This window comes from Protopterus annectens, chromosome 3.part0 (genome assembly GCF_019279795.1).
Source record: "Protopterus annectens isolate FY-2018-M chromosome 3.part0, PAN1.0, whole genome shotgun sequence".
Taxonomy (NCBI): Eukaryota; Metazoa; Chordata; order Ceratodontiformes; family Protopteridae; genus Protopterus; species Protopterus annectens.
In genome coordinates, this window is record NC_056731.1 from 1,882,774,140 (window position 1) to 1,882,846,228 (window position 72,089).

Sequence of the window (72,089 nt, forward strand, 5' to 3'; positions counted from 1 at the left end):
GGCCTAAATGTGCAGAAGGCATTATAACCTATTACTGTTAGTGTGCTCTCCACATCTTTAAATTGTGTCTCAGTGACTGCACAGATGTCAGCATTCTCTAGGGTAAAGAGAGCTTCTAGGGAGTGGAGTTTTTTATTTAGACTCTTAGCACTGAGCAGTAATACCTTTAGATTTTTTTGGTTTTGATTTGCTATGTTGGAAGTACTTTCAGTTTGGCATTGCCTAAAAAAGGGACAGTGGGGGAAGACAGTGTTTTAGCTAATATTCGAAAGCCTAGAGGTGAGAGTTACAGACCATCCCTGGCAAAGCGGCATGGTCTGTTGACCATCTCCTTCCATAATGACAAATATTGCACCCCCTTAGAATGACACCAGAAACTAAGCCAATTATTAAACTCAGTCATCTTTTGTTCATATTGTGGCATCATCCTTGAAGAAGGTAAAATGCTACTCAATGCTAGGCTCATGCCAGCCTGGGGCACATATTCCAAGAGCTCCATGATGTCACTCTTCATATAGTCCAGGGAGGTACGTCTCAGGTCATTTACTCCCACATGGACTATGACTGAGTCATATTGGTAACTGTGGTCCAGTGACCTGAGTGCCTGTGTAATGTGGTGGATCCTAGCCCCTGATAAGCAACTGACCATGACTTTCTCCTTACTCAGCCTGATGAGAGGGATATCATTGTGCCTCATGATGGCATCTCCAATAACCAGAATGTTGTATTGTGTGGTGAGTTGCCTTATGGGTTTATAGGCAGAGGCTCCATGAGATGTGGCTCTATGTGTTGATGGGGGTGTTCATAGGTTCATAGATAGGTTCATAGATTAGTACTAAGCTGACTGCCCTTGTGAGCCATTTTAAGCCTAGCCAATTATCCCTTGTGAGACTCAAATCCTACACCTTGTGTTTGTAAGGCAAACACGTTAACCATTAGGCCACCCTCCCAACCCATAGTTTAGTAATAAGCTAACTGCCCTTGCAAGCCATTTTAAGCTTAGCCAATTATCCCTTGTGAGACTCAAACCCTGCACCTTGTGTTTGTAAGGCAAACACCTTTAGCCATTAAGCCACCCTCCCAACCCATCCTCCCTTTGAAAGAGTGCATTTGGGGCTGCTGAGGGTATTTGTTATGTGCCCTTCATCTAGGAGGTCTTTGTGGTTTAGGAAGGTTACAGTTAAGTCTCACAGCATATGTGGGTCAATATGTTTGCTTTGAATTGTGTGTGATGGGTGCAGCTTGTGTACTACTGACAACCTTCTTGACATTAGGAGTACGTTTATGTGACAGCTTTGCCTCCAATGACCTTGTGTAAATACATCTCTCACATACCATATCAGTTTGTTTGAGAATTAATTGGTTATCAGTAAACATGAGTCAATTTCTACATTGCCTCCGGATGCCCATATCCACCATGCCAGTAATGGATAATGTAGGAAAGTTCATACCGTGGCAACAGACCCTTTTTTATTGATTAGACAGTTGGACTGAGAATATCAGTCACTGTCAGGAGTATCCAGTTTGCCACTATGGGGACATTGCTTGTCACTGAAAATTAGTTGTCCTGTGTACATCTAGGTATTGGAGATATTTTAATTGTGCTTTTATAAGAAAAATGTCACTCAAGGTGTCTGAGTCTATACAGAGCACTGCCAAACACTTGAGGGGAAACCAATACATAGACCCTGAAAATTTAAGGATGACGTATTTAGGCAGATATTCTGAAGGTAGAAATAAATCGAGCAGTACTTACTGAAAACAAAGAATTAGCTTCTCAAGAATGATGAAAAGAGGGGAGTCGCTTGAATGGCTACTGCCTGGTTATTAGTAATGCTGGTCTCACCACCGCTTGACTCTGTTGGGATGCAATGTTCCTTCGCTTCTTCTCTCACCTGAAACAAAATATTAGCACCAATCCCAAGATGAGAAGCAGGCCACAGCCTGTTTAGTGATCCACAGTCTTTGTCCTAGATGATGCAAGAGTCTATGGGCTTGTAGCCTTTTCCTGGTAGATGCCTTGAACAACAAGCAGACCTATCAGGAACGTTGAGCATAGACCCTTACTCTCCAACCAAAAACAGTCAGGAATAATCAATGCACTCTGCTCCTTCTCTCAGCAGGACCAGAATATAAGCACAAATTCCAAGCTGTCACTTATAAAGCAGATGTTCTTCATGTTTCACTGTTGCAGTCATCACATTTGGGTTATTTGCTTGCAGTAGCCCTCAGTCGGCCTGATTATCAAAGTCTTGGGTCCTGCTTCGGTTGCTGTATCATCTTCCATGATGTCAGGTAGTCAGGGGTATAAAGCATGCAGCCGAAGCCATTACATCAGTCTTTCTTGCCGTGCGGTGCCCAAAGCAGAAGCAGTTCTCAAGTGCCGGTCGTCCGACTCCTGAAATTTTCATTTTCGAGTTTCAGATCTGAAGTCTTCAACTAAGCTAAGTACCCCATTGGGGATCCTTTTTCTTGATCTAAACCGATGTCAGTAAAAGTTAACAATTGTATTTCTTGTGGAAAGCAAATACCTCATAAAGACTTTCATTCGTACTGCATTCCTTGCTTAGGCCCAGACCATGAGGTACCTCACTGTCAGTTTTGTGCCTTATTTAAACCTCAATTTATTTATGCATCTAAATATTTTGGTAATCTGTTCAATTATCCAGAAATGGCTTTGGTAAGCCATCCGACTACCAACATTCCAAAAAAACGCAAAGATAAAGAGAGAGACAGACCACATAGGTCCAAAGCTGCCGACAATGCTTCTGCTAAGCTAGTCACCAGTTCACTGGTACTCAGTAAGGCGCTTTTGCAGCCCCTGATACCTGCTACTTCAGATTCACAGGCCTCTACTGAGACCCCTTCGGAGTCTGGAATGCCACAAGATGCTTCTTCAACTGTGGAACCTGCGGATGTCTCTATCTTGGATGGGTCCAGAGCCGCTGTGCAGACACCGGCTTTTGAGTGTGTATTCAAGCCTACTGACTTGCATATTAAACCAACGCCATCTTCTTCTTCAAGGCCTAAAACTCGATCCATGCCTAGAAAACAGACACCCAGATTGCATGTTCAGGCCCCTATGCCTAAAAAACAAATGATAAGAATGGCTGAAGACCTTATTACTCAAATCAGGGGAAGCCACCCTTCCCCATCTAAGAGACCTAGGACTGATTTTCCTTCTGATTCTTCTGATCAGGATTCTGAAATTTATGTTTCTCTGATAACCAGGATTTGCCCTTATCTACCTATGAGGATTCTGATGCAGAAGACTCCATTCCCACTGCTTCCCCTCCAGAGGATTTCTCTTTTGGTGAAACCTTGCATAGTCTTAGGGAGCATTTTCACTGGGAAAGCCAGGATTACTCTGACTCCAAAAAGAGGCTTAGGGAATTCTTACTCCTGCCTCAACACAGGCCTTTAGCTATCCCTCCTGTCCTGGAAATTGTAGATGATGCCTTCTCGGAATCTAGCCTGGCCCGTGACTCCTTACCTCCTGCTCCCAGAAAACCTGATAGATATTACAGGGTATCTGACTTTCACAAGTTCCTCTTTAAAAATTCTACTGCGAATCCTGAGACCATTTCACAGGGACCCAAGGGCATTAAGGCTACTACTGCCAAAAATCCTACACCCTCCAATAGAGATTCCAGGGTGCTGGATAGATGGGGTAAGAAGGTATACACTTCTGCAACCTTGGCCATTAGGGCCTTAAACTGCCAGTTTCACATGTTAAAGTATCAGCAAGCATATTATTGGATTGCTTAAACAGAAAATGATGTTGATTCCTGACTGTGCTGAAAATAAAGATTTACAGGATTTAATGCATTCTGCTGAACAAGTTGGAAGACATACTTTGCAATGTGGTTTTGATTCATTAGAGGCATCTTGCAGGGCTGCTGTCACTGTGTCTGTACTTAGAAGGCTTGCTTGGCTTAAGGAGCAATCTTTGCCAGATCATGTTAAAGCTAAATTACTGGATGCTCCCTTATACCAAGACCGCTTGTTTGGCAACAAAGCAGAAGAAGTACTTAAAAAGATGGAGGAAGAAACTAAATATATGCAAACTGTTAAAAGATTTCCTGCAGGTACAGCCTCCCAGATTTAATAGGCATTGGCCCTCTAGGAATTGGTCCTTTCCTGGCTCTTCCAGGCCTTCTCAGTCCAAACCCAGAACCAGCAGAACACCCAGGCTTCAGTCCCAAGGTATTCACAGGCCTAAGCAGTGGGGGGCTCCCACTTCCAAAGCAGGGAGTAGTAGACTCCCCCTATGGTAAACTGTCTCAGTGACTTAACTTTAAACCTTCAAAGCCCTACTCAACTGACTGTTCCTTTAGGGGGAAAGATTGCCCTGCATGCAAAAAATTGGGAACTCATTACCCAGGACAAATAGGTTTTAAATAGTTTCCCAATGATACAGATTTCACTTCCACTCCTTACCTACCTCAAACGGTTGGTCAGACCTACCCCCAAATCAGTGGGCAGAGGCTCAAAAGCAAGCTCTCTCTCTCTCTTTTAAGCATTAGGGCTGTTCAACCTGTCCCAGAAGAAGAATGGGGGCAAGGTTTCTACTCAAGACTTTTCCTGGTACCCAGAAAATACAATTCCTGACATCCTATCCTGGACCTGTCTAACCTAACTTTTCATCAGCTGCTTACCATGCTAGGCAAAGATGCCTGGTTGGCAACACTGGATTTATAGGAAGCATACTTGCACATCCCAATAAGGGAATCTTGCAGAAGATACCTACGCTTCAGAGCAGGCTACATGCACTATCAGTTCTCTGCACTGCCCTTTGGCTTATCTACTGCACCCAGGGTATTCACAGAGTGCCTAGCTCCAGTCATTGCATTTTACAGGCAAAGAAATATTCAAATATACCCATACCTGGACAATTGTCTAATTCAGGCAGAAAGCCAGGACATACTATTAAATCATCTGGCATTTGTAAAGAAATTGCTGACGTCTCTGGAGTACACCATAAATGAAAAGAAATCACATCTTGTACCCTGCCAACAAATTGTATTCCTGGGTGCAAGCTTGAATACAACTTCCCAGATGGCCTACCTCATGCCAGCGAAGCAAGTTCATTTGACAGTCTACTTCAAACTACAGGCCCCAAAGACCCAGCTGACTGCAAGGAAAATACTGTAAGCCCTGGGGTTCATGGCCTCTTGCATTCTACTAATTCCATATGCAAGACTGCATATAAGGAAACTACAATGGTATCTAAAAAGTTTATGGTGTCAACATTCTCAGGATCTAGAATCAATGATTCCTATCATACCTTGTCTACGGATAGAGTTCCTTTGGTGGGCAGAGGTCTGCCACCAAAACAAGGGTCTGCCATTCACTCTACCCCCTGCCACCCAAACCCTAACAACAGATGCATCAGACTATGCATAGGGGGCTCACTTGACCGGGCAGTGCATTCAGAGCAAATGGAACCCAAATCAAATGCATCTGCATATCAATCAAAAAGAAATGTTAGCTGTATGGAATGCTGTGACAGCCTTCAAGGGCCACATTCTTCCAGGACAATTATTGGTAAAGAGGGACAACACCACTGTTATATGGTAAATAAACAAGCAGGGGGGAACCCACTCATACCCTCTCTGCAGACTAGCCATGGCTCTGTGGAACACAGCCTTGAGCTACCAAGTGCACCTACAGGCTCAATTCCTGCCAGGAAAGCTAAATACACTGGCAGATGACCTAAGCAGAAATCTCATGGACCCACACGAGTGGAAACTGGAACCAAAGATATTCAACATGTTGAGAAACAAGTGGGGGAGCCCAGAGATAGACCTGTTTGCCTCCCCCCAGAACTACCAATTGGACAAATTCTGCACAAAGACTCCACTCAAACAAGCTTGGTATGTGGATGCCCTGTCCTTCACCTGGAAAAAACCTATCAGTTTATGCCTTTCCTCCTCTGCCTCTCCTCTCCAAGATACTACTAAAGATCAAACAGGACAAACCAAGGACGATACTAATTGCACCAGACTGGCCATGCCAACACTGGTACCCCCTTTTGCGCAGTGTGTCACTGTTGGCACCATGGCACCTGCCTCAGACCCCTGCCCTGCCATCCCAGCAGGAGGGCCAGATTCTGAACCCACAGGTTCAAACCCTGAATCTGGCAGCCTGGCTAATTACCTGATCTCTCCATTACCATCCCTCAGTAAACAAGTGTTGGATGTCATTCTGGAGGCAAGGAGGCCTAGTACTAGAAAATCCTAATCTGAAAAATGGAAAAGATTCTGTTCCTGGAACCAAACTCAGGAGATGGGCTCAGCAGCACCCAATTTACCACAGATTCTTCAATACGTAACTGAGATGCTTCACAAGGGCCTTTCCTTTTCCTCCATAAAAAGTCATGCCTCAGCCATTTCAGCTCATTACAACACAGAACCACCCCTCTTCTCTCATCCACTGCTGAAGCAGTTCCTCAGAGGGGCCAAAAACTTAAGACCACCCAGGAGAGCCCCTACTCCAGCCTGGGACCTTAACTTTGTATTGGAAAAACTCACTCTACCTCCTTTTGAGCCAGCTGCAAATGCAGAGTTGAAATTCTTTTGTTGGAAAACAACCTTCCTTTTAGCCATCACTTCAGCAAGAAGGGTGTCTGAATTACAGGCCCTCATGGCAGTGGAGCCTTTCATCATCTTTCCTGTGGACAGGGTGTCCCTCAGGACCCAATCCCTCCTTCATGCCCAAGGTGGTATCCAGTGTGGCCCTTAATTAGTCCATTCATTTGCCAACAAAGGGGAACGAATACTGCACTCCTTAGATGTGCACAGACAAGCTAGATTTTACTTGGGCAGGATGCATTTGCTGCAGGGGCAGAGGGGAAGGCTATTTCAAAGGAAACCATTTCTAAATGAATAGGCCATTGCATTCATTTCTGCTATAAGCATCATGGAAAACATACCCCACAGGGGATAAGACCACATTCAACCAGGGCTGCATCTACCTCTACTGCCTTTCTCAGAGGTGTCCCTACCAGGGACATCCTAGAAGCTGATACCTGGAGTTCTGTACATACCTTCCCCAAGCATTACCATTTGCCAATTTTCTCTAAATCCAGAGCTGGCTTTGCCACTGCAGTCTTGCAGAGCCTTATAACTGGTCCTAATGCTATCTAATTTCTTCCTCCCATCCATAGCTTTGGGAATCTACCCAAATGTGATGACTGCAGCAGTGAAACACAAAAAACATAGTACAGTTGTGTACACTTACCATAAATGTAAATGTTTGAGTGTATTCACTGTTGCAGTCCTAGTTATCCTCCTTCCAGCCCCCTGACTTCTATTTGCTATACCTCTATTCTAGTTTACTATGCTTAAAGCTTGTTGGTGTATTTGCTTTTTTTGTTGGAGGTGTAACCATGTATATATAATTGCTTCCCATTATGGAGGCACCTGACATCTGGGGCAAGAAAAACTGATGTAATGCCGTCGGCTGCATGCTTTATACCCCTGACTAACTGACGTCATGAAAGATGAGACAGCAACCGACGCAGGACCCAAGACTTTGATAATCAGGCTGATGAGGGCTACTGCAAGCAGATAACCCAAATGTGATAACTGCAACAGTGAACACACTCGAACATCTACATTTATGGTAAGTGTACACAACTGTACTTTTCCATCCCAGTTATGTAAGCCTTAACTGCAGTATATGTGCTAGCAGATAAAATTTTATAATCATATGGATCACGGTCTGATAAGTGGTGCAACAGAGACATTGAAACAGTCAATCACAAGAAATTAAGTAAGCTTACAGACTGCAACTTTTATCTAGAGGTTGTACAGTGGTTTCACAACCACCTGGCCAGATGATTCTGCAGTATATAAAGAACTTACTGTTCCTTATTAGATAGAAAATTTCCTGTTGAGTCCCACAAGGGTCTTTTCTTGGACCACTTCTGTTCTCATAATTTATTAAAGGTCTAACTCGGGACCTTGAATAACAATAAATGGCGGCTGAAAACAGTAAAAACAAAAGGCAAGAATCAAACAACCAGCTGTTTCCATTTGCACAACAGAAAGAAAACTTTGCAGGAAAAGGTCACATTAAGTAGAGTTTACTGTTCTTGACCTTCAGACTTCTTTAGAACCTAATCACACCTCCCTGTGAGACATCCTTACATACCCCAGAATCATATGATCAGTCATCACAATAATTAAATATACTAATCAATGCCATTCAGTTAAAAGTCCATCCAGTGTTAAAATTAATAAATAGTCAATGAAAACTTAAATGAGTGTGTAGTTAATGATATACATAAATGAAATAAAAAAAACACGTACAAAAATATTTTGTCCAATAAAACCCCAAGCAGTTCTACAGTCAGAATGTGATGGAACAAACAATGTGAAATGTACACATATTTAGACATTTGGATCTAATATAAAATTGAAGCATGCTTGTAATAACCCTTCTAACCGTTAAATACAAAAGTATAAAAAAGAAGTTTGTTCACAGATACAGTACAATTAGATTAAAGCATAGAAAAATTAGTCTATGTACTTAATACAGGTTACATAAATAAAATTAGGTAATGGTCTTATAATTTGGCAGCCCAAAGCCTGACATACTATTAATAGAAACATCATCAAGCCCTGATAATGCTGTCTTTTTCAGCCTTAATTGCCATTGCATTTCTTTACACTTAATTAAGGTTTCCCATGGGCCACCCCTTGGATTTTTAGACATTTATTCCAAAACTGCCAATGAAAATTTCCCATAATTGGTGCAGGGCTTGGAATGTCTAAATAGTGCGTTATTGTCATTGCTTTTAGGTTCATAGGTTCATAGGTTCATACTAAGCTATCTGCCCTAGGGCATTTATAAGCCTAGCCAGAGTATGTTTGACTTTTGCCACCCATTTTAAATTAATTTTGCTATGCCCTTTTTCGAGGTTAGTATACTGTGCATCTGTCTAACAGTGACATAGAAGTGATACCCGGGGTAAACCTATGATCTCTCATCCACTCATCAAAATTCCTCTTGAAGAGAGTCAATGAGGGGCTCTGCCTAACATGGACTGGGATTTTAATCCAGAGTGAAGGGAGCCTCTGGGTTATGAATCTGTCCCTCCAGCATGTCCTATTTATTTCAGTGCTGAGGTTCAAGTCTCTCGAGCACGTAGCTCGATGGGATTTGGATTTTCTGAGGTGCAGCATGTCCATTAATTCCAGGTTGGACATGGCTTTATACGTCAGGCACAGATCGCCTCTGAGCAGGCGGTATGCCACTGAGTAGAGCTGGAGTTTCTTTAACTGGGCAGCATATGGCATCTGTTTGAGTCCTTTGATCCTCTTGGTGAGGTACTTTTGGGGTCTTTCCAGTTGCTGCAGGTGTCTGGTAAGGTACATCCCAAAAGGGGCATTATACTCAATTATGGGCATGATGAGGGACGAGTAAAGAGGCACGATAACCTCCCCTGATCTAGATGTGAATCCCTTCATGATTAGGTGGGCTATATAAAATGTTTTTCTAACCACTTTGGCCATGTGGTTGTTAAATGAGAGATTGCTATCAACTTGGGTCCCCAGGTCCCTAATTACTTCTTCTGTACTTAATGGATTATCACCTTTGTGGTAATTTGTGGGCACTTTGTTTTTGCCAAAGGGGATGACTATACACTTTTTGGCGTTTAGCATGAGGCTATGGCTCTGGCACCAGTTGTCTGTTTCTATGAGGCCCTTTTGGAGGATGCTTGTGTCGGCTGGAGAGTCGATTATGGCACCCAGTTTGCAGTCATCTGCGAACTTGGTCAGCCACAGTCCTTCCGTGTTGGCCTGTACCTCCGAGAAATATATACCGAACAAGAGATGTCCCAGGACTGAGCCTTGTGGGATGCCACTTGTAACTGGTTTGGAGTCTGACATGGCTCCAGCAATTCTAACCATGTGGGTTCTGTCCTTGAGCCAGTTTGCAACCCATCTAGTGACATAGGGGTTTATATTTAAGCTGGTGAGCTTATCTATAATGCCCGAGTGGGGTATTGTATCGAAGGCTTTTGCGAGGTCCAGGTAGGTTGTGTGGACCACCTTCCCCACGTCAATGGCCTTGGTGATTGTTTCAAAGAAATCAACCAGGTTTAAGAGGCAGGATCTACCCTTAACAAAGCCGAACTGGGTAGGATCCAGTGTCTGTAGGTCCCCAATATCTTTATTTATGAGGTCCATGATGATCCTTTCCATAGCTTTGCAGACCAAGCTAGTCAGACTTATGGGGCGATAGTTTCCAGGATCCGTTGCAGCACCACCTTTGTGGAGAGGGACCACTGTTGCTGTACGCCACTCTTTGGGTACATATTCTGTAATAAGGCTGAGATTGAACAGTAGTTTTATGTTTGGGTTTAGCTCTTCTTGGAGTTCATGTAGGACGCAGCCCAGGACACCGTCTGGTCCCATTGATGCTGTGTTTTTTGCTTTGGATAGGGTGGTTCTTACCAGAGCATCTGAGATGTCAGGGGGGCAGCATTCTGCTGGGATAGATATTTGCCCTTTTGGTGGGGAGGGGGGGGGACTTTGTGCTGAACCTGTCAGCTAGGATGTTGGCAATGTCTATGGGTTCGATGTATTTTTTGTCATTTTGGACTAATTCTGAGCATATCTGGGAATTCCCACCCAGGTTCCTAACATAACTAAAGAAAGCCTTGTGATTATCCTTAGTGTCCTGTGCAATTTTTCTCTCGAAGCTGGCCTTAGACGATTTAAGAGTGCCCGTAGTTTTTTGCTAATACTGATCAGAGATGCCTTCCCTCTTTGGGATTTTGCTCTTTCATGTAGTAGCTTCCTCCTTCTATTGTATAGTTTGTTTATGGCTGGGGTCCACCAGACAGGACGTCTGCCTTTGGAGGATTGGGTCTTGGTTTTATTTGGGATTGCATGATCCATGCATTCCTGAAGGTGTTCATAGAATGCATTTATAAAGGATTCTGCAGTCTGGACCATATTTTCCACAGGCTCGGGGGCTTTGAATGATTCCACCTCGGTTTTGAGGAGTGTGAAATTTGCTTTAGAGAAGTTTTTCACTGTGGTTTTCTGGGCAGGGGGTGGGGTTGGGATGTGAATATCCAGTGAGATTAGTTTATGATCTGATCTTACCAGTGAGGGATACACTTCTGGTCTGGAGCATAGAGTCCACATGTTGGTGATGATCAGGTCCGGTATGTTTTCCCTTCTTGTGGGAGTGGTAACAAGTTGTTCCATAGCATTTGAGTTTATAAATTCTAGGAACCTTTGGGCTAGGATGTTGGAGCTAGAGTAATGCTCCCAGACTATGTTTGGGTAGTTGAAGTCGCCCAATATAATGGTGTTTGGAGAGACCTTCATATTTTCCAGTGTTCTCAGGAAGGCTGAGTGGGGTTCCTGGGTTTGGGAGGGTGGTTTGTAGCAGGCTATAAACTGGAAGGCAGTTTTACCCACTGTTAGTTGTACATGGATAGTCTCTGATGCTTCATGCTGTGCCACCACCTGGAGGTGAGGGTATCTTTGTCGAATATTGATACTCCCCCTCCTTTTGTGGTTCAGTCCACGTTTTGGGGCCGAAAAGCATGGTATGAGGTATAACCTGGTAGTGCTGGGATGCTCTCGGGAGCCTTGAACCAGGTTTCTGTTACTGCACAGATATCGATGTTCTCCATGCTAAGGAGAGTTGAGAGTGCATGCATCTTGAGGTTTAGACTTCTGGCATTGAGTAGCATTACTCTTAGTTTCTTATCCCTTGTGATACCTATGGAGGTGGGTTTGTCTTTTGAGCCTTGCCTAAAAAAGACACTATGGGGGAAGCAAGAGCCTTTCCCAATATCCGAAAGCCCAGAGGTGACAGGTGCAAGCCGTCCCTAGCGAAGCATCGTGGCTTGTCGAGCATGTCATCCCAGGCTGACAGGCATTGGATCCCCTTTGAATGACACCAATACGTAAGCTAATTGTTGAAATTGATCATCTTGTCTTCATATTGTGGCATCATTCTTGGTGAGGGTAAGATGCTACTCAAGGTCAGGGTCATACCGGCCTGGGCTACATGCTCAGAGAGCTCCTCTATGTCTCTTTTCATATAGTCCAGGGAGGTACGTCTCATGTCATTCACACCAGCATGGACAATGACCGAGTCATATTTGTACTTGCCTTGGAGAGACCTTAGTGCTTGTGTTATGTGGTGGATCCTAGCGCCCGACAGGCAGCTCACCGTGACCTTCTCCTTGCTCAGCCTGATGAGTGGGATGTCAGTGTGCCTGATGATAGAGTCACCTATTACAAGTGTATCAGGTGTGTTGTTTAGCCTTAAGGGCTGTGACTGTTTGGCACACTGGCTTTGTGAGCTATGTGCTGCACGTGTTTTGTTTTGGGGTAGCGGTTGCTTGGGTGTCTGCTTTGGAGGTCTCTGCTACTTAGGCAGATTTTTATTTAGAGCTTCTGAGTATGTTTTTGTGTGTTTATGTGTTTGGTTTGCTGACGTGGTAGGTCTATGTGAGACTGAAATTGTAGTGAGTGTGGTTTCCTTCTCCTCCTGACTGGTTACGCCAGTACTGAGTTGAGAGAGCTTAGCCTCCAGTTTGGCTATATGGTTGCATCTCTCACATGTGTTGGAATTTGTTGGGAGGAGGAGAGGGTTGTCTGTGTACATGAGGCAGTTGTAACATTGCCTCAAGATTCCCAGATTCACCAGCTGGACCAGAGAGGAGATTGACAACTGACCTTTGGACATGCTAGAATAGTATTGGGAATTCCTTTATAGTTGAAAAAAAAAGGACCAATGGAGAACAAGGTACTCAAGGGGAGTTTGTGAGGGTGTAGTGCTTTTAATTTTTTAGTGCTGACTTATATAATTGCTTTAGTGAGCAAGTGCCAGTTAACTTAAATGCAATGTGTTACAGGTAACTTAAATGCAAAAATGACAAACAGTAACTTTCTTTCAAGTGAAACAAGGAAATAATTACAGTAAGCAATTCAGATATCACTAGGGATCCACAGAAGTGCTGAAAAGCTACGTTTTAGGTGGAATTAGCGTTTCAGGGAAATAATAAGCAAACCAACAACAAGCATACAAACAAAGCTAGATTCAGCAGGCCTGGATCTAGTCTATGCTACAGCAAACAAGGTGTATCAATTTCAGTAAGAAACAGTTCAAATATGCAGGCACTATAAGCCTTTAACCAGAAATTCCCAGCTCAGAAGGGCAGAGTCCAGCCTCTCCTCCCACAAGAGTGCAGACCACGAACCTTCTTAATGTAAAATAACTGGCCTGAAGGCCAGGTGCTTAAACCAGAACTAATACACTTTTAGAATAACAGACACTGAGCCCTCAATCAGCATTTCCCAACTTAGAAGGATGTAAGATACCTGTCCTGCCACCACAGTGCAGGCCACAAACCTTCCTAATGTAAAACAAGTGGTCTGAAGCCCAAGTGCTTAATCCAAAAGACTTAGAATGATAGCTACACTTTAATCAAGTTACTACCAAGCAGTAATAAATACAATTGAATACTTTAAAGAATGCCTGGATTAGTGATCAAGTTATACAAACAAAGCTACATTCAGCAGACCTGGATCTAGTCTATGCTACAGCAAACAAGGTGTACCAATTTCAGTAAGAAGTAGTTCAAATATGCAGGCACTATAAGCCTTTAACCAGAAATTCCCAGCTCAGAAGGGCAGAGTCCAGCCTCTCCTCCCACAAGATTGCAGACCACGAACCCTCTTAATGTAAAATAACTGGCCTGAAGCCCAAGTGCTTAAACCAGAATTAATACACTTTTAGAATAACAGACACTGAGCCCTCAATCAGTAGTTCCCAACTTAGAAGGATGTAAGCTACCTGTTTTGCCACTACAGTGCAGACCACAAACCTTTTTAATGTAAAACAACTGGTTTGAAGCCCAAGTGCTTAAACTAAAAGGCTTAGAATGAGTTACACCAAGCAGTAATAAATACAACTGAGTACTATTAAGATGACGCAAAAGCAAAATAAAGTAGGAAAAAACACAAATACTGTAAAAACAGATAACATTTCTTTTTTTTTTTGAGTGAGCAAATGAGATCGGCCCAGGAGTTACAGGACAGAAACAATTGCAAATGCAGGCCTTCAAATCAAAAAGTTGAGAGAGATGGAAGACCGCCCAAATGGCCAATAACTACAAATTCTGGGCCAGAACCACTCCTTATGTGGTAGACAGGTTACCTAATGCTTACCACTCCCACTGATAAGCTAGAAGGCTTCCCTCCAACACAGAAAGGCTTGGGGGGCTCAGAAGCTTACAAACAGTCCTAGATACAGCAAATCTGTATCTGGAACACTAATTACAGGAAAGGTAGGAAACAGGCTAACAATTTTTTTTCAGAAAAGTAGCAAAAACAGTAGTAAAAACAATTCACATGCAGTGCAAGCTGGCACACTTGAGTATGTAGCAATATTAGTCCACACACAGTTTGAAAAAATGTAATTAAATTAAAAAGGACTAAAAGCAAGTGCAGAAAGGGTTTATTAGGTAGAATGCGGTAAAGAGATGGGACTGGGGGAGTGTCCTAGATCAAATCCACAGTGGGGCAGGCACTGCAAAAGCCACCAAATTTAAACTACAACCAAGAACAGGGAGGGGAGGTGGGGAAGACAGTTTCAATAGAGATGTGAGGAATCACAGTGCAAATTATAAAACTAGAAAAATATATACTGATCTTTGTATAGTTGCAGAACAGTAAGACAACAGATATCTAAGCAACAATTTAGTTCTATAATACAGACTAATACAGAAAAATATACTCAACTCTATATATTTGCAGATAGTCTTGTAAGGCTCTCTCTTAGTGCACAGGTTCCAATTTAAATGCAGACTGTTATTAACAGGTCAAATTAAAGGAACCTGGAGTTAAGCAACACACAAGCTATAAAAAATGGTTATATCAGCTGAAGACAAGGCAGAAAATGAGGGGGTGGGGAAGACAGTTTCAACAGAGATGTGAGGAATCACAGTGCAAATTATAAAACCAGAAAAATATATTCTGATCTCTGTATATTTGCAGAACAGTAAGACAACAGATATCTAAGCAACAATTTAGCTCTATAATACAGAATAATACAGAAAAATATACTCAGCTCTATATATTCGCAGATAGTCTTGTAAGGCTCTCTCTCAGTGCACAGGTTCCAATTTAAATGCAGACTGTTATTGAATAACTACATCATGTGGGAGTTGTCCCTTTACCTTTCCTGTATGGAAAACATCCTTCCTGTGTGTGGGCAGCAGTGTTACAGACAGCAAGTAGCTATACCTCTTACAACAGGACTTGTAGAAACAGGCCAACTATATGTTTGTATAAGGTTCCAGAACTAGGGACAGTGTATGAGTATTGCTGTTATATGCATTGAATACTACTAGTTTTACATGGTTTGTGTGTACATGCTAGTTTTGCATGGAATACAGTCTGTCTGCATAGCTCTCAACTGTGGGTCTATCCGCATGATGGCCAGAGGATTGGCTGTTATGTTTTGTCTGTTCTCCCACACAGGTCTTGTCCCTAACATATCAGTGACATTCTCTCTGTTGATTGCTATCAGTACATGGCAACATCCATTTGTGTTTCTGACTTCATAATCCTGAGTAAGGGTATGTTGCAAACAATCCTGTAACACCAGTAACTTTCACAGTGTATAACAGCAATATTTCAAATATGGCCCTGTGTTAGCCTCTGTCATCCACCTATATACCATACTTTGTCCAGATGTCATGCAGTAAGAGGTTGATAGGTAATGGTCTATCATTATTTAGTGCTGACATTCCTGCCATCATTGCAGTGATGTTGTGGACTCCCACACAAGTTGTAAGTTAGGGATCATATATATGAGGGCTACAGCTGGACAAACCATGTGTAACCCTGCACAGTCTGGAGGTCAGTGTATGGAGAACACTGTTATATGCCCTTGTAAGAAATGTTATGGGGGAGGGGTATTAAATGTTTTTAACCTAGGCTGTTACAACATGTGAGGGATATCAGTAATACTAAACATTAAGGTATATGGCTGTACATTTTCATGCATTTCACCATGGGAACAGTGGTGGGCTAGATCTTACTGTCTTACACACAGCTCTGTTTGTCAGTGTGATAGTGATGTTTTAAGTTAAGCATTGTTATGTAACGGATACATTTACATTGTGACAACTGACACGTTTCCCCTAGGGGGTTGAGTACAGAGTGTAATTGGAGGCTGTTGAACTACATCTGTAATTAAGTGTTGATTGATTCTTATCTTCAAGGCAAGTGTGGTTTTCACTGTTGTACTACTTGAAGGCTTTAGGCTAGACAGCAAAGCATGTCATGTTTTTCAGATTACTGTATCATATGTTTTCTTTAAGAGTTGCATTAATCAGTTATTATGTATTTCAAACACCTAAATGCTATAAGAAATGGCATAAACAACTGAAATAGTACAAAAATAAACATTGTATGCATGTAAACTGTGTGTGGTGTCATGTCCTTTGCATTGTGTGTGGGTATAGGTTTCATGCAATAATTCTCATTTGTAGGAAAGAATCAGAAACTGGCCATTTGAAAGGTGGCAACTGTAGGAATAATGATTGTTTGATATGTCATGCACCCTCTATATATATATATTCTCTTTATATATATCTATAAGCATTTTTATATTTATATATGTATGTATGTGTGTGTGTGTATATATATATATATATATATATATATATATATATATATATATATATATATATATATATCTATATATACAATTTATATATATATATATATATATATATATATGTGTGTATATATGTGTCTGTATATGTATCATTAGAATGTTTAGTGCTTCCACATTGTACATTCCCTATGCTAGACTGATTGTTCTGCATGATATGTTAGAGAAATCATGCAAACATCTTTCAGCTGAGATGGCTTACTGGTAACTTGTTGTGGCTATGTAGTGCAGGGTCATGGTTTCAAGACTTGCAAGTGCTGGTTATTTTGTTGCAAGGCAGAACAGTTCAGCTGCGGAGGAAGGGATAATGGCAATAATTACAAGAAATCCCTATTTTGGGCCCTTTCACCCCCATTTACAGTGCCTTTGGTCAGATGTTTTGCAGTGAGAGGTTCAGAGTGTGGATCCGATGTCTGAATGCAGTAAACAAAATCTACATTTCTGCAGGGGGGGGTTGCCCCCTGCACCCCCCAAATGGGGGGCTGTGCCCCCCACACACCTTCACTTTATTATTCTCACTCCGAGATTGCACTACAGTGGAGAAAAGGGAATTTTCCCTTACCCACACTGTAGTTCGATCTACAAAACAGGCACACATACACGGAAGCGTTTGTCGATGTTAAGCACTTTCATGTATGTGTGTTCGATGTTTTGTGATCTGGACATATGCTAGTCGAACATGTGTCCTGATCCCATACACACACACACACACACACACATATATATATATATATATATATATATATATATATATATATATATATATATATATATATATATATATATATATATATATATATATATATATGTGTTCATAGGTATTTACTAGGCTATCGGCCCAAGGGCCTAAGTAAGCCTAGCCAACAAGGTTCCCCGGCTTACGCCACCCAATAAAGTTATTTTCCTGTGACACTGTTGAGCAGAGCCACAGAAGTGATCCCTGGGGTGTATTGTCTATTTCCCATCCACTCATCAAGATTTTTCTTGAAGAGTACTAATTAGGAACTTTGCTTGACATAGATGGGTAGCTTGTTCCAGAGCATGGGAAGTCTCTGGGGACAGGAATCTATCCCTCCAGCATGTCCTGTTTATTGTGACAAGGTTTAGGTTCCTAAAGCATGTAGCTCACAGGGATTGGGATTTCATTAGGTGTAGCATGTCCAAGGGCAGATGGTCAGGGCGGCAAGAATGGTGAGTGACGATCAGGAATTTATGGATGAGTTAATTTATATGTCACAATTATTCCATAATAGAGGTTATCCTGAACAATTTTGTGAAAAAATACTTCAAGAAGTGACAAGTAAAAGACAGGATGGGATATATCAGGCAATACTTCACTATGGTTTTTCCACAAATAGATGTAATGCAAGTGGCTTAGACAATGAATTGAATCAGAACAACATACCCTTATACATAACAACATTTAATGATAACTTTCAAATTATTGAAACAATCATAAGAAGAAATTGGAAGATTTTGGTTAGAGACAATATTTGGGGACAACAGTTTAATGGACAGATTAAATTTGTTTATAGGAAAGATGTGTCATTTAAGGACAAATTTGAACATAACAATAATACTAATGAAAGATATAATACCAGATTAAAAGGGAACTTTAAATGTGGTAGATGTACGGTGTGTACACATATTCATTGTACAGGGGCCAACATAGTTGTGAATTCCTGTAACATTAAAATTAATGGACATTTTAACTGTTATACTTCCAATCTGGTTTATCTTGCATTATATCAAAATTGTAAGGCATTTTATGTCGGAAAAAACAGTAGGCACTTTAGAGATAGAGTGAAAGAACATTTATTAGACATTCAACATTCCAGAACAACCAATGCTTTGGCCAGACACATTCATAGTAATGCGCAACATAAGTTCAAATTTTGTATTATCCAACATGTTATTTATGATCAACAAGGCATGATTACAAAGTATGATTTGGATCTTAAAGAATTAACATGGCAAATTTACTTGGACGCATATAGTACACCAGGCTTAAATGAATATCATACCATTACACCTCTACTGAAAATCAATAGAATTAAGGGAAATAAATGTAAGAGATAGTGGAATTATATGTAATATATCATAACCACACTACTGTCACCATAACATCAATATTGGTTATTTTAGACAATAGTTGCACAATATGGGACCGATGGTCACATTATATATATATATATATATATCTGTTGCACATATTTTCTATTAAATTTTAAATAAGTGTTTAATATCTATGGAAACATTGCAATATACATGTAATAATTTAATAAAACAAATATAGATTCATGTAAAGCATAAATTTATAATGTATGTTATTAATTAATTTACATTTATCTGTTAGGATATTAACACAGCATGTATATTATTTTTATATATAAAATACATTAAATTAAAATTTATGTATTAATGAAATTTAATTATTCTTTAATACATTAATATAACATCATTATTTAAAGTTAGTGCAAGTTACACATTTAACAGTACTTTTATATAGAATACGTTCATAAGTACATGGTTTTAGTGTTTTTAGTGGTGGATGAATTCAGTTTGTTAACTTGCTTTGTTAGTAAGTATGAGTCACACATCATTAGTTAATTTATTAATTAAACTTTTGGGTGTAGCCGCCTTATTTAAATGGTTTTAGATAATGTGATGATGTATTCTGATGAAATTCGTCGTTACGGACGAAACCTAGGTAAAAGCCTATTGTTGGAATAAAAGTTCATTTTTACAACTGGTGTTGCGGTTTTTGGGAATATCTACTTGCATTTGTAACATACATTTTACATCAACTACGGAACTATTTGGTTGGTATTCACTGTTAATACTCCTATTGTCAAGTTTGGCTCCTTGCTTCTCATAATTTTACTAGCATGTCCAACAGCTCTGGGTTTGACATAGCTTTATGTGTTAGGTGATATGCTATGGAGTAAAGCTGGTGTTTTTTGAGATGGTCAGTGTAGGGCATCTGTTTGAGGCCAGTAATCCTCTTTGTGAGGTACATCTGTCACCTTTCCAGCTGCTGTAGATGCTGTGTGAGATACATTCCAAAATTGGCATTGTACTCTATAATAGGTCTAATGAGTTTTGAGTATAGGAGAACAAATATATATATATATATATATATATATATATATATATATATATATATATATATATATATATATATATATTCCCTACTGTTGAATGCCTCTGCTGCATGATATGTTTGAGAAAACATCACCCATATTTACAGTTCAAATGGCTTAGTGGTAACTTGCTGTGACTATGGTGTGCAGGGTCCTGGGTTCGAGACTTGAAAGGGCTGAATATTTTGTTGCTGGCAGAACAAGATCTGTTGGATACAGAGAAATTAAGGCACTTTTAAGCAGTTGTAAGTGGGTTTGCATGGTGGTAAGCAATGTTAACTTCTGGTTAAATATGCTTACAGACAGCCTGAAAAGTGCTTAATCTGTGTAGGCATTGCTTAGTGCCATGCAAAAAAACTTAATCCCGCTTACTACTGCTTAAAAGTGCTTACTCCTGCTTACCTCCATGCTAATTTCTTTAAAAGAAAAGAAAAAAGGGGTGATAGGAAAGTAGTGAAAAAAGGGTTGCAAAGAGGGAAAGACAATAGGGAAAGTAGCTAGGGATGTGCAGGATAGGTTTAAGGAAGGTCCATAGCTGTCCATTTCTTCTACAGCAACAGCTGTGCATATATACTGAATTTTGAGGTATATTTGGACACTCAAACCCCTGAGAGAGGGGTGAGGACAACAATAATGTGTTGTGAAGCCAACTAGACCAGATTACATGTGTCCATTGGACATGTGTGTGAAATGGAGAGCTATGTATGGGGTGAAATTTTTGGGGGGAACAGAGTGCCCTTTTTTAAGGTGAGAGTGGAATGTTGGGAAAGTGTCAGAAGAAAAATTCAAATGAGTCACATCTGCCTCAGGTGATGAAAAACGTCTTTATTAGCAGCTAACCAGATTACACATCATGTTGGCCAAGATGATCTCCTCCTCTGGTCAACTTATTTACTGACGACATCAACTTTTATACTGCAAGCAAAACAACTTTTTGTTACATTTCTGACTGTTGACAGTTGGCTATGGAAAACACCTGTGGTAAACATGTTTACTACAAATCACCTCAAACCAACAGTTAGTGCAGAATGTTCAAGAAGTACAGAATGTTCAGTTCAACAATGGTAGCTCAAATTTTCCAGGACACACAGCCTGCTTCAGTAAATTAACTCTTACTCAGCCGTGCGTCCTTATCCCAGGCTTCACTGAGCTATAACCAAGTCTCTTTATTCTGAAAAGCAGAAAACAGTTATTATTCAGGTTTATAAGCAATGCTGCATTTTGTTCACAGATGAGGCCCATCTTTAACAGGCATATCCCAACAAATAACATGTTCACTTTGCAAGAAGAGGAGAAAGACAAATAACAGTATGTTTTTAAAACTTTTCTCTTAACATTTCCCCCCTGAAAACACTTTTTATTTGTCTTTTTATTTCAGCAATATATGGTAAAAACTAAGTTTTTCTTTGCATACATTACTTCATTGGCAAGACAAACTTTTAAACTTCAAAAACATTTGCAAAGAGTCACATTTCAATGTATTTACTTTCACCAGTCTGTTGCACTTGCTGGTACATCGTCTTCGTAACAGCAGTATCAACCAGTCTTTGTAGAAGACCTCTGATACAGGGTATACAACAGCAATCACATACCACCACGATAGCCACAGTGACTCCAATGGACACCAGGAAACTGCTGATGAGATGACTCCATTTTCCAAACCACGCATGTAGAAAGTCTGTAAAGGGATTATTTACCCCAGAGTTCTTTGCCAATTCTTCGGATAACATTTCCAAACCTTTCAAAGCTCGAGTGATACTTCTGTCAGGCACAGTGTTGTTTGGAATGTACGTACAACAGAAAGTCCCAAACATCCTGCAAACTCCTCCCTCTTTGGCCAGGAGCATATCCAACGCAATTCGATTCTGCCATGCCACCTGCGAAGTGGCCTCTAGTTGTTCAGCAATTCCTTTCAACGCATCTTTGGTATAGTTCACAAAACGCTGCTGGTTATAGTAAATGTAGTTGATCCAGTCCACATTCTTATTAGGTTGAATCCAGACAAAGATGGATGCAAAACCAGCTGCTATTTGGTTTATTGCTTTGTATTCATCAGTTACGCCTATTGGTACACCAATGCTATCGATGTAGACACTGTTATTGAAGGATTGCTTTGGTGCCTCTCTTTTTCTCCTACTCAACCACTTCGGCTTTATTTCAGGTTCTCTTATGAAATTGCTTGCTGGAACTGGGAAAATGTAGAATGGCAAAATTAACTTTACAAGTGCACAAGTTCCCTTCCAGGGAATCGTAAGCCTTGATCTGAGTTTGTTGTCTCCACATAACCACCATACGTCTGCTAAACTACGAGTTTGGTTCTCCAGAAATGGATTCTCATTGCCATTCACAGTAACATTGCAATAGTTCTGTCCCATATTGCCATAATTCTTCCCTGTGCCATCTCTGGAAATGCACATATACGAACCTGGATAGGAAATCGCTGCAGGTGGTTTCTCAGCTTTGCTTATGACTGGAAAACGCTGAGTTTCATTTTTGCATTTATCTTCAGTTTTGTTGAAGAATAATTTTAACAGACATGTTAGGTTACCTTCATCTCGCATCAATGGGACTGTCGCTAGTTGCTGTTTACCTTCAGCACAAGAAACACAGTTCTCACGATGTGCCTCTCGGGTACTATATCTAACCCAAGATAACCATTCGTTTTGGTGTACGAATCCCGTCTCGAGTAACAGTTGTTCTTCTTCTGTGAAGGCAAAATCTGCTTTACTTGTAGCATTTTTAAGGCTTTGTACTTTAAGTTGGAGGGTCCCCAAAGGATCAGTTCCAATTGGAAGAGACACTCCGATTCCATAAACTCCTGAATCACTTTCTTGTGGTGACACAGTGGTTATAGTAATTACTTCGGTACCTTGGAAATGCGCAATTTTTATTCTTTGTTGCCTGCTTTTATCTTTCTCTGGTGTCACTGCATCACTTGTTTCCCATCCATTCACATCTGTTGACCACCAAACATTTGACCAGGACGTACAGTCTCTATTGCACAAGTATTTTGCACGAGTCAAGAAATCATTATTGTTCCATTTAGAACAGTCCAAAATTCCTTCACAAAGTTTCACCTTAAACACAGTAGTAACACCTGTTTGCGCTTGCAGCACCACCATTACTTTTTCTCTTGCAACTGTTCCTTCTCGTATGGAAATATTTACTTTCGCCACCAAAATCATCATCATGTAACAGTTCAAGTACCAGTTGAACATGGCCATCCTCCCTAAGGACTACCTCGCGCCATTGGTTTCTTCACTGGGTTTGAGACGAACTAACCCTTATTGGGTTAATCCCCCTTTGTAGCCAGACTTTGCACTCAGAGGTCTGGTGGAGTTTGACCAATATCAGTGGCAGAAGGAAAAGTCTTGAGTTTTTTACAGTGGGTGATATGAATCCACGAAGTCCTCTCAGCGATCTTTACAGCCGTAGGTGTCGAGATAAGCACTTGGTATGGGCCTTCCCACCTGGGGGATGACCAATTCTTTCTCTTCACAATTCGGATCCACACCCAGTCCCTGGGTGCCACGCTTAACAAGGTTTCATTTCTGGAATCTGCAAAGGAGTCATTGGTTACAAGAGACTTGACATTTAGCAGCTTCTTCATATAATCCGCTAGATCCTCACCCTCCTCACATTCTGCTGGCAACAATCCTTGCCACTGCGGGACGTAATATGGTCTCCCAAACAAAAGTTCAAATGGTGTAAGTCCTTTGTAGGAGGGTGAGATTCGCATATACAGGAGTGCCAAAGGAAGGCACGCAGTCCAGGATCTATGCGTTTTTGCCATCAGTTTGCGGAGTTTACTCTTCAGGACACCATTGTCTCTCTCCACCAGTCCAGCTGACTGCAGATGGTAAGCACAGTGGTACTTGAGATCAGTTTGAAACACTTGACCCAACTTCTGAACAATCTGGTTAACAAAATGAGACCCATTATCACTGTAAATGCGTCTTGGTAAACCAAATCGGGGAATTATTTCTGTAGTCAAAAGTTTTGCTACTGTCTGTGCATTCGGATGCTTCACTGGAAAGGCTTCTACCCATTTAGAAAAAGCATCAATAATGACTAAACAGAACCTTTTTCCCTCTGAGGGTGTCAAGTCAATAAAGTCCATACAGAGTGTGTGGAATGGATATGGAGGGGTAGGGAATGCCTGCTGAGACTTTTTAACTCCCCCCTGAGCATGATACTTTGCACATAATAAACAAGATAAACAGAATTGCTTTGCATAAGTTGAAAACCCCTTACACCAAAACACCTAAGACACTATTTGAATCATTGTGTGTACTCCTACATGGGCAGGTCCATGGCTAACCAATGCCGCATACCTAAAAAGGTCTGAGGGTAATACCATTTTGCCATCTGATGCCCTATACAACCCATCCTGTTGAGTGATACCATATTTTACCCAACAACATTTTTCCTTCTGTGTTGTCAATGTTTGCATTACTTTTAGTGTCTCTAAGTCTAAGAGGTGTCCGGGCTCTAAATCATTGTCATGTAAAAGCAAATCATTTTCTTGAGCTGCCTTTTTTGCAGCCATATCAGCAAGGGCATTTGCCCTGGAGGCAGGATCTTTTCTGTTGGTATGTGCGGAACATTTACATATCGCTATCTGAAGTGGTAGTTGCACTGCATCTAACAACTGTAAAATTAAATCTCTGTGATTTATTGGTTTGCCTGTCACAGTAACCATTCCCCTATTCTTCCATTGTTGAGCGAAAACATGTACAGTGGAGAAAGCATATTGACTATCTGTATAAATTGTCACTTTTTTACCCTCCCCTAAGGTACAAGCTTGAGTCAAAGCCACCAACTCAGCTGCTTTTACCCTCCCCTAAGGTACAAGCTTGAGTCAAAGCCACCTACTCAGCTGCTTGTGCAGAATAAATGTTTGACAATCTTTTTGCCTCCAAAACTTCAGTTTCTGTGGTGACAGCATACCCTACTAGTGTTTTTCCTACAGTGTCCTTCTTTGCTGATCCATCTACAAACAAAACGAGATCAGAATCTACCAACGGAATATCTGTTAAATCTAGTCGGGGAAGTACTTTGTCATGAATACTCTCTAAACAAACGTGTGGAGTACCTTCTTCTGGAGTCGGCAAAAGTGTTGCCGGATTAAGGGTAGTGCATCTTTCTATGGTCATATGAGGCTGTGTTAGCAGCACTGTCATACATGACAAATGTCGACTAGGAGATAAAAAGGTTATCTTATCTTGCAAAAGTATAGTAGCAACTGAATGTGGAACCCGCAATTGTAATGGGTGAAACAAAACTAATGATGCTGAGGCTTGTACTTCCATGGCAGCTGCCACTACAGCTTGAACACAATGCGGCAATGCCCTTGCAACAGGATCTAATTTGGAGGAGTAGAAAGCTATCGGTCTCTGTTTATCCCCATGAACTTGTACCAGAACCAAAGTCATATATCCTCCCTTACAATCAACCATTTGTACAAACGGCTTAGAATAGTTCGGAAAACCCAAAACAGAGGATCCTGCTTTCAATTGCTTAATTCTATTAAATGCTTGTATTGCCGTATTTGTCCACTCTATATTATTCTTAGCTGCCATGGGAGTGTCATAGATTAGTGCGGTCAATGGCCCTACTTCTTAAGCATAGTTAGGGATCCAACTTCTACAAAAATTAGTCACACCTAAAAAGGACATCATCTCTCGCTTAGTTGTAGGCATAGTTGCCTCAAGAATTGATTGTTTTCTTTTGTTCTCCAATTGTCTACCTGCCTGCGAAATTAAATAACCAAGTACTTTACTTGTGCTTTCCACAATTGTAACTTTTCTTTATTTACCTTATGTCCTTGCTCAGCTAAAAAACTAAGAAGGGCAAGGGTATCCCTTTTACAACCTTCCTGCGTGGGTGAGGCCAACAAAATATCATCTACATACAACAGAACCTGGCTTCCCTGTGGGGGAACAAACTGAGCTAAATTCACAGCCATTTCTTGTGCGAATATTGTCGGACTCTCACAATAACCCTGTGGCAATCTAGTGTAGGTGTATCTTTTACCTTGATAAGTGAATGCAAATCAAAATCTACTCACCTTATGTAGGTGTATGGAGAAAAAAGCATTGCTTATATCTATGACAGAAAAATATCTGTTCTGAGGTAGTAAATCATTAAGTAATATATACCTGAGGGATATAAAGAACTCATTTCCTTGGTCAAAGTACAGGTCACTACTGTATTACCTTGCGTATCCCAAAACATATCATTCAAAATTATCCTTGCACGTTTGTGCTTAAAGAATTCTTTTTCAAATTCTTTATCCGGACCAGGGGCCTTTCTATAGAACATTGTACAATGTAAGTGCACCGCAACGTGCGGTGACCCGCTTCTAGATTTACTTAAAGCTAGGTTGATCAAATCTGTATCAACCCTCCCCAACCCATTTGAAATCAAGTCCTGGCTATACCAGTAAAACAAGTCTTGTACTCCCTGTACCACCAAGCCATCCGCTAACCTTTTCGCCTCAATGCCTTTAGGTGTGGGAATTGCCGCTATTCCAAACAAATGCATCAAATCTCTTCCCAGCAAATTAACTGGACAAACTTTCGATATAATTACCCTACACCTAACAGTTTGGTTTGTTTGTGGATCTGTGAACAATAGAGGATGGGACAGTGGTTCCTTAAAGTTTTTCCCATTTGCCGCTTTCACAAGGACAAACTCATCCATCTTGCAGTTCGGAGGCAGAACTGCTGGACCCAAAGTGTATGTGATGCACCTGAATCACATAAAAACTCCACTTTCTGTCCCTCAACCACAAACTTTTATCATGGGTTTTTGATCTAGATGCATAGCAATACCCAAATTTGCCAGGTTTATGACTTCACAGTCACAATCCCGCCCTTCCTTACGAGTGTTCTGACATTCATCGCAGAGAGTGTCTGCCTCATCATCATCACAATTGTTCTCACTTTCTTCTTCTCTACAATAATCACAATAATGAATTTGGCGCCTTCCTTTACTATCATATAGTCATGCGGAGCCCTTGTTCGTAAGCTGTGGGGGATGTTGCCACTCTTCACAGTCGGCAGTGAAGTGCCCACGTCTACCGCATTTAAAACATTCTCCACGTTTTAACCTTCCCTCATATTCCTCTGAATGTCCACCCGGTTCATTTAACGTGTCCCATTTTGGGCCCCCACGTTTTTTTACACCACCACGGCCCCCTTTCCCCCTTTGGTCCTGTACCAAGAATATACCACCATCATCCCCTACTGCTAACACTTGTACTTTCTTTTTCTTTTTTAAATTGAAATGTCGCTCAGCATGCAGTGCATATTCAAACAAAGGTTGCAGTCTACATGTTCTATGATTTACCATATGCTTAGTTATAAAACTACTTATCGGAGCCTTACAACCCTTAAGAAAAGCATTTTTCAATTGCTGTTCATACGGACTATCATTGCTCTGATCCTGCGGAATCATCATTCCACAATGGTTATTGAACACTTCTGTCAATCTTACAATATAATGATCTACAGATTCATCATCATTTTGAATGCACTGATTTATTACTGTCCAATCTGCTCTTGTACGCCACTTATCAGAAATTCTCTTTAACAGATCAGTGACTCGCGTGTCTAACACCCCAGAATTATGCTTTAATGTAGTGCCGTCATCTGCCTTACATGTCCAAGTACCACAAACTAAGTGCCAATCTGGACCCAGGATTTGTCGCACTACTTGTTCTACTTCTAAACTATTTAAATGATAACTTAAACGCATACCAACTATGTCCTCAGAAAACTTTTGAAAATTAACCTTGGGATGAGGAATACCATCTGTAGCTCGTTTTATATCCTCTCTAGCCCAGGGGCGATAAACTAAAATAGTTGGTTCTTGTCCAACATCTCCTGCTTGTGGGTTTGCAACTTGTATTAAGGGAAGAGCTTCTGAGTAGTCAGAAAGTTTAATGGCCCAACGTCCTTGCCCTGCTGGACCTGACCTTAACTGCATAGGTTGGTCTACCTGTTGCAAAGCAATCTTGGGTACTACGGGAATTTGCGGGTAAATTGGAGGGGTCACAAAACTTCCTCATGCAGCCAATAACCCACCCTGCTGTACAGATCCCACATCTTCAGATTGATATTGAGGAGGTTCCGCCAGTACGGCAGCAGCAATTTCCCCATACGGTGGGGCAGTTGCCTGCCTTTGTACCGCACAAACTGTATGCTCATCCTCCTTATCTAAAAATAAAGCTACTTTTCCACTTGGCACCAGTGATCCCTTTTGATTTATTTTTTCTTTTTCCTGGCACTGTTTTTCTTTTATATCTCATTTATTTGCTTCTTCTAACCATTTTTGTGCTTGGGGAAATCCCAATTGTCTTTGCTTTTTAGTTCTAGTTCCTGCATCTCTCTTCAAATCTCTAACCAATTTTGCACAGGCATTCTTATTCAGGGTACCATCAAAATCATATTTGGACTTCCACTTTTTCAAAAATTTAACATTATTTTTGTTTAAACCTTTCATATACTTAGCATCAACATTTAAACAGGCATCACTCTCACACTTGCAGCAACTCGAACCCATGTTTCCCCTAGATTTCTTACTTTAGGACTGTATCAAAGTTATTTTACAGGGCTTATTATAAAATGGAGCTATCTTAACGGGTGATCCTAACAAAATAATCTTAACAAGTAATCCTACCCACCCTTAACTAAAAATAAAACCCTTGTCGACAAGGTTAAATTAAATTAAAAAAAATTTAGTTTTCATCCTACCTGAACCAGATGAGACTCCGTTTCCCCTTTTCGTTTGGAAACTGTCCCTCAGATAGGGATCAGAGAACAGCCGGCCTCCTCTCAACAACAAATCAGTCGGAGGGCTTTCAGTCGAGGTAATCTTAAGATGAGAAACCCTCACCTGCACAGGTTTTTCGGTCTCTCTGTCGGTCTGATCCGTATCTTCGTACAGATTTCTGGTCCGAAGGACCAAAAATGTCAGAAGAAAAATTCAAACGAGTCACATCTGCCTCAGGTGATGAAAAACGTCTTTATTAGCAGCTAACCAGATTACACATCATGTTGGCCAAGATGATCTCCTCCTCTGGTCAACTTGTTTACTGACATCTACTTTTATACTGCAAGCAAAACAACTTTTTGTTACATTTCTGACCGTTGACAGTTGGCTATGGAAAACACCTGTGGTAAACATGTTTACTACAGATCACCTCAAACCAACAGTTAGTGCAGAATGTTCAAGAAGTACAGAATGTTCAGTTCAACAATGGTAGCTCAAATTTTCCAGGACACATAGCCTGCTTCAGTAAATTAACTCTTACTCAGCCGTGCGTCCTTATCCCAGGCTTCACTAAGCTATAACCAAGTTTCTTTAGTCTGAAAAGCAGAAAACAGTTATTATTCAGGTTTATAAGCAATGCTGCATTTTGTTCACAGATGAGGCCCATCTTTGACAGGCATATCTCAACAATTAACATGTTCACTTTGCAAGAAGAGGAGAAAGACAAATAACAGTATGTTTTTAAAACTTTTCTCTTAACAGAAAGGATAGTAGGTATATTTGGGGAGGTAAGTTGGGTAGAAAAACAGACAAGACAGACAAGACAGCATACAGGGGCAATATACGACACATGTGGGGGTAAACACCTTGGACGGGGAGGGGTGTTTAGAAATCGGAAGCCCATGAGCCATACCTCTCAATCTAGGAACATCAAAAATCTGGACAAGGCCCATGAAAAATAGGTACAAATCTGTACGCTGAATAACATAAAATTTACATGCATAATTATGCAACCCCAATCACTCCAATGGAATTATGGGATACCAAACACACAAACAGTTCAACTGGTAAAATCCACAAAACCACAAAAAGTGAGTAGGAACACAAATGGAGACAGCTTGAAAATGTATAAAAGGATTTAATAATTCCAAATACACGTAAGCGCTTTCGGCCGAACCAATGTCCAGCCTTCATCAGACAAACAGCGGAATACTTGATGTCAAAAGTTTATATATTGTTATAAAATAATACTACCAATCAGAAACAAGTGCATTACTTAATTAAATGTTACCATGATAACCTTAAAGCAGTATTACAATTGACTACATCCCTGCCTCAATTCAAACAGAAAATTAAACTGTACTACCTAAATCATTGGCTTTGTTCCTGCAGTACACCAGGCTAACCTTTTTCTTTCTCATACTACATCTCTCCTTCACTCTTCCTATTAGTATCTGTCTTATTTCTTCTCCTTTTACAGTACTAATCGACCTAGGTACATTCTATGTAAAATTGCTAATATGGTATTAACTGCTCATCGAAATGTGCTTCTCCTGAATCTATCTTGCATTCTGTGTGATGTTATGATTTTCTAATTTGTTACTTATAAACATTTGTAATATTTTGTAATGTACTTAGTATTTAGTGGAGCTTTTCTCCTCGGGCCTCTGCTGAAAATGGACATGTATCCAGCCAGACTAGCCCGGTCAACAAATGTAAAATAAATGTAAAATAAATAAAATAAAATATTTTTATGTACCACAGTGTGAGAAACAGTGGTTGACACAACAGTACTATTATAATATCAGATGTTGGTGAATGCTACATGTCAGGCCATACAATACCAGAGTAAACACTACCAGTCTAGGACTGAAAACTTTATTGCCAGGCAGTTACAGTTTTCTTATCTGAACGACCTGTGGGGGGAATGTTTGTTAACACTACCTGACTGTTTCTAAACATATTCCCAGATTCCAAGTTAATATTATGCACACACCTCTCTATCTCTTAATGCATACACTCTGGACAAAACCTGACAACATGGGGGTACAAATAGGGAAATATTTTGAATATTGCTCTTATAAACTTGGGAGAGTTGCTAGAGTAACAGGATTTGTTTTTCTAAAGGATTTGAGGTCTGAAAATCAAATGTATGTCATTATTTAGTGACTACAATTCTGAGATCACCCCAGTGATTTGCCAGGGAGACAGAGGAACAGGCCAAAAATATGAGCCAATTATCTGGACATTCTGGGAAAATCTGTACAGTTGAGAGGTATGCATACAGCTTACTACCACTCCCAGGATTTGAACCATGGCTTTGTGTGCTAAAAATACAACAACTTGAGTTTCATCAGAGCGAGTTATTTAGAAACTGTCATCTGCTCCTTCAGTGTTTTCTGTTTAAGTCTGTCTAGGTTGTACAATCAGACCTTGCAATTACAACAGTCTTATACAGACATTCCTAGACATGTTTTTTATGTAGCACAGTGCAGCTGACAGTGGTTAACACATCATTACTATTCAGAGACTGCAACACTAAATGTCATACAATACCAGAGTAAATACAACCAGTCCAAGATTAAGAACTTTATTGCCAGGTAGTTACGTTTTTTTTTAAATATCACCTATATGGGACTATTACTGTCATATTGTCTGGTTTATTCAGTACAACCCATACACAGTTTTTTTATACTGCCAGGTGACTACTTTATATTTATTTTGTATGACTACTACAAGCAGGATTGTTACTCAACAGCCTCACGACACAGCCTTTGCAGCCTACTGGCATGGGCTTCCTGATTCACAGCCCTCTCAGCTGCAGCTGTAAAGGGAATAGAGAAATATTTAGCCATACCTATCCATCACATACTCAGGCTGGACTTTGGTAAACAGTTATTGATATTAATACTTACACACTGCTGGGACATCACCCATCTGCCTTGCTTCTTGCACCCACTCAAACAAGAGCTCCCTCTTCCTCTGCTTCAAGTCGGCATAGTGGTGCCAGACCTGCTCACCAGTCTGAGGGATACCAGTGGCACTGGTGAGATCATGGGCAAGATGGCCCCAGGGTTCTGCTTTATATTGGGAGCCCTGGTACTGGCCCTGCAGCAGTCTCTTATCATGGTTATTTACCAGGAGTCCTACGATGACCTTGGACTCCTGTGTGCCCCAGCACTGTGCCCAGAAGCATATGCCCTCACCAACACCTCCCATACTGCCTACAGTGGGAAGCTGCAACCAGTTATGAGCTGTATTCCCACCTGTGAGGTTTAAATACAGCTGATTTCCTGCCCTTTGCCGTGATTGGATGGTTTGAAATATGCTGCGCTAAGCTAAGCTATGGGCAAACCTGCTTAGCTAAAGTTGGCAGTGCTTAAAGGGACAGGTTCAGCACTGCTTACCAATGGGCAACTCCACTTAGCTGGGCTACTCATTGCTTAGCCGTCATATTTAGACCTAGTAAGCAGTGCTGTGCAATGCTTAGCATTGCTTATTTTTTTATTTTATAGACTGTCTGCTGTATGGGATTGATTCATCATTCATTACATATTATAAATTTGTTTACTGTCCCTGACATCCCCCAATGTGCTTTCATTACATTTATTCATGTTTGACTATACTGTATGGGACACTTGTGTTTATATGGGAGTTTCACAACTGTATTAAACTGACACCTCACATCTGGACCTATTACAGTACTCTGGTTAACAAATATATGTTATTTAGTAGCTAATTATAAAAAAAATGTTTACATACTGCTTTCACATGTAAAATGCAAATTATTAACAGTGGGGATCAAACCAGGAATAGTTGCTTATAAAGCATATGCACTAACCACTACACTACTGCTTATATCGGATGTCTCTTGCTATTTAAATTCTTGTGCTGGTTAAACTGGACTAAATATTTGTTCTGTTTTTTTTTTATTTGTACCCTTCAAAATATCCCTGCTAATACTGAACCTGTTATTCTATGAATATGCTTCACCTCAAAAAATCTAGATCCGTCAGAGCCACAAGGGCGGGAGACTTAAACCTCGACATGGCTATTAATAGGACGTGCTGGAGGGATAGATTCATCACCCAAAGACTCCCTATGTTGTGGAATAAAATCCCGGTATATGTGAGGCAGAGCACCTCGCTGGCCTTGTTCAAGAGAAATCTTGACCAATGGATGGGAGATCGCAGATATACCCCAGGGATTACCTCAGTGTCACTGCTCGACAGAGGCACAGCAAAATAATGGGTATAGTTCCCCATACTAAAAGGGTGGCGTAAGCCACAAAACTATGGGCTAGGCTTGTAAATGCCCTCGGGCAGATAGCCTAGTATGAACCTATGAACCTATGAACTTGCTGCTTTGTGAGACAATTGTCCCTTTTGGCTTTGTCCACATTTCTTACTCTGATGGGTTGGGAGGTGTGCATTATATGCTTATGCTAAGTGTTTTATTCTATCAACTTTTGCCCTTTTGCCTTGATAGGGACGATTGTCCCTTATGGCTTTGACCAGATTTCTTATCCTGATGGGTTGGGGGTGTTACGAGCATTCTCACTCATTTTAAATTGCCGAAAGGCAATTCTGGAGTGCAGCAGGTGTGTGTATTGTGATAGCTCTGCTCTCAGATACACCCCTGTGCTTGTACATGGAACTGTGTCCATTTTAGAGCACAGCAGAGAGCTGTTTTAGTGCACAGCAGTGCGACTGCATGCATATGCATGACGTGCTGCCATGCTGAACAAGAACGATCCCTGCTGTGCAGGAATAACTTATTCCTGCACAGCTGCTTGCTGAATATGGGAGAAAGGCATCCAAATATGGAAAATTCCACAATAAAAATAATATCACAAAGAGGGAATGCAGAAAAGAAGATTAATAAAGTAGAAGTTAAAAAAATGAATTTGAAGTTATGGAGTGCCTGAGAAGTGAAGGATTTGGTATAGAATGTCTAATACAGGTTACACAGCAGCATGATGGAATGAGCCCCCAAAGAAAGGAAAAACAGGAAGACGTGGAGACACCTGAAGCAGAAATGTGGACATGGGAAAGAAAAAAAAGATTTACTATGGTGTAATATCTATGCAAAGGAGAAAGCAAAACTAATCAATATAAAAAGAGTAGCACCAAAGATATCTGAAGAGAAATACAGGCAAAGGAATCTGGACATTGAAAACTTTACAATACAAAAAATAAGAAGACAAAGAGGTAAAACAGAAAATGAGATTAGTAACGGAGACATTAAAGAAATAGAAACTGGGGTTATGGAGTACCGGTGAAGTAAGGATTCAGTGTAGAAAATATAATTCAAAAAGCACCACAACAGGATAGAGCAATGGACATCCACATTAAGGGAAACTAGTGGAATAGGAAGCAATTGGCCAGGTGTCATATGAAGATGTTTTTGAGCCTTCCACAGGAAACCAGTATAAATGTTCACTTGAAGATGGAAAACAAGGGAAGGAAAAGGAAACTGTGGAAACTCTGATGCAGTCAGTGTTGAGGAGTGATAGGCCAGTGAGTTCCCATATGACAGAGCAGCGGATGGCACAGGATGAAACTGAAGAGAATGTGCCATGGCAAGATGCTATAGAACTTTCTATAGAATGCACACAGGAAATGGAGAACAAAAAATGTGCCCTCAGTTTAGAAGAAAATGAACTAAGAGAAGAGTTGCTTGATTTAATAGAGATAGCTAGACATATTAAGATCAATGAAAGAAATAGACTGCAGAAGGTCAATAAAACCCCATAAGCCAGAAGTTTGATAAAACAAATGCATACAGTAATTAGGACTGTCCATAGAATAGGATTTATTACTGTGCAGCTAAATTAATAACTGATAAAGGTCTACCACAAGAACACAGAGTAGTGAGGGAAAGGAAGGGGAGAAATTGAATACAATCATGGAAGTATCAAATAGAGAAAACTTTAAATCAGTTAAGAAAAGAAGTATCACTGTTAGAAGAGTATAGTAGAGGGAACAGATCAACAAAAATACTTAGAAAGATAGACGTGATAAAAGAAATATGCAGTATTAGAACAGATAAAGCTCTATCGTGCACTGTTGGAAATAAATTAAAAATCTCACCACTGGTGGAAAAACGTAGAAGAAATGCAGATAAATTTAAAGGAAAAGTACACAATAAGCAATTTATTGATGACTCAAAAAAGTTTTACAGAGAATTGGAGAACAAGATAAAAGGAATTGAAAGACCACCAAAAAAGAAGAAATAGATATATTTTGGAGAAGTATTTATGAAGATCCTGTGGAATGTAACAAAGATGCTAAATGGATAAAATAAGTAAAAGGAAGTATAAGATGTTTAAAGGTACAGGATATGAAATGGGATGACTTAACAACCAGAAAGACTGAAACAAAGTTAAGAAAAGCCTCTAACTGGAAAACCTCAGGCCCAGATGATGTACCTAACTTCTGGTTAAAAGTATTAACGTCTTTGTACGAAGATTTAGCCATGAGTAAGAACTACTTATGTGCACACCCTGAACAGACATCAACCTGGCTAACAACAGGTAAAACAATGCTTCTACTTGAGAGTGAACCTGTAAGCTACCATAAAAATTATAGACCAATAACTTGTCTTCTGACGATGTATAAACTATACATTGGAATTGATGCCGAGTCCGACAGAGTTTATAGTCATTTAGAAGAAAACTCAATTATGTCAATAGAACAAAAGGGCAATAAAATAAAGTCATATGGAACAAATAATCATTTGTTGTTAAATAAAGTCACAGTGGAGAACTATAAAAAGGGAAAGAATCTAAGTATGGCATGGATTGACTACAAAAAAGATTTGATAGTATCCCACATTCATGTATAAAAAGAGTGCTTAAAATGCATAAGATACACCCTACACTGATTGACTACATTACAGTGAACATGAAAGATTGGCAGACCACTCTGCATTAAGCCATGATAAAGGACAACTTATTATTCCAGGGATAAAAATTCAAAGGGGGATATTCCAGGGTGACTTTCTGTCACCACTGCTATTATGCCTTACCCTTAAACCAATATGCTGTCTACTTAACAGATTAGGCCATGGCTATAATTTGGCTCCTAGAAAACAACAAAGTGTAAAGACTTCTCATATTTTCATTGTTGATGATTTAAAATTGTACAGCTCATCAGATAAAGAACTGAAAGCACAACTGCAAGTTGTCAAAACTTTTTCAGATGGTATAAAATGTCATTTGGTCTTGATGAATAAGCAAAAGCAAAATTTGAAGCAGGAAAACTGCAGCACCAAGAAAACATCAGTTTGGGACAAGAATGTGATATAACAGAACTTGAAAAAGAGAGAGTGTATAAATATTTGGGAATTGATGAAGGATCACGAATAAAACATGAACAAATGTGAATAAAACTTAGTAAGGAATACTTTAGAAGACTTTAATTAATCCTGAAAATAGTGTTGATATCTAGAAACAAAATTCAAGCTATAAACCAATTTGTTTTTCCTGTCCTAATTTATAGTTTTGGAGTGATTGAGTGGCCCCAAAACATGTTGGCTAGGTTAGTTAGCTTCATACTTACCAAATGATTTATAAAAATCAGTACATACCATGATTATATACTCTCCGTTCCGAAGGAGGGATGGGCCTCCTTGAAATTGATTACATGAATAGATCTGCAGTCATGGAACTGCACACATATCTGCTGACCTCACAATACCAAAATGTAGTGAAAGTTTTGAAACGTGAGGAGAATAAATCTAAAATGACTTCTCTGCTTAATCTAGCAGAAGTATATCAGCATTGAGCAGGAATGGAAATCAAACCAGAACTAGATAAAAATCAGGCAGCAACTGAATGTGCCAAAAACAAAAGAATATAAGGTGAAGGATCAGAAGAGAAGGCAGAAAATGTGGAAAATGCATTAATATAGTTGCAAATATAGAAAACTTCTGGAAGAACCTCATGTTGATCAGGACTGAATACAGGAATGGTTAAGGAGAGGTGAATTCAAACCAAGAGATAAAAGATTAATATTGGAGGTCTAATAGAGTGGGCTATATATACATTGCTTTGCAAAGGTCCATTGAACACGTGGGAGAAATAGACAAATGTAGGTGTTGTTGACCAGAACTGGAAACAGTCGCACACCTTGTTGTTGGTTGTGACATACTAATGGCAGAAGGACTGTTTACTGAAAAGCATAATAATGTGGCAAGACCATTGCACTGGGGATTGTGCAAACATTATAATATTAAAGTAGATGAAAAACACTGGAAACATGAGCCACAAAGCATCACAGAAAACAATGAATTCTACATCACATGGGCTCACCCTTTAGTGGCAGTTCAGAAGATAGATGCTAAAAAACTAGATATAGCGGTCCATGAAAAGAAGACAAAAGTAGCATTGATCATTGAAATCACCACACCCAGTGACTATAGTGTCTTGCATACTTAGAGACAGAAAGTCATAAAATATCAGGATTTTCAGGCAGAAATGGGAGCAATGTGGAAGAAAGATACCCAAACAGTTCAAATGTAGTAGGAGCAACAGGTCTTATAAAAAAATCTACAATTGTATTTAAGTATGTTACCAATACATGTAACCCCATATGAATTGCAGAAGGAATCATTGCTGGGCACATTGTAGGTGCTGCAAACAGTAATTATGGCTGACATCAAAGATTGGAATAACACTAATTTCTTGAAAGTGAATTGTACTTTGGCTTAGGAATGGGGTCCATTCTCGCCACAGTATTAGAAACACAAAATACTTGGACAAATTAAAAAAAACAAGAAAATCACTGCAACAGCTTGGAAAAGGTAAACTAGATACCATTCAAGGCACAGCCCACCCCCGTCTTTGCTCCCTTATCCATAAACTCCTATGCCAAGACACACCAACCCCCCACCTATGTGACTAGCTACAGGTCTATATTAGAAATGCTCCCTTCTCTTTAAACTCCTATACCAAGACACACCAACCCCCCCCACCTATGTGACTAACTACAGGTCTATATTAGGAATGCTCCCTTCTCTTTAAACTCCGATGCCAAGACACACCAACCCCCCACCTATGTGACTAGCTACAGGTCTATATTAGGAAGCTGAATGTTTAAAAGAGTGAACGCTCTTACATCGACCCCTAATAACCAAAAGCACAGAATGTCAAACGGCTGGAAAAAAAGTTGCTGGGTCATTGCCGGGACTTTGCCATTTCCAACACTGTGGTGCAGTCTCAGAGTTGGTATATTTAAGTAGGGGTGTGTGGGGGGCACAGCACCCCACATCAGGGGCACTTTATTTTGTCTGTGGATTTAATTTTTTTTTGGAGCAGCAATTTTTTTTCTGTATGTTCGATATTGTGTGGTTTTGGTCTTTAGTCTTTAAGTGTCGATGTAAGAGCGTTTGCTATTTTCAACATTTAACTTCCTAATATAGACCCACTAGCTACATGCAACCGACACTACAACCTAGGAAACCAATCCACTGTTGGTCCTACTCTCATAACTCCATCTGCTAAACTTCATTACAGAGACCGCACCTTCTCTGTTCTTGGCTGTTACTGCCACCTGATCTTACATAAATCAGAGACTACAAAATAGTACAGACCTCAGTTCAAGGAATACCTACCTAACTGAACAATATAAGTGCTCATGTCAGAACACAGGTCATATCACCTAACTCTCATGGTTGTACTATCACATTCATCTAAGAAAACTTTATCTGCTTAATCTCCTAACATCTACAATACTCATAACACAGCTTCCCCATCAGCCCTATCCATTCCCTCCTATATACCTAATACCCATGTCTCCTGTTATTAGCACTTCTGTCTCAGCTTCTACTATTCTATCCTTTCTGCTCTCTTCACTATTAAAATATCCCTCCATACCTCCATACGCTTTGTCCATACTTTTGGCTGGATCTCATTTATCCCATGTATAATACATGTATTATGCAGTCACATTTATCCCATGTATAACACTTGCATTATCCATTCTATACTCCTGACCCTACCTGTTTTTTAATCTTCTTTTAAACATGTGTATATTTTCTTTACATCTGTGTTATGTTATGTCATTCTACTGTATAATTTAGTTATATCCTTAATTTTAATTTATTGTTATTACTATGTATGTAACTTAACTCAGGCTGAGCCTGCAAATAGTCATAGTGACCAGTGCTCTACCATGGCACAGAAAACTAAATAAATAAACTGTTGTCTAACTACACAGGTTGGAAATGCACAACCAGAGAACCATATGCTCTTATGAAGTTCCAGTCTACTAGGACTGCCCAAGGGAAACTTATCCTCCTATTGTGCCTGAAGAAAAAGAGGTTAAGAGCAATAGAAAATATTGGTAAACTGTAAGGAATAGAAGGGGAAAGGGGTATAGAACCCTTTTGGCCCTAAAGGTCCCCAGATCCAGAGGGGAATGGCCATACCTCACTCACAGTGAGAAATATATAATCTTGGTACACACTGATTTTATATATCATTTGATACGTGTGAAACATTTTCTCTTGTTTTTCTCTCCAACTGATCCAATACCTTTTTTGGGACAGTCACTCATCCCAAATCTGTAAGTTAAAATAGGAAGAGCAAATCAGTCTATAGCTTAGACTTTGTTCACAGATGTTAGGACTGCTTTCAATATAATTCTAGTCTTTTAATTATTCCTTACCAAATTTTATTCTCAATTTTTATTGCCAATCCTTCATCAGTTCCCAGATATTTACACACTCCTTCCTGCTCAAGTTCCCATATATCACATTCATGTCCCAGGTTGATATTTTCTCGGTACTGCAGCTTTCCTGCTTTAAATGTTGCTTTTACACATTTATTAAGACCAAACGGCATTCTTATATTATCTGAGAAAGTTGTAACCACTTGCAGTTGTGCTTTCAACTCATCGTGGGATGAATTACTCAGTTTTAAGTCATTTACAAAAAGAAGATAAGAAGAGTTTACACTTGGATGCTTTCTGGGAGCTAAATGATAGCCAAAACTTAATCTGTTAAATAGGCAGCTTAATGGGTTAAGGGCAAAGCAAGACAGCAGTGGTGACAAAGAATCACCCTGGAATATCCCCTTTTGAATTTTTGTCCCTTGGCTAACAATTTGCATTGTCAAGATTTAATTGCAAAGTAGTTTGCCACTGATTCAGAGTCACTGTAATTTAATTGATAAATGCAGGATGCAGCATATACTTCTGTGAGCACTCATTTATCCATTAATGTGGGATAATGTCAAATGATTTCTTGTACTCTATTCTTACCTTACTTAGATTTTTCCACTTTTTACAATTCTCCATTATGACTTTATTTAGCAACAAATAGTCCTTTATTCCATGTGATTTTGTTTTTTTACCCTTTTATTCTATTGCCAAGATGGAGTTTTCTTTTAAATGACTATAAACTCTGTCAGCAACAACTGCATTATATAGTTTGTACATCATTGGATGAAATCTCTGATGAGACAACAAATTAATCTTCCAAACAAAACACTTGTCACATATAATACATTTGTACTCTCTGTCTTTAGACTGTGTTTTATGCTGTCTCATCAGATTTCTCTTGCTGTAAAAATCCTTGTTAAAATAACAGTATTTATTCAAAGATTCAAAGAAACATTACTGTCATTTAGGAAACAAAAGTGCTACCTAAACAACATTTTGAGTGTCAGGTCTTTTACAGGAGAAAACAAATACAAAAAGACAGACATGATAGTTATTAAAGAATAAACAATAACCAGTACAAAACTAAATATCTAAGTAGCTGTCGTACAAGCTTGTACATTATTTATTACGTTGGACAACACTGACTACTAGATAATTAACACAGGAAAGAAAAGTACACTACACACAGAGGTGAGGTTAGGTGATATTGCACATAAGGAAGTGACTGGAATTGCACTTAAATGAGAATATATTAATTTTAGTACGCAATAAATAAATAGAATTACTGTATGGAAAAAGAATGAGAGTGTAACAATCTATTATAGTTTTGATACATCCAGATTTATGTCTGCATTAATAAATCTTATTGCAGTTGGATAAAAACTGTTCATAAATCTGGAGGTCCCACAGCAGATACTCCGTAACCTTCTACCAGAAGCAAGTTTAGTGAACCAACCATGCGCTGGATGAGAAGTGTCACTCAATACTTTGCGGGACCTTTTTTTACATCTCAGTTCAAAGAGCTCCTGTCAGGTAGGAAGACTAGTGCCCACAATCGCAGAGCTCCTGTAAGGTAGGAAGACTAGTGCCCACGATCTTAGAGCTCCTGTAAGGTAGGAAGACTAGTGCCTACGATCTTTTCTGCTGTTCTTATTATTCTTTGCAGCTTCTTCCTTTTGGCCATTGTGCTGTTATCAAACCATATAGTGCAGTTGCTGGTGATGATGCTCTTGATGGCTTCTCTGTAGAAGGTAATTAGAACATTCATGGAGAGCTTTGCTTTTCTCAGCCTTCTTAGGAAGTGTAGTCACTGTTGGACGTTTTTAATTAGCTGGCCTGTGTTTGTACTCCAAGAAAGATCCTCTGATATATGTACCCCCAGGAACTTTGTAGTTTGGACTCTCTCCACTTCTTCACCATTGATCTTGAGGGGCAGGTGCATGGCAGAGCTTTTTTTTGGAGTCAATAATAATTTCTTTTGTTTTATTGATGTTCAGGTCCAAATTGTTGTTATTGCACCATTCAATCAGGGAGTTGACCTCATTCCTATACCCCCTCTCATATCATCACCACTCACTATAGACTGAATGAGTTGATGACTTAACCTATACATCTAGAAAACATGACATCAACACAAAGTAGACTTGTACCTTTTGTCATATTCTCTTGCACTGCAACACTTTGTTGTTTAATGACACAATTAACATCTTCCTTGCTAAAAATCTTCCATCTTTTGATATATGTATGTTGTTCCTCTGTTGTTGGAGTCTCTATACTCTCCATATTAGAGGAAATCATTTGTTTTGAATAATATGGACATTTTGCTGTACTGACACGTGGCATGGAATATTCAAGTAATTTCTGTTATCTCCAACACTGAATGCTTACACTCATCCTGTCATCTTAAAACAAACATTTCATTAGTAGTTTCTTCAACAAGTAAACAAGTACAGTCTTAGAAGATGGCTGCATACTGATCAATGGCATAAGTTCATATCTCCCAGTGTGAAAACATAACTGAGATAAAGGCGTGCCATTTTTTTTCAGTTACGGGATAGTAAATATACTGCCTGGATGCCAGCAAAGAAGACATTTGGAAAACCTGAAAGAAAATCAACCAGAAAAGGTGAAGAGAAAACACTGTCTGTGAAGGATTCTGCAGCTGTTCAGCAAAAAGCAGTATAAGCTACAGCTTTGGTTCAAGAGGTGGCTTCCACTAATTTAAAGGATTTTTTTTTTCTCAGAGGTGGTTAAAATAGATTAAACATTGAAGGAATATATCAATTCAAACAACAACAGTCTTGGAAATTTTGAAGAAGCCTCAACTTGCCATTTATATGAACTGATAAAACTGCAAAAGTCAGAGGCTAGCATGAAGAAAAAGTTGGCTCAATATGAAATTTCTCAAGAAGAACTGTTTACAAAATAGAAAAGGTAGAAGAAAAAGTGTATAGAGAAAACTGGAAATTTTCTGATGTACCACAGAAACTGGAAGGACCAGACTGTATTAATTTTATGAGCGCTCAAATAAGCAACTGAACTGATGTTCCACAGCAGAATTTGTTAACTGAAAGGGCACATTGAGTGTATGCTCCAAACCTGTACATGAAAAAGCAGCCAAGACCTATTTTAGTAAAGATTCAGTCATACCAGCAGAAAGAATTGATCCTGACAAAAATGTGACAGAAGGGCAAATATTAAAAATTACAGTGTAGAGTGTTTGTAGAAAATGTTTATTCACTGCACACCAGGCAGAAGAGAAGTAAATTTATCCCAGCAATCAAGGAATGTCGACAGGCAGGTGTGAGATTCAAGCTGCTATATCTAGCTGTCTCATTTAAAGCAGTTTACAGCCCATGCATAAGCCGACGTAAACAACTCCTACAGAGGTACAGGTAACCATTCCATTGGCATTTAGTGACATATAACTGTGGCAACATTATGTGACTACCTTCATGAATATACCTACAAGCATTGCTGGACTGTGAAACTTTTTATATAGGAATGACATCTAGAGCCTTGACTAGAAGGATAAAAGAATATATATATATATATATATATATATATATATATATATATATATATATGTATATATATGTCATAAAAACTAAATATCTTGACAATGCTCTATACAAACACAATACTGTGTGCAAACATTTAAAAATATATATTTTCTTTGTACTTGAACATGTACCTGCAAACAAAAGAGGGGAGGATTATAAGAACTCACAGACATTGCCAACATCCTAGCTGACAGGTTCAGCACAAACTTCTCCCCCCCCCTCCCCACCACAAGGGCAAATATCTATCCCAGCAGAGTTCTGCCCCCCTGACATCTCAGATGCTCAGGTAAGAGCCGCCCTCTCCAAAGCAAAAAAACACAGCATCAATGGGACCAGACGGTGTCCCGGGCTGCGTCCTACATGAACTCCAAGAACAGCTAAACCCAAACATAAAACTACTGTTCAATCTCAGCCTTACCATTGGATATGTACCCAAAGAGTGGCGTACAGCAACAGTGGTCCCTCTCCACAAAGGTGGTGCCTCAACGGTTCCTGGAAACTATCGCCCTATAAGCCTGACTAGCTTGGTCTGCAAAGCTATGGAAAGGATCATCATGGACCTCATAAATAAAGATATTGGGGACCTACAGACACTGGATCCTACCCAGTTCTGCTTTGTTAAGGGCAGATCCTGCCTCTTAAACCTGGTTGATTTCTTTGAAACAGTCACCAAGGCCATGACGAGGGGAAGGTGGTCCACACAGCCTACTTGGACCTCGCAAAAGCCTTCGATACAATACCCCACTCGGGCATTATAGATAAGCTCACCAGCTTAAATATAAACCCTTATGTCACTAGATGGGTTGCAAACTGGCTCAAGGACAGAACCCACATGGTTAGAATTGCTGGAGCCATGTCAGACTCCAAGCCAGTTACAAGTGGCGTCCCACAAGGCTCAGTCCTGGGACCTCTCTTGTTCGGTATATATTTCTCGGAGGTACAGGCCAACACGGAAGGACTGTGGCTGACCAAGTTCGCAGATGACTGCAAACTGGGTGCCATAATCGACTCTCCAGCCGACACAAGCATATTCCAAAAGGGCCTCATAGAAACAGACAACTGGTGCCAGAGCCATGGCCTCAAGCTAAATGCCAAAAAGTGTATAGTCATCCCCTTTGGCAAAAACAAAGTGCCCACAAATTACCACATAGGTGGTAATCCATTAAGTACAGAAGAAGTAATTAGGGACCTGGGGACCCAAGTTGATAGCAATCTCTCATTTGACAACCACATGGCCAAAGTGGTTAGAAAAACATTTTATATAGCCCACCTAATCATGAAGGGATTCGCATCTAGATCAGGGGAGGTCATCGTGCCTCTTTACTCATCCCTCATCAGGCCCATAATTGAGTATAATGCCTCTTTTGGGATGTACCTTACCAGACACCTGCAGCAACTGGAAAGACCCCAAAAGTACCTCACCAAGAGGATCAAAGGGCTCAAACAGATGCCATATGCTGCCCGGTTAAAGAAACTCCAGCTCTACTCAGTGGCATACCCCCTGCTCAGAGGTGATCTGTGCCTGACGTATAAAGCCATGTCCAACCCGGAATTAATGGACATGCTGCACCTCAGAAAATCCAAATCCCATCGAGCTACGCTCGAGACTTGAACCTCAGCACTGAAATAAATAGGACATGCTGGAGGGACAGATTCATAACCCAGAGGCTCCCTTCACTCTGGAATAAAATCCCAGTCCAGGTTAGGCAGAGTCCCTCATTGACTCTCTTCAAGAGGAATCTTGATGAGTGGATGGGAGATCATAGGTTTACCCCGGGTATCACTTCTGTGCCACTCTTAGACCAAGGCACATTATACTAACCTCGAAAAAGGGCATAGCAAAATTAATTTAAAATGGCTGGCGAAAGCCAAACACACTCTGGCTAGGCTTATAAATGCCCTAGGGCAGATAGCCTAGTATGAACCTATGCACCTATAGTAGTGGGTTGCTATGACATTGGCTACTGGAAGACCTACACTGCTGCCTTCATGCAATTAGGAAGTGGGGAACAGCAATTGGTGCAGAGGCCATCACCTGAACATGAGCATCACCTACAAACATCATGCTTTAACCTACTCAAACAGGCTTGATCCCAGTAGCGGAGAGAGAGAGAGAGAGAGAGAGAGAGAGACACACACACACACACACACACACACACACACACACACACACACACACACACACACACACACACACACACACACCAAAAAAAACCATAAACAAAACCTCAATTTACGAAATAGGAAGACATCCTGTACACAGGAGGAACCTGAAGATAAACCAGGTATGTGCAACATGTAAGCATGTAATTGAATGCAGTAATTGGTCTGTAAAAATGGGATAGATGATTATGAAAGATGTATATGTGCCATTGATACTTGTGGTAATGACATCCTGCCGAACAAATGCCATGGACATAGCATCTGGCTCTGTCTGCAGTGGGCCATACCTGTCAACTGTGCTGATCTGCACAGAATCTCAAGATTTAGCCAGCATAGTGTTTGTTCTGTTCCTCCAAACATCTATATTACTCTGGCAAATAGCTGAAGGTGGAAGTAATGAAGTCATGACAGACACATGAGTTTCAGACCCCACCTTCTTCAGAACAGTCATGGTAATGTGAAATGTATCATGCACAAACTTCATAGGTTTGTAATAGGCACATCTATGATCTGTCCATATATACCCCCCTAATGTTAGGCTTTGTCCACATGTGATGCTCTAAGAGGTGGAAAGGTTGGGTCACAGCTGAGGAGCCTGACACACCCTGGGAAAGGATAACTTACATATTGCAACCGCTAGAGTGTCTGTCATACAGTGGTGTCTGTGCCACTGCTATGTCAGTTAATGGGATGTTGCCCATATCCATATATCACCTGTGAATATGAGTATTCTACATGTTTGTATTGTAAATCTAGGATACCTGTATAGGGCATGAGCATAGTAAAGCACTGTTACAGATGTATGTGTTAAAATGCATTTACTATATTGAATTAATAACATTCAACTGTACAGTGTTCTTTTGGACAAAGTTCACAGTTGTGACAGATATCTGTAGTCACTTACACATATACTTGTGTTATGGCAGCTATATTGATACGTTATCAAAATTTATTTCTCTGTTTTGTCACCCAGTGAGGTGGACCAATGACCAGAAGTCCTGGTATAACAGGTTGAGATGTATGATTGAGCTGCAAGACTGTAAATACCATAATGGCATAAAACACAAATGTGTACAAGGTGTCCCCTGAGCATGTGTATGTATGTGTATGTTTAGCTGAAAGGCACAAAAGTAATAACATGGTCACAAGCAGTCCAGAAAATAGGATATGCATGTTGCACATGTGTGTAATGTCACTGCCACTGCATACAACAAAATAAAATGTGTAGTGCTACTGATTGATGTCCTTCAAGAATGCAACTGCAGTCATAACATATGGGTTGTCCTGCCTCAGGCAGCCCTCGGTCGGCCGAATTCCAAAGTCTGGGTCTGGCGTCAGCTGGTGTCGCCTCCTCTCCGACGTCACAACGGCTGGAGTATAAAGGCATTGGCTGACGCCATCTTCTTCAGTCTTTCTTGCCGTGCGGTGCCCGAAGCAGAAGCAGTTTGCAAGTGCCGGTCGGTCAGCTCCTGTGTTTTCAGTACCGAAGTCATCTAAAAGCTAAGTACCCCATTGGGGAACATTTATTCTTGCCTCAGCCGATGTCAGAACAAATTGAGAAAGTTAATAATTGTTTGTCTTGTGGTAAACAAATACCTCATAAGGACTTCCATTCTCTCTGCCTTCCTTGCCTGGGCCCAGACCACGATGTCTCGGCCTGTGCTGCCTGTGCTTGCTTTAATAAGCACACTCTCAGGCGCCGGGCAGAATTCGCCGAGGACTTTTTCGGTGAATCCTTTGCGTATATCATGCCGTCGGATCAACCGACAACCCAATCTGCTAAAAAACGCAAGGACCGGGACCGACATCCTCGGCCCGCGTCCACTACCGATACTACTCCTAAATCCTCTGCTAGCGCTCCGGTCCCCTCGGAAGTGGTAAATCAACCGCTCCAGGCCGACACAGCGTTAACACGACCTTCGGTCTCGGAGATCTCTCCGGTGCCGGTTGTGGATTTTCCTCCCGAAACCGAAGTTCTGGATCTACCCGACACCATTACTGTGGACAAGGTAACGCCTGCACGTGGGGCTGCTAGGCCTCCTCTTTCCATGTCCATCAAAGCCTTTGTACGTGCTAAGGCCGCCAGTCAGGCCAAGGCCCATCTTAAACCTGCCCAGGCCCCTTCATCTGATAAGCAGATCATGTCTCTGGCTGCAGATCTTATTTCCCTTATCAGGGGGTCTCAGCCTCATCCGGACAGGGGTTCTCAGCCACCTGCAGAAAAAAGGCCTAGAACTGAGCAGGCACTCGACCTCTCCTCGGATGAAGCCTCTGGGGATTCTGAGCACTCTGATACCCAAGAAGAACCCTTCCAGGCCTATGAGGACTCTGATGCTGAGGAATCAATTCCCTCTGCCTCCCCTCCAGAGGATTTCTCTTTTGGTGAAGTCCTGCATTCCATGAGGGAACATTTTCAATGGCAGGGTCATGAATTCTCTGACTCCAGGAAAAGGCTTTGTACTTTCCTCAAGCTTCCCCAGCACAGACCCTTGGCTATCCCTCCAGTTATGGATGTTTTGGATGATGTTTTCTCTGACTCCAGTGCCAACCCTGATTCTCTTCCTCCTGCTCCTGTCAAGCCGGACAGATATTACAGGGTCCCTGACACTCACAAGCACCTTTTTAAGGCTCACTCTGTGGACCTAGAAACTATTTCACAGGGCCCCAAGGGAGAGGCCTCCTCCTTTGCCAAAAACCCACTGCCAGCTGACAGAGAAGCAAGGTCCCTGGAGAGATGGGGTAAAAAAGTATATACCTCTACTACCCTAGCCATGAGGTCTCTTAACTGCCTTTTTCACATGTTTCAGTACCAAGATTTTCTCCTGGATGATTTACAGAAAAAGTTAACCTCTCCTGAGCCTATTGATAAAAAGGCACTGCAGGATCATATTCACAACACTCAGCAGGTTAATAACCATTTTCTGCAGTGTGGTTATGATGCACTGGAAGCTTCATGTAGGGCAGCTATGACTGGGGCTGTAATATGTAGACATGCTTGGTTGAAAGATCAGTCTTTGCCTGACCATGTTAAAGTAAAGTTTCTGGATGCACCTTTGGAAAAACAAAAGCTTTTTGGTGCTACTGCACAAGATGTATTGAAATCCATAGAGGAAAAAGCAAAGTCAGTACAGACAGTCAAGGATTTCCTTCAGGTTCAGCCACCCAGATTCGGCAGAAACTGGCCCTTCAAGAATTGGTCCTTCCCTGGCTCTGACAAATTTCAAAGGGGAAAAAGCAGACGTGCCCGAGGTAGAGGGCAATACCGAGGATCTTACAGGGGATGCCAATGGCAACCTCCAAATCAAAGAAGTGGCGCAGACAATTCAGCTGCACCACAAGGACAATCACAATGACTTGACTTTTGTACCACCTACAAAGGTTCAAAGAGAAGCACCTTTGGGCGGAAAATTAGCCTTATTCTCACAAAACTGGCATATCTTAACCAAGGACAATTGGATTCTGGATTTGATAGACAAAGGCTACAGATTCCACTTCCACACATTACCAATAAAACAAGGCATGCCAAACCTGCCACATCATCAAAGGGCAGAGGCACTCACTCAAGTTTCCAAGCTATTAAGTATAAAAGCAATAGAAAGGGTTCCTCCTCAGGAACAAGGCCAGGGATTTTATTCAAGACTGTTCCTTGTTCCAAGAAAATAAAACAAATAGAGACCCATACTGGACTTGTCAACTCTAAACACTTTCCTCATTGTGCCAAAGTTCAAAATGCTGACGTTGCAGCAACTTCTTCCCATGTTGGGCAAGGGGTCTTGGCTGGTCACTCTGGACCTCAAGGAGGCATACCTGCATGTCCCAATCAGACAAAGCTGCAGAAGATACCTCAGATTTCTTGCAGGGACAGAGCATTATCAATTCTCAGCATTGCCATTTGGCTTATCTACTGCACCCAGAGTGTTCACGAAATGCCTGGCATCAGTAGTGGCACACTGCAGACTGCAGGGGATTCAAATATACCCCTACTTGGACGACTGTCTCATACAAGCAGACAACAAACAAACCTTAAAAGGGAATTTGGACTATGTCATGCATCTACTGCAGGCCTTGGGATACACAGTCAACATTCAGAAGTCAAACTTACTACCATCCCAACAAATTATATTCCTAGGAGCCAAACTGGACACAGAAAAACAAATGGCCTACCTCACAGAGGAAAAACAGCAGCAACCTGCAGGCCCTGGGTTTCATGACATCTTACATCCTTCTGATACCTTTGGCAAGACTTCATATGAGAAAGCTGCAATGGTATCTAAAAAACTTATGGTCTCAACACAACAACAACCTAGAGGACATAATCCCACTTATTCCATGTCTGCAGAAGGAATTTCTATGGTGGGCTCAAGCCAGTCAACTAAACGAAGGCATGCCTTTCAACAGACCTCAAGCAGACCAAATGATAACAACAGACGCCTCAGACCATGGATGGGGGGGCGCACATGGAGGGCAGATGCATTCAAGGTCTTTGGATGCCAAAGGAAAGACATCTGCACATAAACCAAAAGGAGATGTTGGCAGTGATACATGCCATCGAGACTTTTGAAAAAACACTAAAACAGGGACATTTGCTAATAAGGACAGACAACACTACTGTCATGTGGTACATAAACAAGCAGGGAGGCACTCATTCTTACCCCCTCTGCAGACTAACAATGCTTCTCTGGGAAAAATCCCTGAGCCTGAGGATACATTTACAATCCCAGTTTGTACCAGGCAAGGACAATGTACTGGCGGACAATCTGAGCAGAAATTTCATGGATCCACACGAATGGATGCTGCACTCTCACATTTTCTCCCAACTGGCAAGGACATGGGGAAGACCGGACGTGGATCTTTTTGCTTCCCACTTAAATCATCACCTGGAAAAGTTCTGCACAAGGACTCACCACCCTCTAGCTTGGAAAACGGATGCTCTCTCCTTCAGCTGGAATTCTCTAAAAATGTATGCATTCCCTCCCCTGCCTCTGCTGACCAAGGTGATACTGAAGATCAAAGCAGAACAACCAACAGGCATCTTGATAGCTCCAGACTGTCCGAGGCAACACTGGTACCCATTGGTATTGACCATAACTCGGACCAAACCATGGCCTCTGACCCTATGGCCCCTGCTCCTAACTCAACACAATTACAGGACTGTACATCAAGACCTGAAAACATTGCATCTGACAGCCTGGAGGCTACCATGACTTCAACACCAAACTCTCTTTCCAAATCTGTTCAAGAGATCTTGCTGGAAGCACGCAGACCTTCCACCAGAAAAACCTATTCAGCCAAGTGGAAGAGATTTAGTATCTGGAATGCCAAGAGGGGTCAGGACACAGCATTACTGAGTATACCTCAAATATTGGAATACTTGGTAGATCTATTTCATACTGGACTCTCATACTCCTCAATAAAGATTCATGCCTCAGCAATCTCAGCTAAATACAACTGTGACCCTCCAGTGTTTTCGCATCCTCTGCTAAGACAGTTTCTAAGAGGGATAAAGAATATCAAACCTCCCAGAAAACAGCCAGAACCTGCATGGGACCTCAACTACGTGTTGGAAAAACTAACTCTTCCTCCGTTTGAGCCAGCAGCAACCTCAGAAATGCAATTCCTGTCATGGAAAATGGCCTTCTTATTGGCAGTCACCTCTGCAAGAAGAGTTTCGGAGATACAGGCACTCATTGCAGTGCCCCCCTTCCTCATTTTTCATCAAGACAGAGTCTCTCTAAGAACCAACCCTACATTCATGCCAAAAGTAATTTCCAGGGTGTCTCTAAATCAAGCTATTCATCTACCTGCATTCTTCCCCAATCCTCAAAATAAGGGGGAAAAACTACTGCATACTTTGGACATACACAGACAATTACGCTACTACTTGGACAGAACTAAGACCACCAGAAGGTCTGACCAGCTGTTTGTAGCCTATGCTGCTGGAGTACAAGGAAAAGCAATCTCCAAGCAAACAATTTCAAAATGGATTGGACACTGCATCAGATTCTGCTATTCTTTTCATGGAAAAGGTTTGCCAGCCAATATTAGGCCACATTCCACCAGAGCTATAGCCACATCCACAGCTTTCCTAAGAGGAGTGGCAACAAAGGACATTCTAGAAGCTGCTACATGGAGCTCCGTGCATACATTTACCAAGCACTACAACCTGCCCTTATACTCCAGATCCCGAGCAGGCTTTGCTTCGGCAATCCTGCAGGGGATTTTAGCTACACCATCCTTATCATAGTTCCATCCACCCCCAGCTTGGCTATGGTACTCAACCCATATGTTATGACTGCAGTTGCATTCTTGAAGGACATAGTACAGTTTTGTACCTACCATAAATGTAGATGTCCGATAGATATGCAACTGCAGTCAGATTTTCCCACCCTCCTACCCCTCTGTATCCTTCTTTTTTGAGTCCCTACCCCTCTTCCCTTCAGCTGGGGGTATTTCCTATGGTGTATCTGTTTATTACTGTTGTGCATGTTTGGGATTATTTTATCCATTTACCAAATTTAGCCTTCCTAGCAGGGCACCTGGCATCTGGGGCAAGAAACACTGAAGAAGATGGCATCGGCCGATGCCTTTATACTCCAGCCGTTGTGACGTCGGAGAGGAGGTGACACCAGCCGACGCTGGACCCAGACTTTGGAATTCGGCCGACCGAGGGCTGCCTGAGGCAGGACAACCCATATGTTATGACTGCAGTTGCATATCTATCGGACATCTACATTTATGGTAGGTACAAAACTGTACTTTGCATTGCCATGACAATGATATGGGTTCTACAGTAGGCATGCTTACCACATAGTAACCAGAGAAGTGTACAACTGTGTTATGACCCACTGTCCATGCCTACCACTAACAGCTATATCAACACCCATATGTACTGGATATCAAAATGTACACACCACTGCTGGAATGCCAGGTCTGTGTGCTGTATGCCAGTGAGATCACAGGAAGTCATGTCGAAACATTTCTCACTTCAAATGTGACTCTTAACCTGTACAGTTCTATTGAAAATGAAACAAAGCTGTTTCATGGAAGGTGAGCAACCATTGCCAAGTGACGATGTGATATGACATTAGAGTACAAACAAAGACAAATGGATGCTGTAACCATCTCAATGGGTGTTTACACAACATACAAGTGTAAGGCTGTCCACACACATTCAACTAGCTTACTGTACTGAGTATTATTTCCCATATGCTGGAGGGACAGGTTCATAACCCAGAGACTGCCCATGCCATGGAATAGACTTCCCATACACGTCAAGCAGAGCACCTCACTGGCCCTCTTCAAGAGAAATCTTGATGAGTGGATGGGAAATAGAAAATTCATCACAGGGATCACTCCAGTGGCTTTACTTGACAGAGGCACTGGGAACTAAGGTTGGGTGGCACGATGCCAGGGTAATCCCATGGGCTAGGGCTTGTAAAGGCTCCAGTGCCATTAGCCTAGTACACACCTATGAACCTATGAACCTATATGTTTCCACAGGACAGGTTGCTATGTTCCCTATTGAACTGAGCAGGCTATAGGACACATCACAGGTGGGGATTGTGTTGATATGTGCTTTTGTGGGTCATGTTCCAATTGCACAAGTACCATGCATTGTAACAGGGGAGTGTACACTTCATATCCATTGTAGTTATGTGGAATCAGCAGTTCCTTACCTGTACAACCATCCTCCACCAACGATAGAGTAATCTCCCTTGCTGGACACCACCAAGACACAAAGCACATAATAGGTTGCTATAGTGTCTATACAGGGACACATAGGTGCAGACCATAACTTGGAAGCAAGTACACCTCTATCTAAGCAAGCATGTAGGTTCACAGGTGACCTTCTGTAAGGCTGACTATGACTAGAAATCAGACATATGCAAACCACCAAACTGCAACCATGTCTACACATATAACACAAAAACGCACCAAAGTCCCAGCACAAGTGCCAATATTAGGGCTAGATGACAAAAGTTGTAGATCACCACACGAGTAGTAAATTCCAAACCAAGCAGTTTATTGAAGAACAAACCATACGTAGAAACAGTACACTTCACGTTTCGTCCAAAACTTCATCAGAATAACAACACACATTTAGATAACATTTAAATACCCTAATTAAAATTCAAAACAACCAATGAAATACAATATATCATGAATAAATAAATTAATTATAAACACATTAAATGTCTCAAAACTAAAACTATCATAGTTAAAAATGTTAAAACCTGTAAGAGCAGTATAACATTATAAAATTGATGACATAAAATCCATTTTAAATACGTTTGAATGAAATAAAATGTAATATAAATACAATTTCAAATAATTAATAAAAATGTATATGTATTGTGTGTGTTTATATGTCAATACTGAATGGTCTTGTGCTACCCTCTAGTGGAGAAAATAATAAACTCAACAAGCTGAGATCCTTGTGTGAACTTTTTTGTATAAAAGTCAAATACATACCTAAATAACATTTACTACAAATTACACTTACTAAGTTTAAAGTTTAGCTGATCTCATTTTTAAGACAGGTGCTAGAGTAATCATATCATTGATACCTGGGAATTTATTGGATTCTAAGACTATCTGCCAGTGCAACTCCCTGTATGCAACAAGGGTTTCCCAACAACCCCCCCTAGGATCTGATGGTACCACTTCTAACACAAAAAAATTTAAATATGCCCCCTCACAAACCAACGTGTGTTTGTACAAAGAATTTGTGTCACGCTTAGTTCTAATGTCGTACAGATGCTCGTAAATTCTTTGTTTTATTTTTCTTTCGCTTTTACCAATGTAGAATGCATCACATTTTCCACATAGAGCGATATATATGATACCCTTGGTGTTACAGTTGGCAAAGGAGCCTAAAATTAGTGTCTTTTTACGGGCCGCTAAAAAATAAGTGCTACCAATCTTCAAGTTCTTACAATAAGGACAAGCTCCACATTTAAAAACTCCAAATTTTTTCTTTTTGTTGTCGTCCAATCGCTTAGTGTTACTGACCTTTTCTAAAATTCCTTTTATATTACAACCCCTTTTATAAATATATTTTATTTCTTTATCAAAAATGTGTCCCAAATCGGATACCTTTGCAAAATTGTTCCATTCCCTGTCAAAAATCTTTCTAACCTTACCAGCCTGTCCGTTGTAGGTTATAATAAGGCCCGAGGAGAGTCCCTCATTAGGGGTGTTTTTAATAGTCGTGGTGGTGACTTCATTAACTTCTTTGCCCAATATGGGTGCAAATCTACCCTTTCTTCCTTCAGTAACCTCCTGAAATATCTGATCGATCATTTCAATGGGATAACCCCTATCCAAAAACATACATTTCAAGTAGTCACATTCCTTGGTAAACAGTAAATCATCAGAAATCATTCTACATATTCTAACTGCTTGTCCTTTTAAAACACTTCTTTTCTGGTAAAATGGGTGAGAACTTGAAAAATGTAAATAAGTGTTGGAGAAGGTTTTCTTCCTATACACACTAGACATGAAATGCTGGTCATTTTTTTTCAAATTTACGTCCAAGTAATTCACTTTTGTGGTATTGAAGTACTTAGTGAACTGGAGGAAGTTTGTAGTACTGTTTATGTAGTCAACAAAAACCTCAAACTCATCCAAGGTACCCTTCCAGAAAAAAACATAAGTCGTCCAAAAATCTAACATACAATGTCCATTTGTTTTCAAACTTAGGTATCAGGCCGTATTCATGTCTACACATATGTATGCAGTCTCAGAGCCAGTAACACAAGTCAACCTGTATTGGGGGTAAAGCACACCTCATACAGACATGCCATAGATACAGGCATCCTGCATCAAACAGGATAGGCGGGAACAGTGACACCCTGTCCACAACAGTAGTACAGGGAGATATGCACATCACCCACACTCCTGCCCACATCAGTGGTGAGCATGGACATAATGCCAACTGATGACAACAACAGCAAGTCTCCATGGGGCATAAGAACATCACAGTTTGCCTCCTACATGAACACAGGCATGTGATCACAGTCCCATCACACACTACAGTCAAACACACTCATGCCACCATCCACACACCATCCACATGGAAGATGGCCACTGTCCTCCCTCTACACAGACATGAATGGTATATAGTGGATTATACCATTAAGTGTCCAACATTGGGGGAACTGGACAGGTCAGAGCCAGGAGTGTAATGCAAGATGTACAAGCCATGATAGCTTACAGTGTTATGGTATTGTCTGGATTATTTGCAAGTAATACCCATTGTTGATGTGCACGTGGACAACTGTAGGAGGTCCCCTGACCTTTTTTCCTGTTTATGTCTTCCAGGTACAATGTCCCAGGAACACCTGCCTGCATACACACCCCTGGAAAACGATGCTATAATCCAATTCCTCATAGTCCATCATGCCATCCTCTTCGAGTGCAGGGCCCAGGATCTGCAGGAGAGGACTGCACTGTGGAATGAGCTCATCCACAGGGTAAACAATGTCGGCCTGCACAACCGCAATTCTGAACAGGTGCGGCATCGCTGCACAGATATGATCTGTCACACCCATCAGCATGCCACTGTAGTTAGGATGGACCAGCTACCCACAGGTGGGGGTCATGCCATCCAGCCCCCACTGACACATGCTGAGGAGCTCCTCACCAGCCTTGGGGCACCCGCCCACCAGCCAAGCCAGCAAGCTGGGTGCATCCACACAATGGATGAGGAGCATGCAGGTAAGGCCCCAGGGCACATTAGTAGACCACTGTTGCTTATCCATTTTCATCTGTAAAGTTTCTTCATGCATATGTCAGATAAGATAGTCTGTTGCTGCAGTGTAGTAATGAACAGATGTGCATAATCTCTAGTATTGTGGGTTTGTACTGTTGATGTGCTGAAATGCTTCTCCCACCCTGTACCAATGCCACATGTGTGGCTACTGACATTATGTCTCACACAACTATTTAGGTCCCTCTGGTATACATGTTCAGTTATTGTTGCTGTTAACTGCACTGCATCACAGTGTTCACCATGGTGGCATATCTGAAGGGTATGTAAGAGTCCTGCAGTATACCTAACAACCTGTCAGTGCAAGATGTGTGGACAGAGATGAACATAATGGCAGGACAAATGGCCTACAGAAGGAGCATGTCTGAAACATTACCCTTATACAGTGGCTACAACAGTGTATACACCAGTATTACAATGGAAACTGTTTCTGATCTAAATAACGGTAAATCACAATACCACATTCCACACATTTTACAACCTGTAATGTGATCCTAACATGAGGAAAGAATGTGTAATATGGAATCCTATGTTAGGACAACAAATATGAGGAATACACACCTTAACAAACACTGGAAGAATATGGTTGCACACACTCCAAATAATATATTGTGGAAGCAGCTTGTGAGGTACTGACAGCATTCACTTTTCTTGAGTACACACCTTCCATCAAGTATAGGGCCTCAATGTCACACCAAGTAATGGTCTGCTGTCCAAGAAGTATGACCATGCCATTTGCCCACTCACCTGCAACAGAGGCAGCTGTGTCTTGTACACATCTTACAAGCCATGAAATGGATCCCATATCTGAAAGGTAGCACTCAGGAGTGGGAAAAGTAGCCTTACCTCACCATTGCATATACCATGGCAAACAGTGCAGACAGTCATGTATGTGTGTATGAAGTATGGGACAACATTAATGTATAAAATAAACAAATGCCCATCCAAAACAGATGACAACACATGTGGCAAACTGGTCATGGAGGCTGCCCAGAAACATTCAGCAACACTGAGGGACTTGTAGGAATATCTAGCAAGTACTGCCTATGCAGTACCTTTGTTGACAATCACCTGGAATCTGCATAAGTGTGGCCTATGGGTTAGGGGAATCAGATGGAAGAGTTCCACAGGAAACATCATCCAGGGCTCTCTACAGGTAGCATATGCATAAAATCAGGTCTCCCAAAGGCATGAGTTGCAATGTGTAATGGTGTCATGAGACCAAGGCTGAAACCTACAGACAGTATTCATAAAGATACATGTGTTGCACAACAGCACTTCACTCCACCTCAGGGCCACCATCCCCATTTTTACCTTGCTGGTGCCAGTGTACACCTTTAGGTTTGCTGTTCTTTAGCAGGAACTAGGCCAGTAAACATGGTGTTCCAAATTTGGAACACTGCAAAATAACACTCATGCGTGGCCGATAATTGTTAAGCATCTGCAATAAGGTTGAGGATGGGGAGGGGTGTCATCCTGAAACACAACAGTGAACTGAAGCATACATCCAAATCTCATTAAGAATGGCTGTATCTGAACACAGTCAAGGTCATGAATTGTACCAGACATAACCCTGACTCCACAGCAATAGTGAAGGCACTGTGTGATATCCAAGGGCTGTGCACATAAGCAGACCTTGCAATCTGGCAGAGTTGGGGGACATTTATAGCGTGGACTGACCAAATAATGGCAAGTGAAGATGGGCCATGCAAGTATACCCCTTCCAGGAATAGTGACTGCTGTAGTTCACTTAACAGGTGCTGCAACAAACCATTGTGTTAAGGGTGTGCACACTAATGCAACCCACATATTGCATGCATCTCATTCAGCATCTGCACTACTAACACATTTGCTTGATACTGCATTGGATTGCACAGGTCATATGTCACATATCAGGTGTGTGTAATGTTAACATATGCAGTATTGTGGCCCCATTGCACATCATGGAAGAGGCTGGCATGTCGACAAGGGTGTGTACACTCCTCATATCCCCATTAAGCTTTGAATGTTGTCAGTGTAATCAGATTTTATTGCTCATACATGCACTGCAGATGATGAGATGTGCAAATCAAAGGTCAGGGATTAACTATTGAAATCAGTCCTCATATCATCCCAGGTATGTGTCAGGCAAACACATAGGGGTTGTGAGCAACAGAGGAAACATAACTGCCACACATATACACATTCAGCGATGGTGTGCACACTCATGAAGTATGGTGCACAGTACATACCAGTGTGCTGTACAGGTAGACAGCAATACTGTGTACATGAGTGCAGTGTATTCCAGGGGAAGGGGCATCACATACTAACACAACTCATGCATTACAGAGATGTATAATGTTGATAACAAGGATTGAGTATGGCTGCAGTGCATGCAGTTGAGTGCCATATGTCATACATGTTGACTGTTTGGTAATGAGAGGTCTGTGTAATATCTTTGTGCCACCTAACCTGTAAGTGTGTGTGTGTGTGTGTGTGTGTGTGTGTGTGTGTGTGTGTGTGTGTGTGTGTGTGTGTGTGTGTGTATGAGTGTGTATAGATGTAAACCATAATGTCCAGGTCTTAAATTACATTTTGTATTTGCCCCTCATAGATAGCGAGGTGGGTCAGGGTCTCTCCTGCAGGCAAACTGATGTTAGTGTCCATACAGACTCTGACAATGATGATAGGCATAGAGAGGCACAGGCAGGGTTGTCACGGGCTGAAGTTGTGCCATCAGCTGCCATCCCACTTTTATCCACCCCATCCCCACACACAGTCTCAATGCCCATACATACCCCATCACCAGTGGCCATAGATGAGGGAAAGTTGGCAGGTAGTGGCATGGGACAGGACAGTGTGGGGACTATGGTAAGTGTGTCTGTACACAGCGGCCATAGCTGGATGACTAGCGAGGTACCACACAGGCACATGTACAGGGGTGCTCATAGGAGGGCTGCTGGCCATCATGCCCCTGGCAGAAGTCCCACAGCAGGTGTCACCAGACACATGTTTTGGGCCATCATGGAGGTTCAGGCACATATGGAACATTAAACCAGACAGAGTCTGAGGCTACAGAGGGCTACCCATCCTGCTGTACTTGACAACATCCATGATCTTGCAGGTGCCCACCGTTATTTTGCAGAGGTCCTGGATAGATGGTTGAGTGAGATGGTGGGAATCCTCGACCATGTGGCTTCTGTGGTAGAGCATGTGGTAGGAGTAGGGTGGTGGCCACGTGGACGTAGCTCAGCACCACCAACAGGTGGAGGTCTACTTGGATGTGCAATAACTCATGGCTGCTCCCATAGTGGCAGTACCAGAACCAGTACTGCAGGGGGGTGCTATCCACACCACAACACAGCAGGCCATGTGCATGTGATCCTAGCTGGTCCCAACAGGGATGCGGATCCAGTGGAGAATTGTCATCATCAGAGGAGAGTAACATATCTGGGCTTCTGCCTGGTATTGCCTATGAAACCCCTGGCAGACACAGTTCCCATGTCCATGGCCAGAGACAGTGAACTGCACACCCTGTCATGTATGGTCTGCAGCTGTCCAACAAACCCCTGTATAGGGCAGTCACATGGAAGGGATGTGTGGATACATACACACACACTTCACCAACACAGCTTGGGCACCTCCATACCTACACACACCACATCTGCACAGCCCATTTAATAAAGAACCTCCTGACCCACACACATGATGTCAACTAAATGGCTCAGCCTAGGCCTCTGGCAAACCCGCAACATACCCTGTGCATATGATGATACTTGTGCCACATCCCTGTCATTCATACCATTGATGCAGGGACATGCTGATATGATTCTGATGCACAGAGTGAATGTCCTAAGATTTAGCAATGTAATGCTGGTTAACATGTTTTTAGCTGGAATGAATAATGTTTACACATCAGGGTATGTAGCTGTCCAGTCATGATGCATTATAGCTGTTATTAACACTGACTGATAGTGGTCTCCATAATGTATTCTGTTTGTGTTCTAGGTGTCTATGTGTCAGCAGGATGTTACTCTGCTGTCCTGTCCTACAAAGGGTGTAGCACTGTGGTGACACATTGACTGTGTCATATCCCGGGTACAACTGAACACAGGTAACAGGTCTGTATAATAGTTACTGCATGTACCACATGGCTGATAGGTCTGAGGGATGTATACAGGTGACTGCATAATGGCTGATGTCAGCAGCTCTTCTACAGTGGACAATTGTAAGTGTACTGGGTGGCACACACCAAATATCCATGAATAAAACACACATGCAGAGGCTTTGGTGTTGATGCAATACACAGATAATACTGTTCACATGGATGCACTTCATTTTGCAGTGAACTCATTTTGGCCTGTGTAATTCCACCCAGACCAAATTACCAAAACATCACATCAGGAAATAATCAGTTCACCAGTTTAATGTCATTGACGATGGTACTGGCAGGGTATATATCATCTTCCCCAATGTAGTACAATCCTGGAGTTGGTAAACCTAGGTGTGCTGGTGTGGGTGGCACAGCCCCCCACTTTGGAGGGTGTGGGGTGGCATAAAACCACACACAGTGTGATTAACAACTACTTAACATAAACTGTACAGTATAACAGCACACAAAGTTGGGGGATACCCACAACAATAACCCCAACGTGGTTGGCTATGGCCACAGCAACCACACTCATGTATATATACCAACTCTTGTATTGCTATACAGCTGTACAGTGGGGAAGAGGGCACGTACACATCTACTACTAGTTTTGCTTGAATGTATTTCCACAAGATGATTGCCAGTTAGTTCTCAGACAAATGATCTCCTGGGACATATATTTTCTACAAACTGAAGTAGATCCCTTCACATACACACACACACTTACTTGACAACACTGAGAGTAGAGCCCCTACCTAGGTACTTATTACTACTAATGTGTTTGGCTTTAATTGCACACACTACAGAGCTTTTAGGGTGAGGTGTGTCCCGAGTTTCTTGTTAAGTGAAGAACATCACCAAGCCTTGTACAGTATGGTAATGGGGGGTGTACTGGGTGTTAATGAACTATACATAGTATGACATATTGTCATATACACATTGACAAACACATACAGTCACAGACGTTTGACAGACCTGGGTTTAGCAGTGCTAACTACCTTGTCAGTGAGTCCATTCTGAGATTTTGCACACAGCACATGCATCATTGGGCTGGATAATGTAATCAGTTACCTGTATGGTTGATGGTGACAGCAGTCCTCATACAGTGGACCTTGGGACATGTACTGGGGGTACCATGGTGTAAAGACAGTATACCCAGCACCCACACCCCACATTGGATATTGTACTCACTGAAACCCATGATAATGCTCTGACATACCCACAATTATACATTGACCAGGAATGCAATACAACTCCTTGTCTATCTAATCAGTGCTACTACAGGGATATGCATTTATTGCACATGCCACATGGATAGTAGGGTGAGGGTTTGTCATGGCTCTCTTAATGTCAACAACATCACTATCCCTTATAATATATGGCAAGGTTTATTGTATTTGGAGAATGTGGCCTCAGAATGCTGTCTCCTACAAATATGCACACTCACACATATACACTTGCCAGGACTCAGAGAGTAACCCACCCCTATATACCCATTTGTAGAACAGTGTTATGCTGGTACTGCAAGCTCCAGGTAGCCCATAGGGTGAAGAGTGTAATAAGATAACATTTAACATCATTTTCAGCAGCAGCCATTTCTAAGTATGGCAATGGGGATAGTGGGTGAGAAGGCCCTCAGAGTATTGTCAACTGCAAGTTTACAAACATACAGACACAGTTATTCTCAGTAATGCATACTGCCACATTTGTCAGTACTGGGGTCTATAGATGCAGGTGTTCCTAGGTGTGTACCAGGCTAATGTCCATGGAGAGATGAGAAGAGTAGGGCATGTGGGTACACTGGTATCATGCCACCTGACATTTGTCAGCAGGCCATCTATCAACCCATGCCACTTGAGTGATCCCCAGGGTGACAGTTAAATTCAACATCCAATCATCTGTTTTTTTTTGAAGAAGGCCAGTGAGGTGCTCCAACTGACATGTATGCAACATATATTACATTACATGGCCTGTGTCTGGGTTAGAGACCTGTACTCAAGCATGTTCTGTTGACTGTGGAAGTCTAGTTGAGATATCCATGGCATGTGGTGCATACAGGGTGGGGTTTCCTAGCTGTGGCATTCATAACACAGCTGGGCAGACATGTCAGTGTCAGTCAATCATAGATTGCCTGTAAGCAGCCAAGATGGGTACCTGACATCTGCACATCTGTACAGAGGACGGACAGAAATCAGCTAGCCAACAGGTTATGCATTAGGATGAATGTTTTGACAGATAGACATCTGACACTTATAGGTATGCCATTACTACATGACAGCAGCCCTTAATGACATGTCCTAAATACATAGTAGTGTACAGTTAATATCCACATATCAGATCAATATCCAATAGGAGATACTTAATAACATACAGCTCACACACCAAGAACATGATAGTTAGTACTCAGAGTCCAGCTTTACATGCAGGGGTGTATGGTTCTAGTACTACAATCTGCAATCTACTCTTACTTGGAAAAGCACTGTTAAAAGTAGTAATATAATGATACAATACATGCAAATACGACTGCATATAACCTGGGATACTACCCATGTATGAAACACATGCAAAGAGAAAATATTGTTGTACTAGCCATGTATACTCAGGTGTCCCATACAGTATTCTCACACCCCTTGCTACTGTAATGACAGCACATAGAAGCATGTTATGTGCATGGAATTAAATACACTTATTAAAGATGTCATTACCCTGCTATTTTATCAGATTGGAATGTGATCACTGGTTACCAGGGCAGAGCTATGCTTAGCAGGTGTAAGCATTGCTTAAATGTAAATGCTAAGCACATTTGTGCACTGGTAAGCAAAGCCTACGTGGTGTAAGTGCCTATTCGTTTAACCATACGTTAGCACTGTTTACCATCACGCAAACCGTACAAATCCACTTAAAGCTGCTCTAACTTCCTTAACCACTATGTATCCAACAGTCCTTGTTCTGCCTAGCAACAAAGTAAACAGCCCTTGAACCCAGGACCATGTACACTATAGTCACAGCAGTTAACCACTAAGCCATCTGAGCTGTGAAGATGTCTGTTGTTTTATGAAATATATCATTCAGTACACATACTGAATAGTAGTGAGCAACTACTTTGACTACTACAATTGTTTAGTACTTGTAAGGGAAAATAGTGTTGAATCAGTCATGTTTTTATATCTAAATATACACATATCAGATAAATATGGTGGGATACATCTGGAAAGGTATATACAACACTCATGTTTACACATAAGGATATGTATATATATATATATATATATATATATATATATATATATACACATGTACATACACACACACACACACACACACACACACACACACACATATATATATATATATATATATATATATATATATATATATATATATATATACACAGTTATCACAAGTGCCATGGAGTTATGGGGCTGGCCGTTGTCCAAAGGGTTATTTCAAGGTGACTGATATTAGCAGGCATGCTAAAGTAGGGCAATGGGAGGTATAGTGACTGTGAATGCCCTCAGAATCATTCATCTACAGGCACAGTTTCCATCTCTGGGATTATAACTCCTGCTAAACTAGTTTTCTACACTACAGTGTTACACACATATTGCAAGTGCCACTTATAAGGCTGAGACTTGGCCAGAGGCTTGGCTGAGACTTGTCACAAGATGGGTTACCAACTGGCTCACTGACAGAACCCACACTGTGAAAGTAGCAGGCTCCAAATCTGACTTCAGACCAGTGACAAGTGGAGTACCACAGGGTTCAGTCCTGGGTCCTCTCCTGTTTGGTATCTACTTCTCTGAAGTACAGGCTAACACAGAAGGTCTTTGGCTAATGAAGTTCACAGATGACTGCAAACTAGGAGCCATAATCGAAACTCCTAATGATGTGGACATCCTACAAAAGGGCCACACTGAGACAGATGCCTGGTGTCAAAGCCATGGCCTCAAGCTCAATGCCAAAAAGTGCATTGTCATCCCCTTTGGTAAAAACTCTGTACTCATGAACTACAACATAGGTGGTAGTATACTTAACACCGAAAGTGTGATAAGATACCTTGGGACACAGGTGGACAGTAGTCTCTCCTTTGATAATCACATTGCTACATTAGTCAGGAAATCCATCTATGTGGCACACCTTATCACAAAAGGTTTCTCATCCAGAAAAAAGAGGTCATTGTTCCCCTCTACTCATCACTCATTAGACCCATTATAGAGTACAATGCCCTTTTTGGTATGTACCTCTCAAGACATCTACAACAACTGGAAAGGCCACAGAAATACCTCACAAAGAGGATTACTGGCCTCAAACAGATGCCCTACGCAGACCGTCTCAAAAAACTCCAGCTTTACTCCATTGCATATCGCCTACTCAGAGGCGATCTCTGCCTAACATACAAAGCTATGTCAAACCCAGAACTGTTGGACATGCTCCACTTAAAGAAATCCCAATCCCTCCAAGCTCTAGGGACCTAAACCTTGTCACCACAATACACAGAACATGCTGGAGGGATAGATTCCTGTCCCAGAGACTTCCCATACTCTGGAATAAACTACCTATCTATATCAAACAAAGCTCCTTTTTAGCACTCTTCAAGAAAAATCTTGATGATTGGATGGGAAATAGGAAATTCAGCCCGGGGATCACCTCTGTGGCTCTGCTCGATAGTGGCACAGGAAAATAATTTTCTTAGGTGGCAAAAGCCAGGGTATAGTTTTGGCTGGGCTTGTATAGGCCCCAGGGCCGATAGCCTAGTACCTACCTATGAACCTATGAATCTATGAGGGTTATTTCAAGGTGACTGACATCAGCAGGTGTGCTAACATGGGCAATGGGAAGTGCAGTGTGTGTGAATGGGCCATAAACCATTCCTCTGGAAACACACACACACACACACACACACGCACACACAAACCCACACACACACACCCAGTCACACATAACTTTACATTTGACAGGACTGGGTATGCAAATGCTAGATGAATATTGATTTATAATATCATGTTACACAGTTGTCACAAGCACCACAGACACTATAGGGCTGAGGGCTACCAAAAGCAATGCCTACAGTGATTGAAATCAGCACATCAATTGATATCGGCCGATTGGATGTGTGGTGGGTGGGACAGGCCTCATGATGGAAATCTCTCTGTCACTGTCTGTGTGTGTATGTTTGATGTATTCTAGTGTGTTGGCCTGGGATATGTGTGAGTATTCCTATCCAATGTGTGTGCAAAGCATGAATAGTGTACAATGTGGTGTGTGTGCACAGACATCTGTGACTGACAGATATGTATAGTCCACTGTGTTGTCAGACATGGGCCTCATTTCTCAAAGTGTAGGAGCATGCCCAGTATGACCTTCTGTATTGAGTGTGTGAATCCATTCCAGGTAGGTTGTACTCCAGTCCAGGGTTTGATGTTCTACACCTACAGCTAGCAACCTGTTTCTGCAGGATATCTGTAGATATGTTGACAATATGGAGTCACAATTGGCGACATATAGTGGGATACTGTAACTATTGTGTCTGTTCTGCTAGTGTTACATGGTTGGTGTTAGCAGAGATATTCAGACATATGTACTGTTTTACTCTGTATTGTATTATGTCATCAACTACTGACAGATCAACTTATTTGCTCACAGTTATTTTCTGGGAAATACAAGATGAATGAAGCTGTGTCCAGTATTGTAGTCTTCAGCCTACATATTCTGTCACACTCATGCCATTCTGGAGGGGTAGCTGCAGACACTTGCTTATGGGTCTGTGTAAACGGTCCAGCACCTTTGTACTGTGGTGGCTGAGGATCCCTTTCTTGTACATATATTGGCATAACAGAATGGCCATATCCTGCTGTGGCCATACCTCTCAGCTGTATAAATTCACCCAGGTTACCCAGAGGCAGGACTCATATATCTGGTCAGTTCCCCTTCACATTGTGGTTTGCGAGCAGGTTGGTAGCCACCCATTACTTGGTTTGCAGGCAGGGGTGGTATGGGCACACATCAGAGTTTCAAACTTCACACACTGCATGACGTCCATGCTTCTACACCCCCCACTCTGTTATTCTATTCTCTTCATAACATTATGCAAGTAATATCTGAGAAGTATCCCTATACATGTTCCTTCATCCTAGCAGTATTTTGGGGTTGGTCCACAGTTCATGCAGTAGGACATGGTGGGCATGCTACTGGGATTTGTCAACATGGCCTTGCATTTGTGTTCTGTTGACTGTGTTATGTTGTTAGTTGGGACCCCATGAGATAACATACACTGGCACTACGGGTGAGGCACAGGCCTTTGACAGAGGACTGTAGGCCATCTGTAGCAGGCCAGTGCATTCTGTCACTCCTACATTCCCAGGCTGTGAGCCACTGGATTCCCTGGGGTGACAGGGTAAGTGTGTGAGGAGTTAATAGCAATAGTTCCTATCCATATTAATCCATTGGTCTGGATGCTGGCAGGGTGCTGCTTACAGCTAGGGACACACGTGCAGGGGATACCTCTTCAGAATGCTGCATTCTGTGGGTATTCCCATACAGAAGTGGGGGGGGTCATACTGTACTCATTTTCAACAGCAAGGATATGACCTGTGATAAACCTGTGGCTGATGGTGGGGTGAACAGAGTGCATGTGTGATATGGAAGCTTCTTCCAGCTGCCTCACAGATATACCTGAGACAATCCCCGCATGCTGCCTTGTGGGAGACATAGGTAGTCTCTCATTACTTCATAACTGTGCCTTTTGGGATCTGCCACTAATTGACCAGACTACATCAGTATACCATACTAGACAGACAACTAATGTGCTGATAACCTGTATGTACAATTCCAAAGGTGTGTGCAGTTGACAGTTACATTTTATGCACTCTGTCTAGGGTACTTCCACCTGTGTACTGTGTGTATGCCTGGGCCCACATTCATGGCATGTTCATCTTTCAGACGGTGACAGATATTGACATCTGGACAGTGAGTATGGAGGACTGCTGACACGGGTATTGCTGAGAACCATTGTGGTTGGCACTGCAGTTGGAACATGGCCCTGTCATCAGCAGTACTGGCCATAGGCCACCAAGACACAACCCTCCATGCCTACATGCTGACCACTTCCAGACAATATTGAACACACAACAACCTAACACACGGACCCCTGCATATTGTACACATGCAACAATCTATCCTGTAAATTGGGCTAGCTCAGGTAATCTGTGCTTCACTGTTATTAAACCCACATGTACATGTTACTGCATTTCTACATAGGATTATTGAGGGGGAGCACACCTGATGACTTTAAACATTTGCTATGACTGTACTGGTATTTCAGGTACTCTGTTGGCTTCCATTTCATTTTGTATTCTGACCTATCATGCAGACTGGAGGCATATCAGTGGAGTACAGATCTTAGGTTTTATTGACCTAATTTCAATTTCAGACTTCTTACCCTTTAGAACTAACATACAACTGCCAGACCTGTTGTAGTCTGTATGTGTAGGTCTGGAGGGGGGCTGTTTACCATTGCCATTAATTGGAGGCCTTAGCCCAGCCTTTCTTTATAGTCATCTACACCTGTCCTGCTGGCTGAGGCTGGTGTTGGGTATGTGTGCCTCACTGACATGCATGTGTATGTCCTATGGACACATTTGGGCCACCACATGTACTGCAGTGGGATTTGTCACCTTGTCTAGTACTGCCTAGTATGCCGATACCAGTATTTGCTATGTATTTCATGCTGCCTATATAGGTGTCCACTATCTGCTGCCATCCCATTCAGCCACCCAGTTCCATTGCATGCTCACATCCATACTATAGATACAACTATCAGAACATACTACTCCATTCAGCAATTGATAGGAAGAGTGACTTACCTTGTGGCTGTGCCAGTACTGAGGACGGTGCTGGAGGGCTGACTATGTTGGATGCACATAGTACACTCCCTATACATGGTAAAGCACAGGTAGAGTCATGTTTGGCATCACTTTTACTGTATGTGTGAGTCCGAGAGAGGTGTCATTCCCTGGGTCTCTACCGTGTCAATGTATGTACTATGTGTTGCCTCTTTGCCAAAGCCTGGGCATACTGGACATGCCTCCTTCTGCCTACATGGGCAGGCTCAGGTTGTTCCTCCTCTGAGTCCCTCTGTGCCTGTGATGGCCTTGGCAGTGGTGGGGGCTGTATGGCCTTGCCCCGTGCTGTTTCTGCTGCAACTGTTTCCACAGGATCATATTGTGCGGCATGGCACGTACTATGAACATTTGTGCACATGTAGCTGGGGAGTACTGTAAGGCTGCACCAAATATGTCCAGGCAGAGGAACTGTGACTTGAGTATCCCAAACACATGCTCTATTATGATTCTGGTTTGTGCGTGTGCCTCATTATGGAGTTCTTGTTCGGGTGTGTGTGCATTTCTGATGGGTGTCATCAGCCATGGCTCCAATGCGTAACCAGCATCCCCCACTAGGTCCCCACTGTCAAATCACTGGTACAGCTGTGTCATATGCCAGATGTGGGAGTTGTGATAGCTTCCAGGGCTGCCAGCACACAGATTCAAGATAATGGCCTGGGCATCGCACATGACCTGGCAGTCGATGGAGGGGAAGCCGTTGCGATTTATGTCGACCCTACCCCACTCGCTGGGTGGTGCTTTGATGTGTATGTGCATGCAGTCTATAGCACCCACTACCTCAGGGTAATCTGCTATTTGGTGGAAGAGATGCATATTACTGGTCAATGCCTCACCGGTGTTGAGGAAATATATGTGCTCACTGGCATGTGCTGACATGGCATCCAGGAACTGGTGGAGTACCCTGGATGCTGATGCCTGTGAGATACCCATGATATCCTCAGTTGCCCTTTGGAAGGTACCTGTGGCTAGTATTCTTAAGCCTACACAAACATTGGTATCCACTGGGATGGGTTCCCCCTCTGTTGGTTCTGTGTGTGAGGTGTGGCCTGCACAGCTCAACAATTTGCTGTAGAATGTCCCTGTCTATCCTATAGTTCTCCACTATCTCCAGCTCATGTAGCCCCTGGTAGGTTACCCTGGGTCTGTACACTCTTCTCCTTCTCCTCACTGTGGGTTGGTCATCAGCATTCACATCCTTACCACCCTCAGCCTCTTCCACATATTGATGTATGAGATCAACAGCAGCCCCTATTATTTTGTTAGTTTTGTCAGGTAAAATTTCCCCATCTGTGTACACCCATGGTGTAGAGTTTGTAGGAACAACCAGACTGGAAGGTGTTTGCATAGTTTATAGTGGTATGCTGGGCTGGGCTGTTCCACATGTAATTGGCTGATTCTGATACATTTCATCTGCCAGCTATGCTAGTTCTCCTTGATTGCCTTTTTACTGCTGTTTTCCATTCCCATTGCATACCCAGTGCTCAGATGTGAACAGAGCTGCTATTTCCTGTTTTTTTTCTGTTTAAAACTCAGTGCGCGGCATGCACACCCATTTAGGCAATGTAAACACTGCTAGGCAGCCTTAGGCACACCCTCTTCCTTAGCTGTGCTTAGCTGAGGGTAAACATGGACCACAGAGCTCCAATAAGCTTACAGCATGCATGACCTTATGAGGTCATCTACCTCTTATACTTATAGCATGGTGTTGCTGCATGCACATGGTTGGGTGCAAGCTAACACTGAGAGGAAATTTGTGATTCAGTATCAGTCCCATCATTTGCATAAAATAGAATGCTAATTCATAATTACCACACTCACACTGAGCCTTCCCCCTTTGAAACCACTATTCCCTGGTATTGTTGTCTTATGCATGCCATTGGCTATCATGGAAAAATGCTGATTTGGATTTTAAAAGCTTATTTCCAACTTTTTTTCTTATTTTCAGGCCGATCCCATTTGGGCACCACTGCCTTACGCTTAAATGTCCGAAATCAGACAAAAAAATAAAAGTTATTTTTTATAATTTTGCAACTATTTCTCATGCCAATGGCCATATATTTGGCCATTGGCATGCCTACTAGATTGAATACATGGTTTCTTTGGAGGTGGCATGCCTCCGTTTTGTAATTTGCAGAAATGTATTTGGTTAGTAACCGAATACATTTCTGCAAGTTACACTATTCCTGCACAGACGCCTTCCTGCTTCCTGGATTACTAATTCACCTCATTGTATGTTTTTCACCAGCAAATGGGGTAATTAGCATATAGCAGTGGTGTCCGTGCAGGAATAGTGGAGGAGCACTCATGCATGTCCCGGGAGCTCATTCCTGGATTGCTCGTTGGCCATATTGCGTGCAGCAGCTCTTGCACTATTCCTACTCCATGCAGAACTTGCTGAATACGGGGGTTTGCCTGTATTTCTCTTTGAATATCTTTGGGACTGCCTTCTTTATGTTGATTTATTTTGCTTTCACCTTTGCATAAATATTGCACCATATAAAATCTCTCTTCATTTCCCATGATTGTATTTCTTTTTTTATACTTTTCAAAAATCTCTAGGTTTTGTTGTTTATATTTTTGTACTTCCTCAGTTGCTTCTTTTTCCAAACAGATTAAAGTTTCTTGGTCTACATACTGTTTTTCACAAACCTTTTGTATTAATGAACATAAATTTTTATTTGAAGCTTCTGAAAGTTTTTCTTGTGGAAGTATTTTTTTTCCTCTAATTTCTCTCTTAATTTTTTTGTATATCTTGTGTCTGGAAATTCTGGGCTTTTTGCATAATAGTAACAATACATAATTTCTTTCTTATCCTCACTAGTCTACTCTATCATCTTTATGGCTCCATTTTTGGCCTATCAGTTTTTATGATTTTAGTGGACTGTTACTTCCTTCTACAACAGGGGAGTCATCCTCCTCCTGGGCCTGGCCCCATTGTAGGACTTTTTCCATATTTTGAAGATTTTACACTACATTTTTATCCATTCCTGGCACCAGTGTGTCTACCAGGATTGGACACCTTTTTATCCTGGGTATTGTGCGCCCGGCTATTTTTTTTTTAATTTTTAACCTAATTCTGTCCATAATATATACTATATAAATGCAGTTTATATATCAGTGTCATCTTGGTGAGATTTTATGAAAAGCAGGGTCTACTTTGTGAAGGTACTCACCAAGACTCAAGGATGAATTCAGTTTCAGCAATACTACTCTCCTTTGCTTGCTGACTTATCATGTCTCCATTCGGTCCCCCTCATCTCTCCATTCAGACCCCAATCATCTCTCCATTCAGACCCCCTTATCTCTCCATTCAGACCCCAATCATCTCTTCATTTAGACCCCATCATCTCTCCATTCAGCAGAGTCGGTGATAAAATGGCAGATTTTATTAAAAACAGATTGTAAGGTGGTGGTGTTTTTTCTAAGTCAGTGGTGAACACTGAGAGGCCATGTTCTAGTTGTGAAGATAGGACATCTTTGCCTAAGGCTGTTGTAACAACATTGAGAAAATGAGAGGTAGTTAAATTTGGATTTGACTTTCTGGATGTGATCTTGGAAGTTGAAGAAATCGGTCAAGCCAAATGCCAGGGTATCTAAATGATGTGATGGATCCAATTAGGTTATTGTCAAGGTCTTTGATTTGGATAGGACTAGTGACTTTTGCGAGTCTTTTTTGTGCCAAACAGCACATACTTTTCTTTAAGGGTTGAGGAGTATTTTTAGTAGAACAAAGCCAAGGTTTTTAGTTGTAGAAGGCAGCTTGAAGTTGATTTCGGATGATGCTGCTAGAAGGGTTGGCTTTATAGATAACCATGTCATCAGCGTAAAGGAGGAGCTGTAGTTTAACTGGGTTAAGAGCAGTTTATAAAAAATGGACAATAGTACTAGTGCAGGAATTGATCCCTCAGGAACCCTTAAATGAGCAAAGGCTATATCTGCTAAGGTAGGCCCAGTTTTTACTGTGAAAGGTTGGTTTGTCAGGTAATCTTTGAACCATTGGGTAGATTTACAGCTTATAATTGGGATAAAAGGATGGTGTGGACAAGAATGAATCAAAGATGGTTGGCCATATGTCACCCTCTATACAAGTTTCATGAAGGTGTTTATGGGAAAAATGGCACTGGCTGATATGGAGAGAACTGTGATTAACTCTGAAAGTCAGGCCAGATATGGACCTCAGTATGTGGCTGAGCTATCAGATGTAAAGACTGCAGCAACAAGTTTACTCATGCATCCACAATTATGATGAGGT